At 32.6% G+C, this 72,089-nt stretch overlaps 1 long non-coding RNA gene across 1 annotated transcript; it reads left to right on the plus strand.

The window, feature by feature from the left end:
* Positions 1-11,542: 11,542 nt before the first annotated feature.
* Positions 11,543-47,752, plus strand: LOC141553738 (uncharacterized). Its single transcript, XR_012485620.1, has 4 exons — positions 11,543-11,697; positions 12,417-12,483; positions 14,426-14,485; positions 47,436-47,752. It is a non-coding gene; the product is annotated as an uncharacterized LOC141553738 (long non-coding RNA).
* The last annotated feature ends 24,337 nt before the right edge of the window (positions 47,753-72,089 follow it).

Here is a 72,089-nt window from a genome sequence, read left to right on the forward strand (position 1 = left end):
TATAAATCAAAGATATTATGGTGAGGGGGGGTGACATGCAAAATTATAAAGGTGAGAGATGCAATACTAACTTTGTTGAACAGCAATGTGGCCAGTTTTGATAGATTCAAGTGGGGGTAGGGGGTGAGAAAGGTGTAATCAACCAAGAAATATATAGTAAAACCAGATTGTGAATGGCTTTAAATGCTAATTAGAAGAGCTTGTATTTGATACCAGAGGCAGTAAGAAGCCACTGAAGCATCTTTAACAGAAGAATGATATTGTCAGTGTTGTGCTTTAAAAATATAAATTTGGAAGCTGTGTGAAAAATAAATTAGAGAGTAAAGAGACTTGAGGCGCAGAGACCAATTAGGAATATATTGCAATATTCTAGCAAAAGATGGAAGGTCCTACACAATACACAAATTAGTATGGCTGTGATATAAATAGAAAGAAGTAAATAAGGGAAGAGATGCTGAATTTTGAATTTATTCTGTGTAAACCTACATACACATACATGTTATATCGTGCTGAGTTTTGAGATTATTTTGTATATATGTGTATGTGTAAATACATACAAAATAAACTCAAAACAACATCTTTATATATCTATCTATACATGGAAATTTATAGTTTTACAGTTTGTCTTCCTCCTCTGAGAGAATATAAGTTCCTTGATAGTAGCCATTATTTCCTTTTTTTTTTTTTTTTTTTTTTTTTTTTTTTCCTTAATTTCCAGTGCCTAGCATAGTGCTCAAGATCAAGTAGGTAAAGGAGATAAGATTTGGAAAGTGATTGAACGGGGAAAATAGCAGGCAAAGAGAAAGAACCCAGAATTAAAAGACTTTGAAAACCTTAATATAACATGGGATGTTTTGTTACTGTTAATGTTATTACTACAGAAACTACAGATATGGAGCCAGAGCAGATTAAAGCTCTGGAATCCATCCCTAGTACATTCAGATACTGAGACTTTCCAGTTTGGTGATATGAAGGTTTACAGGGTTCTGAAATTTTTGAATTTGTTGCTATAAATCTTTAAAGAAAATGAAAATCAAATTATTTTGTGGGGCAAGGGGAGGGAAGATATGAAATAAAACAATCAAGAAATGGGCATTTTAACATTGGTATTCCAAGACTCTTTTAGTATCCAGTATCTAGTAGCTAAATAAATATTCTGTTTAAATGCTGATTGGAAACCTTTGCATGGTATAGCTAAGTCTAATATTTCTGGGAGAAGATGAAAGTACATATATTATAATATTGCAAGACAAAAAAAAATAGCTTTACCTTGTGAATTATTTTCCAGAATTTAAACCAGTATCCCTTTGGAGCTAAGTGAATCTGCCAGTTTTGGTGGATTGTAATTGACTTCATTTTCCTTACTTCTTAAATCAGCGAAATAACTTAAAATACTATTCATATTTTTCTAGTGATTAGAGGAACTTGCACTATATAAATACACTATGAGTGTGGAGGAAAAAGTAGATTTGCTATTCTTAATTCTTGGGTTATTATATCATCTTTATTTAGATGGGAAGTTATTCTAGTACCTGCCATCAGGGAGACTCTGGCATGGGAAAATGTTACTCTTTATTAGCCATTTTAATGAAAATCTAAAGCTCTGGGAATTGTCTGATCAAAAATGTTATTTCAGAAGAGCTCATACATCTGCAAACAGGAATTTCAAATAGAGAAGACCATGAATCAAAGGGCATCATTTGGCTTTTAAATATTCACTTTCTGGAAAAAGGCTTCTAACAAAATGGTTTATTTTATTTTATTATGCATAAAACTGACATGAAAAATAGCTATATAATTTTTTGAGGAGGCAACATTTAGATTTGACATTTTTTCAAAGAAATGCACTTCTTTAAATAAATATATATGCATATATTCACATAATATATATATATATACATATATATATGTATATATATATATATATATATATATATATATATATATATATATATATATATATATATATATATTTCTTTATGTACTTCATGTAGTCATAGTGGCTATGTGAAGTAAGAAAGCACATTACCTCCTTGAAATATCTAATCTTAAAATTAATGAGAAATATACATATTTATGATAATTTCTTCTGAACCCTCAATTCTATTGATTTGATTAATGGAATTACCAAAAAAAAAATCAAGAAACTCCCCAAATACTCACTCAAGATGATTGGTGAAATTATATCAACAATTTAAGAAATGATGATTTCCTAGATTATGTTATAACTAAGTGAAATAGCATCAATAAATAAAATGTCTTTGTGGTTAGTGCCTACAGAACTCTTTTGACACTTCCCAGATATACACACATACATAATACAATATTATCTACTCCCGTTCACCAAGAGATTACATATACTTCAAAGAAGTCAAGGATAGGAAAGTTTCACATACACAAAATTCATGTGACTTCACTTTTTGTTGTATCTCATGACTGATAATAAAATGGACTTTTTTGTTATACCCATTTTATTACCACCACTAATTACATACAAAATACATGTGCATGAATTCAAGGTAATTGTTGCAAAGAATAAGGAAAGACTTCCTACTTTAAGTATTGCTTGAACTGAGTTTTGGTATACTAGAGATTCTAAGAGACAAAGGTGGAGAAGCTATGCATTTTGAATAAGAAAATGTACAAAAATGTGTCTACATAGGGTGTGGAATGACATGTTTGAAGAACATCAAAAATACCAGGTTGTAAGGATAAGGGAATGTGAAGTGATATAAATTTTAATAATGTTGGAAATATTTTAGAGTCAGACTATGATGTATTTTAAATGTTAAAAAAAAATTTCATTATTATTTCTAGAAATAATAAAGAGCCACTAGTATTGATTGATAGGGTGAGTGATATGGTCATTTATTTGAATACATATTGAAGATAGTTCAGAGAAGGCAGAGCAATCAAGGTGAAAAAAAAAAAAAATAGAAGGCTATTGATCTAATTGCCAGCTGATAAGGGCATTAATTTGAGTCATGTCAAAGAAAGAGCAATGACATACACATGAGAAAGAGAAGTATATGAGGAAAGTATTATGGAAGTTGAATCAATAACCTTTGACATCTGGTTACATGCAAAGCCTAAAGGAAAGTAGGAAGTTAAGAATGGATATGAAATTTCAAATCTTCATAGAATGATGATAGCCTTCATAATAATAGGAAAATTTAGCATAATGTTTGGTTTAAGGGGAATGATATTGAATTATAAATTAGATTGTGGTAAAATTTTATCTTGTTTTGATACCCCAACCATTCCTCTAGAGAATACAGTATCATAAATAGCAGGTATAAATGCATAACAGCAGGAAATAAGATTGCAAAGAGGGACATGGAAGTCATTTATTAATATTCCCCTAAATCCAAGGAGCATAATCCACAAATTGTATCATATATTAACTAAAATGTTCATTCTAGTAATATGTGATGAATCTGAAGAATATTTGTAGGACATTGTTATCAGGGTTTTGTCCTCCAAAATTTAAATTCCAAACAAAATTCAGACTTTCACATTTCTAGTCCACAGAATATCAAAAAGGTTCTCACAACTTTTAGATGATGACTTTTAAGTTCTACAAATAACTTTGAGATGATTTACATTGCTAATGCATTAATGCCAAAGTGGGACAGATAAAAGTTAGTTTGTTCTCCCCAAAGTTCTGTAAAAATGAAACTCTTGCCTCTCTCCTACTTAATCCCTACTCTCTGTGTTCCATTGCCATTGGGTCTATTTGCTGCAAACTCTAAGGCGCAATTATTTAAGTGATATATTCTGTTTTCTCCTTCCCAATTCCCCCCCCCCCCCCCTGCTATGTGCCTACCTTCATTATTCCATTCCTTTGTCTCTATGCTGCCATCTGCCTTTCTATCCATGTCATGACTTGTCTTTGTTCTGTTTGCTCCTACACCTTCTGTGATTAATTATAGTATATTTGCTACCACATTTCCTTCCACCAGTCATGGTCTTTCTTAATGAGTATCTAAAAAAAATTGTGTTTGTCTGCCCACATTTCACAATTTTATGAATTTTTAAAATTAATTCACTGGTATAAAGCCATTTAGCTGAAGACAAGGAACATGGGAAAAGTTATGTGACCATTCTCTCCAGAAAATACATGATCACACAGCTCCTATTATACATAAGAAGAATGATCTCTCTGGTAACCAAGAAAATGATTGTAGTGTGATAATAATGGGGGAAAGAAAAGTGAGCCCTAGTTGCAAGATTAGTTAAAAACTAGAAATAAAGGTATGATTTTAGGCTGCACATGAAAATTATAATAAAAATTTCTTAGCTTGACTTGGAAGAAACTCATTCAATAAAGCAGTTTAACTGGTTTATATTATAATTTTACTGAATTGACCAATAAGATCAAGTCAAAACAGGCAAGTCACTGAAGAACTTTATAGCTGTTGAACTATGGGTATATTTTTGTTTTTGTTTTTCTGCTTTGACCTGTGATTTAAATAAGTTAAAGCAATGGAGTGGATGTAGAAAAGCTTCTAAATTGTATGAAGGCATTTGGGAGGAATTAAATTTTGAACTCCCACATTTAATAAGGAAAGAGAGTTATAAATGAAGAGAAAAGGGCAGTAAAATTGCATTCAATGAAAAAAAATCAGACTTAAATGAAGTAGAAGGGATAGCAATGCAAAATGAGTGAGTGATTTGTCAGGAACTGGAGAACTGAAATCAATAGTTGTTTCATTTTGATGTGCCTCAGTGTGTTATATTGTTATCATTATTATTTTATTTTATATCATACTTTATAGTTTACAAAATACTCTCCTAAAATGATGATAGGACATCAATTGAGCAAATATTTGTTGTTTTTCAGTTTATTCTGGCATGTTGTACTATTCATGTCCCCTTGGACCATAATGTCCACAGGATTTTCTTGGAAAAGATGCTGGAATGGTGTGCCGTTTACTTCTCCAAATATTCTTCAATTCAACAGGCAGTTCTTAAGCACATTATTGCTCTATGAACCAGCCATGAATGTGCACTATATATACAAAGACAGAAATTAAATATCTGTCTTCAGGGAATTTACATTTCATTAATATATTATGTATAGACCTAAGAAAGTAAAAACAATATGTAAAATAAACAAGAAACATATCATAAGGGAACATTAAAAACTTGTAGACTTAGGAAAGACTTTGTGTAGAAGACAATTTTGAACAATGCATTATAAGAAAAAAGTAGACAATAAGGAAAAACATGCCAGGTATATGGAATGGCCTATGCAAAGGCCTAGAGGGGAGAAATGGCATGGTGTATATAATACATAACTGGAGAGGACTGTAGAGAGTGGGGAACTCTGAGAAAGATATGCTTGAAGCAAGCATACTTACAGCTGGGTGTTTACTCAGTGTGATTAATGAGATAATGGTTCTCTAGTTCACATACACTTAGTGTGATGTAATGATGTAATCACTCTAGTTGGAATATACTTAGAGTGATATGGTGATGTAATGGTTTGTGGTGGCTCTCCTGCTTTCATCACTCCTTCATCTAAGACAAAGGCTCCTTCAGGGAACTTTAGAAAGTTAGTCTGTACATTACATTCAATTCCTGAAGAAACATTCTTTTTGTACAATATAATACAACTGGCTTTAAAGGAGCCCACAATTTCTAAAAAAAGAAAACAATTTTAATGTGGACAGCTAGACAAGGAAGTATGAGGAGAAAGAGCAGGAAGAGAATGGTTTTGACAAAGCAGCTAAAAGGCATGGAGAGTTGTACAAGAAAGGAGTTAACTACAATGCTGATGAGCTTAAAGAGCATAGTAGTTCTTACTTTCACAGCTCAGTTTCACTTCTGCCTACATCTGAGCAGGTGCCCTTAATACATTCCCCATCTCCTGACTCTCCTCCTCAATTTCGCCTTTGTTGGTGGAGGGAGGAGAGGAGTAGGAGGGGCAATGACACCATCAGCACCACCCATGCATCAGTTTTGTCCAGTTCCTATGGCATGTTTACAAAAGGCATTAATGAAAGCTAAAGAGGAAGAACAGGATACATCTGATTTGAGCATAGAAGCATATCCTATGATTAAAGAGTTTGACTCTTCAGGCCAAGAAAGGAGATGATACACTCATTTTAATCTGGAAATTATCAAAGATCCGAATTAAGCTTCACTCTTTATGGGTCTATATCATCTTATGATAAAATGGTATTAAAGAATTTGGCTCATGAAATTTTAACACCTAGTGATTGGAAATCTATTGCAAGGACATGGTTAGAACCTGGACAAAACTTGTTGTGGCTTTCTAAGTATAGTTAATTCTGTACAATTCAATCCCAATGAAATAGGAAACATGGAGCTAATATACTAGTCACCTTTGATCAGCTAATAGGTACAGGTCTTTATGCAGACACTTAAATGCAGATTAATTACCCTATAGCAGCATACGAGCAAATTGCTTCTGTTGTTATCAAAGAATGGGGCACCTTCCCAGGAAGACAAGATAGAGGGAAAAACCTCATGAAAGTAGTGCAAGGTTCAAATGAATGCTTTGCTGATTTTTTGGGACATCTGCAGACAGTTATATGAACTGTTAGCAAAAATGTAGCAATAGAAAATATAATAAGACAACTTGCTAGAGAAAATGCTAATGAGGATTGTAGAAGAATTATACTAGGACTATACAAGGATGATCCTTTAGAGGAGATTATAAGATACTGTATCATAGTGGACACAAATATCTTTTATGACCAAGCTATGATGCAGACTTTTCAACATCTGAACATGGGTAGACAGGGTCCCTTTTGCAAGGGACTTCCAAAGAGACTCATCAATGTTTTCAATGTGGTAAAGTAAGCCATTCGAAAGTTTGGTGTTGACATTTATAGATAGAGTGAAAAAACAGGGTGGAAGAACCACACCCCAAACCCCATGTCCAAAATGCAACAAGGCTTCCTTTGGGCATCAGAATGTAGATTGACTCAGGGAAATTGGAGGGTTCCTCTGTTCTAGGCCCCAGGCAAAAAACACTTGGGGCATGATGGCAGCCAATGTTACACGAAGAGAGTCTTTAGAAGTTCAGTACTCCAACATGATCAATCAGCAAGAAGCAACTTGATGGAGGAAAGGGATTAAAATTGGGGAGAATAGAATTGTATGCAGCTGGGACTACTGAGATATCCCCTGGAGAGTTGAAATCTGTCCCTGTCTGGCCTATAGATCCCTTGCCTTCACACACAGTTGGCTTGACCATTTCAACTCCTGAGAGTGCTTACAAAACATTGTCCATCCATGCAATGATTTGAGAAACTGAGGAATGTGTAGCTAATATTGCAGTCACTAATACAGCTAGACAATGTGTGACTTATCACCTAGGAGAAGTAGTAACATCAGGTTTACTGATACACACTGCTGATAGGCAATTTGGTGATATTTACCCATATTTTGATTCCCAGCAACATGATTCAGGAATATTCTGGACTGCAACTATTATAACTGACCATTCTGTGCTCACTATCTATGTAAATGGAATCCCATTGAAAGAGTTGGAAGAAACAGGTGTATTTTGTACAAGCATTAGAGTTGCCCTTTGCCCCTGTCATCGGCCAAAGATTAAGGCAGACAACCATATATCAGGCATAGGAGGATCAATAGCAGCTTAATTTAGTGTTACCACTTTGAGATGGGCATTTGAATATGAAACAGGAGTTTTTACTTCTTTTGTAGTGAATAAAATCCTCATAAGTCTATGGGGAATTGACATCTTAAAAGAGTTAGGATTACAAATGAGTACTTAGGCAGGGCTGTTGTTGAAGGCCTGCCTAAACTCTCATCTGTTTCCCTTCAATGGAAAACTGATATACCAGTGTAGGTGGAACAGTGGCCCTTAACAAGTAAAAAAAAGGCCTTATTAGATATAATATAGGCACAACTTGACTAAGGACACTTACAACCTTCTCTAAATCCTTGGAATTCCCCTGTATTTGTTGTAAAAAAAGAAATATGGAACATGGAGGATGTTGACTAATTTGAGAAAAGTAAATGAACAGATGGAAATCGTGGGAACTCTTCAGCCTGAACATCCATCTCCTACTCAGTTACCTAGAGAATGGCCTCTTCGGATTATATACATTAAGGCTTGTTTTTATTCAATCCCTCTGGATAAGGAGGATATGAAAAGATTTGCCTTTTCAGTGCCAAGCATTAATTTAGCTGAGCCTTATAAAAAATTTGAATGGACAGTTTTGCCACATTGAATGAAAAAATAGCCTTATTATGTGTCAAATATATGTTGCTGCTACAATTATTCCATAAAGAGAAGAATTTTCAAAAGTTATGTTATTACAATAGATGGATCATATTTTGGCCTGTGCACCTGAGGAACAAATGTTTGAAGCATGTCTCCAAAAGACAATAGAAACACTAAGGAAATGCAAATTTCATATAGTTCCAGAAAAAATTAAAGACATGCTCCTTTTCAATATTTAGGATATGAAGTATATCCTAAGGTGCTTACAGTACAAAAATTTTCTTTAAGAACAGAGAAGTTAAACACCTTAAGTGACTTTCAGAAATTGATAGGAGATATTCAATGGATGCATCCAGTGTTAGGCTTAACTACCTATGTATTACAACCATTATATGACATTTTAAGGAGAGAGAATGCTTTAAACTCAATATGCTGGCTTACAAAAGAAACTCAAGAGGCTCTGAGATAAGTTGAATTGGCTTTATCCAATGTGGTTGAAATAATCACTCAAAAAACCTTGGAAACAAGAGTTTTAGCTACATAAGAGGCACCCACAGCAGTCATTCATCAATGACACAGTGTGATTGTGTGGGTAAACCTCCCAGCCCAACCATAACAAAGCCTTATTCCTTACACAGTTCTTGTGATTAAAATTTTGTTAAAGGCTATTAAGTTAGTAGTATCTGGAATAAGACTTGATAAGATAATACACCTTTTATACCAATGCATAAATTAATGCATGCTGTGAAACCATCCCAGAGTGGCAAATTTTATTGACCGCAGCTCCAAATTTTATACATGGGTCTGCATTACAGATAATCCAGCTATTACATAATTGGCCATGGATTTTTGAAGAAAAGGTTTATAAGGTTCCTCTTAAAGGACCAACTATCTTTACAGATGCATGCAAACATAACTATACAGAGAGTGGTCAGAACTCCTTTTCAGTCTATTCAGCAGAATGAATTGTATTCAATTATGCTAGCTCTTACTTATTATCCAGGAGCTGTAAATATAATGTCTGATTCAGTAAGTAGGCAGGGTATAAAGAATTGCCACAGCCCAAATAAAATTTGTAGCTTCATATATATATATATATATATATATATATATATATATATATATATATATATATATATATATATATTTCAGGCAGCCCAAGAACCTCATTCTAAATATCATCAGGCTGCTCAAACTTTACATTTGCAATTTGGGATAATAAAAGAGGAAGCTAGGAGTATAGTAAAACCCTGTGCAGCTTGCCTTCCTTTCCACACTCTTAAATCTCTCCAGGGAAGAACCCTCCTCCCAATGTAATTTGGTAAATGGGTGTGACACATTATCAGTCTTTTGGTCATCTGTCTTTTATCCATGTTCTAGTAGATACCTTTCAGGATTTACTTTTGAAATACCAGCAGCAAAAGAGACTGCCTGAGTAGTCACTGAATTCCTTATACAAGATTTTGCAACTATGGTTGCACCACAAGTAATAAAATCAAATAATGGAACTGCATATATTTCTAAACATTTTGCACACTTTTGTGCACAGTATCAGATTTTACACATCACTGTCATACCTTTTAATCCTCAAGGACACGCAACAGTAGGGGAGGAGAAACAAAGACATCAAGATGCTCCTCTAAAAAAAGGGGGGGAAGCCACAAGTAACTCTAGAGGGGTTTTAAATTTTTGATTTTAATATTTAATATTTTGATTTTTGATAAAGATGCACTTGCTCTGGCAAACAGATTTTATAACGCACTGGAAGGGCAGTGTCTAGTGTGAGTAGTTCCACTATCTTTAAATAATATCCAGGTAGTGTGGAGAGATCCAGAAATGTTGTATGGAAGGGACCAGATAGGTTAACTGCTTAGGTGAGAGGGTTTACTTATATCTCTACAGATGAAGAAGGAATCAGATAGGTGCCAACAAGTTATATTTGCCTTGGCCGTTGGAGGGAAATAGAAAAAGAGAAGACCCTTGTAACAAAGGAAAAGACCCAAGAACTATCTGGTGGTTCCATCTCTGAATACATGTGCTACTAAAAAATCATGACTCTTAATCCTATGTATATTGCAATGGACTCATAAGCATTAAAAATAATTGTTAATGGGACTGTTTCAGGACTTCAAAATCTGCAGGACTCACTGGATTCCCTGACCTATAAAATAATGCACAATAAATTGGTTTTTGGATTATCTCTTGGCTGCTGAAGGAGGTGTATGTGTGAATGTTGTTTATATATCCTCCATCTAGGACTTATAAACATGAATAATTCCTCATGTTGATTCATGTTGTTTGTTACATCATTACTAGCCTGTGTTATATTACTATGTGCTTGTGTAATACCTCCCATGCTGATGGATTTATGTATACCTGTTTCAATTAAGACCTTTCTGCCCAGAGGAAACATGCTACCTATATCTGCTTTGGCTCCCCATTTCTTTTTGGTGCCCACCTCTCTCCCTGAGAAGTCAGAGATGTGTTTTCACCTCCTTCCTGAGAATTCAAGGGGGCATGGCCACCGGTGTTTTAAAACAAAAGAAAGCGGGAGATGTGGACTACCATAGATAGTGGGGAAGTCTGGGAAAGATATACTTTAAGCAAGGATACTTAATGCAGGGTGCTTACTCAGTGTGATTGATGAGATACTGGTTCTCTAGTTCATATATACTTAGTGTTATGTAATAATGTAATCACTCTAGTTGATAGAGTGTGATATACTTAGTGTGATATGATGATGTAATGGTTCTACAATTGGTACATGCTCAGTGTGCTACAGTGATATAATTGTACTAGGGTATTTATGGGTTGAGAGGACTTCAGACCCAGACTCCATCCTGGATAATCTTTGTGGTGGCTCTACTGCCTTCATCACTCCTCCACCTAAGACCAAAGCTCATCCAGTGATCCTTCTGAGAGCTAGTCCAGACATTACACATAACTATTTACAAATTGTCTTTTATGTTGGATTTTGAGCTCCTTGATAGCAGAAATTGTCTTTTGCCTTTCTTCATGTCACAGTGCTTACCACAGTTCAAGAAAAATATTAGGTACTTCATAAATACTTGTTGTCTAACTACTTTTCCCACTGCTATGCAGCATAATATATATTGCATTCTGTTACAGAATTTTTTGTCATCTCTAACAAATATCATTTTATTTTACTTTGTTCAAGATACACTATTCATTAAAATTTTTATTTTTAGTATAATGTATGAGATTAGCAGGGTGAAAATTATATACCTTTGCGATTTCTCATAAATTAGTTTCTACTTTATTTAAATTCAAAACTTTTACTATTACATCCTCAGGTAATCCCTTTAGAGGAACACCTTTTGCATTGTCCTTTGATACATTGGCATCTGTTCTGGGTCCTAATCATGGAATCTTAATTGGAGTTTCAAGGAACCTGGGAAATTAACTATCCCAGCTAAGCATACCTGTGATACCTGCAACTGAGAGGAGTGAAGGTAGAGGATCTTATGAATTCACAAATTCTTAGCTGCAGTGAGCTATACTGATTTAGTATCTGTACTAATTTTTGCATTAATATGGTGAAGCTATGGGAATATATGAGGATGGCACTGTTGGCAAAAGAGAGTTAGAACTGGCCAGATTTGGAAATTAAGAAAGTCAAAGCTCTTATGCTATTCAATAAAGGGAATGGGTTTATAAATTGTCCTTTTACTTTAAGCCTACCTGAGAGAGGTAGAGCCAGCTTAAAAAAAAGTCTATTATAATTTTAGCTTCCTTCTCAGTTAATATGGTGAAGCTATGGGAGTGAATGGGTATGGAAGTGTAAGAATTGGAATTGGCCAGATTTTGAAATGGAGAAGGTCAAAGTCTTATGCTAATCAGTAGGGGGATTGGGGTTATAAATTGTCCTTTTATTTCGATTATAGGTGAGAGAGGTAGATCCAATTTAAAAATAGAAAAAAAGTCTTCTAATTTTAGCCTCTTTTTCAATGAAGAAACTTTATCACATTCATGAGGGGAGAATATGCATCTGTTCTCCAGGATGAATATGAATTCATATATATCTTTTGCACATTTAAAATTTTGATATATGATCCTAGTGAGTAGATCTTTTTCAGAACTTAACATCAACTGTATTTTCTAGGTAGGTCCTTTCTCAATTAAGAACAGTTGTTTCTTCATTTATACCTGATAATTTGTCCTTCCCATGCAGGAGCCATTTCTCCCCTTGGCAAGAAGGATCTATAAAACACTGAGCTGGGATAGGCCTTGTCTCCAAGGTAATTATATTATAGTGTTCTGATAGATTATGCTTTGAACCTATTTCTAAATCTATTTGGATTTTTTTTTCATATTCTAAGATCAGTGCAAATAATTTATGCCCTTTCTCTGTTTTCAGGCAGAAATAAGATTCTTCAGAAATTCAGATCTATATCTTTAACTTCTTTAAAATTCATTTTACAACCACTCCCCTTTGATTCAGCATTTCCTTCAGTCTTTTATAGAGGTGGCATTTTGCATTTTTCTTACTATTTTCTCCTTGCAATCTATTAAACATGCTATTCTCAATGTAATTGAATTCAGAAACTAGAAGGAAGTGTCAGCTAAATGGTAAAAAGACTCATAGGTTCTCCTTGGAAAGAAAAATTAAGGAGTTAGTTTTATCAGTCCAAAGGCCTATTAACTTTTACTGCACCTCTAAAATATTTTGTTCTACTCATTTACATTTTAACATAGAAGACTCTACATCTCCCTTACTTTCTGTACTCTGCCTTCATTTTAACCTTCGTCTTACAACTCACAATATATTTGGGGGAATAAGATATTTATCACAGATAGAGAAGAGAAAAAAAATCTATAAAATATATGTAAAAAGGTTCATCCTTTCTAATCATTCTAATCCATGAATTTGTCCTGACCACATTTTATAGAAAAATATAGTTTTTAAAATTAAATTTAGAATTAACCTCTGGTACAATAAATAACAATTGATAGACTAGTGGGAATACAAATGTGACAGAATTCAGATGATGAATTGTACAAATCAAGAGCCAAAAAATGATATTAAAATGACCACAGAAGGAGCAAAGGAGGTAGGCTAGCTACACAATAAGAATGAGGAATTATTGAGGGACAGCAACATTGGTCATGATATAATGTCAATGTTGGGATTTGTAGCAGGCATTTCATTTGGATGGTGAGTTTCCTGGGCAGGGAATCTTGTACCAATGCAAGCTGATAATTTTTCTGAAGTTTATAATGTAAATCCACTATGCAGTCTTTCTTGCTGAATTGAAATAAAAAGATTACCTGTGGTTCTCATATTGCCTTAGATTATATCTTAATCTGTCTGGGGCTCCATTTAGGAGTTTCCTAAAGCCTGGAACACTGAGATTTTAAGATGCTTGTGTATGGTGACAAAGTAAATGTCAAGGGAAGGATTTGAAGCTAGCTCACCCACACCTCCAAACTAGCATCCTATTCATTATACCTTTCTTCCTCTTCTTAAATATGAATGGCACACTCACCCCGCCTCCAACCTCATTTAAATAATTTTTTTTTGCTTCCTTCAAAGATATATGATCCCAAATTATCTTTTATTAATCATTTAGTTTCTATTGTCTCAAAATTTCCTAATCTCTCTCTCCTCTCTGTCTCCCCTCTCTTTTCTCCTCTCTCTCTTCTCTCTCTCTCTCTCTTCTTTCCTCTCTCTCTCTCAATCTATATAATCAATACTCTATATCTATCTATAATTGTGATAGGCACCATCTTATAGGAAAGAAGCACTTGATTCATCAGAATAATTGTTTTCTAGCCATATCTCTGTCTTCTAGCCATACTTCATTAACTAGTTGTGTGATCTTGGATGTGTCATTTAACTTCACTAGATTTTAGTTCTCTTAGAACTATAAGGATGTGGGTGTAGATATTCTCCAAGGTTCTTTGCATATATGTAAATGTTGTGAGAACATTTAAATCCTATCAATTTAGATAGATTAACTCCTAGATTAATAGAGTTTGAAGGGTGAAGATCTGTATCCCATTTTTTTGTTGTTTGTTTTTGAATTTTTCATAGCACCTAGGGTTATGCTTTGCATATGATAATTAACAGATGTTTACTAAGTTAATAAATAAATTAATTTGTATTTTAAGTGAAGTCATATAGAAAAGAGACTAATGTAGTTTTCTTATTATATGTTTTTGTTGTTGTTGTTGTTCCAGAGAGTAGAACTAGATCAATGGACTGAAGCTAAAAAGAAAAAGATTACAAATATCAATAAGGTAAAGAATTCTAAAATTAAACTTTTTCTAAAATGTGTTTTTTCCTCCCTAGAGATCTTTAATTGGAGGGTAGATGATTTGTTTGTGGGACTGTAGTAGAGTAGATTTCTTTTCAAGTATGGAATGATTACTTGGTTTCTAAGTATCTACCCAACATTGAGATTCTAGAATTTGATTTGGTCATTTTGGGAATTAATTTCTTTATTCTCATTTAATTTTCTCACTCACCCCATAATACAATTATAAACTGTGACATTCAGTAGCACACCTGGACACATTTAAGAGTGTACTTACTCTCTTACTTTCTTTTTCTGTGTGTGTGTGTGTGTGTGTGTGTGTGTGTGTGTGTGTGTAGGACTGTTGCATGGAAGGGCTTTGGGTCTGGAATCTAATAGCAATGTAGGGTCTCTGTAAATACCTCTCTCCCATCTCTGACTTGGTATAGGAATATGGAGCTCAGAATAAGAAAACCCAGGCTCCACGCCCAGTTCTAAAATACACTTGCAGAAGTGGACAAAGTGCTTTCCATCTCTGCTTCTATTTCTTCATCAGTAAAATGGATATTAAAATAATTTATGGTAACTATTACCTAGGATCCCTGGGTATAATATGGTTTAAAAAGTGTCAAGTGATTTAATAATGTTAGCTCTAATCATCCTTAACTCTACTTTGAGTATCATGATTATTATGCAGTAAAAAAGAGAATAGAATAACTGATTAGGAGAGACTCTAAGGAGAACAGAATTCATAAAAGCACTCAATAAACAAAATATGTCCAAAGAGGTTATCCCATTTAGCCTTAATAGGGGACATGATTTTGACATAATTAGATGCCACTGTGGCTATTACCTGTTGTTATTTTTTAAAATAAAGTATATGGAAAAATTACATTCTTTTTCTGGTGGCCCCCTAATTAATCATTCTGCTACATGAGCTAAAGTTCCTCTATCCAAAACAATGTACCCCAAGTACAGTACCACAATTCCTACACTCCCAAAGAATGTCCCTTTTTCTTCACTTGAACCATGATAATTCATAAGACATATACAAACATATAAATAATATTTTCTCCAAACATTTTTATTTACATATACTAAATGCCCCTCTTTGCCTAGCCAAACACTCTTCCCTTTGGTGTAGATCTTCTAATGAGTTTATATATTTGAAACCAGATGTAGACATGAAAGAAGTTGCTAAGAAAAAAAAAAAAGTAAATTCATCATCCATCCTCAGCCATTAATAAAATTATATATATTTGAATCCCTAAAGATTGAAAAATGAGAATTCACTTTTGTGAAACTTATTTGTGCTTATAGATTGTTTATAGCCTCTCTGATTTCTACTTGATGTTAAAAAAATAATAACTTGAGTCTCTCAAACTCAAATACTCTTTTGAAAAAAATAAAATTTCCCTCAAATGGTCAAAAATAACAATTTCAGACATTACAACATTATATAATACCAGAAAGTCAGTCCTGCAGCAAGGAGATTACAGTTATCTAGTCTGGAAATGATCAGGAACTTAACTAGCAATTTGGCTTTGTGGATGGACAGTGATTGTTGCTATAAACAGTGGTATACTAAAAGGATAATAGTATTGCAATCACATCAGACTTTAGTTTATAGTAGCACAAATAAGACTGAATTTCATGTAGTGATTACCTCAATTCTGTCTCAATTCTTGCTAATTTTATACTTAAAAAATTCAGGAACTTGAACTTACTGAATTTCTTAAGTTTTGACATCTCCTAGTCACGTTTTCCACAACTGTTATTCTAGTTCATGGCCTTTAGTTTTTCTGAGCATTGAACTTCATTTGGGAACTCATACTGAACTCTCAATTCTGTCCTTTTCACTGCTCAAGTAATATCTTCTGGCCTCTGAATATTTCTGAACTAACTTTTCAGTTTTTTAAAACACCTTCCATTACTTATCCAAGTGCTGGATTCCCTTTATCTATTGTGTAAAAAACTTCAGTCTGTTTCTTCTAGAAGATAACAGCCTTCACTTGCAGATTGAGTAGAGAGACATAAACACAAGCAACTTTCAAACCACAGAAGCATAGGATTTAAGAAGAATGAGACCTAATAAACATTTACTGAAGATAAGGAGAAATTATCCAGTCCAACTTCTCATTTTTCAAATGAAGAAACTGAGGCCCAGTTGATTGAGTGATTTAAAAAACAAAACAAAAACCCCATAAACTATATGTTAGAAGATATGGAACAAAATCGAAGAGAACCTACAGGCAAACTTCCTGATTTTAGTTGAGAAGAATGAGGCCAAGGGAATTTATGACTTTCTAAAGCCACAAAGATAGTGACTATTAGAGTCAAAATTTGAATTAATATTTTCTAATTCTAGAGCCTGTACTTCTTATTATAAAACATGTTCAGATCTACCTTCTCCCTAAAAATGGTGTCTGACTTTGAAAATCTATTCTGTTATTGTTATGACTAATGAATATTAAGCATACATACATTAGAGAATGATGGAAGATTGCATAAAGAATTTCATAGTAGATATAAGTAGACCACCTCATATTTACCAAATTCTTTGTAGAAAATGGATAAAAGACATAATAATGCATGTAGGAAAGAAGAATATTGACTAGTCACCCATGAAGATAGTACATTAGTAAGACAGCTACAGGACTTTCCAAGTATCTATACGATGGTATAAAAAATAAGCAGAGCTTTCAGAACTTTAATTGAAGTGACAAGTCAAAAGTATCAAAAAGAGGAGGCATATTGTCCTCTTGAAATTGCCTATAATGTTATACTATTGTTCAAAAGGCAAAGAACATAGGTCTCTAATTTCTTAGTTTCATTCTTTATGTCCTTTTAACATATTCATGATATTCTTTAAAAATAATATATTTTATTCCCCAATTACATGTTAAAACAATTTAAACTGTTTTTGTAAAGTTTTTAATTCCAGATTCTTTCCTTTTCTCTCTTTATCCCCTTCCCTCTGATTAAAATGGGAAGTATTTCGATATAGTATATAAATGTGCACTCATGAAAACATTTCCATATTAGTCATTTTGCACAAGAAGATTTGAATGAAAAAAAATCTTTTTCTTCAAATGTCCTATGTTCCTTTTCTGGGTTATTTCTTGATTTATAAAATAAATCATAAAATAATCCTGATAAGTGTTCCCTTTTTATGATTGAATGTATACTTCTTCTAAATAGTTCAAGTTCCTTGGATAACCATGCCATTTTAAAGAAAGAGACCCTTATTGTGTTAGTCATCAAATCTAATTAATTTGAAATATAGGACACCAAAGAAGTCTAACTTTGGATTAAAAGAGTTTGAGTTATGAAATGATTTATTATCGCTGTAGGAAAGAATGTAATGTCAGCATCCCCTAACAAAAACACTGGGAATGGCCTAGATTTGTTGTAGATGGAGGAGGAAGTTATAAAGAGATTATTTTGTTTGCATTCTCTTCTTTTTCCCTCTATTCTTGTTGACAAGTAATCAAGGCTGTTCACAGATCTATGTTTCACTTAGAGCTGATTTGTAGCTGTTTTACAACACTTATTTCCCCTTATCAGACAGAAAAACCCCAGTGGGACCTAATTTCCACTTTGAATTATGTATTATCCATATGTCAGATTAAGTGAACACTTTTTAATGTGATCACTCTAATCTAGAAAGCCAGAGGACAGCAATAGCTTTAATTTTAGGTGATAGTTGGAATTAACCAAAATCAAATTAATAAAGCTTTGTCAAATACTGAGAGCTTTTTGCCTGGATCTTGTAAAAGGTCCAGTGCTACTGGCTCTATTGTCACAACTGAGAAGAGAATTCTTTATGACCATGTCACTCATGTTTTTCTTCTTCTAGTTTTGAACCTATTAATAAATTCATATCAGGAAAAATATAGTTATTGAATTTGGTATGTAACATGATTTACTTAGCTCTAAATACAAATTAACCGTAATAATCATAACTATAATAAGTTATATTGATTTAGTGCTATAAGATTTGTGAAGTTCTCTCCTCACTACAAGGAAGTATCCTGGTCTCATCTAAATTTTATAACTCACTTAAACAGTTAATCATACTCACCTTTTAGGAGCTGTTCAACTGTTAATTTAAATACTTTTTTTTCTTTATCTCTCTTCTTCTTTTGGAGGAGGGCTAGATGAAGAAAGTTAATAAATCAGGCAGTCTAATTCTTTCCTTTCTCCCATTTTACAGATGAAAAAGTTTCTTCCAAGGAGAACTGAATGATGTGCCAATTTGGGTCACATTGTTTTCTAAAGATGTTTAGTATAATTTCTTTTGTTTTAAATCATCAAGATTAGGTACACATATTAGTTACAGAAATCAAAATTTCTTTAAACTCATGGATATGATTATGCTTGAGTCTTTTTTTTTAAATACCTTTTAATTTTCAAAATATATGCAAAGAAAGTTTTCAACATTCACCCTTATAAAACCTTGTATTCCAAAACATTTCTCTTTGTCTTTCTCCCACCCCCTTCCTTAGACAGCAAGAAATCCAATGTATCTTAAACAATGGCAATTCTTTTACATATTTCCACAATTGTCATGCTGCACAAGAAAAATCAGATCAAAAAGGAAAGAAAAAATAATAAAGCAAGAAGCAAGTAAAAAAAAAAAAAAAAACAACAAAAAGATGAAAATACTATGTTGTGATCCACATTTAGTCCCCGTAGCCCATTTTCTGGATGCAGATGGTTCTCTCCTTCACAAATCTATTGTAATTGGCCTGAATCACCTCATTGTTGAAAAGAACCACAACCATCAGCATTGATCATCTCATATTCTTGTTGTTACAGGGAACAATCTTTCATTTGTTTTACTCATTTCAATTAGTATCAGTTCACTTAAGTCTCTCCGGGTCTTTCTGAAATCACCTGGCTGATCATTTCTCATAGAACAATAATATTCCATGACATTTATATATCATAATTTATTATGCCATTCTCCACCTGATGAACATGCCCTCAATTTCCAGTTCCTTGTCACTACAAAAAGGCCTGCTACAAACATTTTTTTAGATGTTGTTCCTTTGCCCTTTTTTATGATCTCTTTGGGATATAAGCTCAGTAGAGACACAATAGTGCACAGTTTGATAGTGCTTTGGGCATAATTCCATATTGTTCTCCGGAATAGTTGGATCAGTTCACAACTCCATAAATAATGTATCCATGTCCCAGTTTTCCCATATAGCTTCCAATGTTAATTATTATCTTTCCTTGTTATCTTAGGCAGTCTGAGAGGTATGACCTCAGAGTCAACTTAATTTGCATTTCTCTAATGAATAGTGATTTGCATATTACTAAAATGGTTTTAATTTTTTATCTGAAAATTGTTCATATACTTTGGCCATTTGTCAGTTGGAGAATGGCTTGTATTATTATAAATTTGAGTCAATTCTATATATATTTTAGAAATGAGGCCTTTGTCAGAACCTTGGATGTAAAATTTTCCCCCCAGTTTTCTGTGCATAAATCTTAATATTTTCCTTTTATCCAATACAGTCTTTGGGAGTATACTTTGCCTGTGACTGTGGAAAAGAAATACAAAATATTAAAAAAGTTACTTTCAATAACATATAAAACATCACCGATATTTTTTGTTCTTTGCATTTTTCTTATTTCAAAGGATCCTCTCTCCTTAATTATGATATTGCAGAATTTGGAAATTAAGTGAAGTTCTTTTATTTGAATCTTATTCAGTAATAAAGTTCACCCATTAACTTTTTTTTTAATAACAGAATTGGACCAATTCTGCAATCTTAACTAATTGGATTTTGTCATGCCTAGGGACCTCAGAATAAAATTCTATACTCTGCTTTTTGTGTGAGCAGGCAGGGAAAGATGAAAAGAATTGTAAAGTTATTCTTATCTTTTAGCAAACTGAGGAAGTGACAACACTCAAGTATAAAGGAAACTATAAGGATAAAATGAACAAAAGTATTTCTAAGGATTTTTTTTTTAAGGCAGATTACTTCCTTATCACATTAAAACTACTTTCAAAAATGAATGAAAACATTTTTATTATTTTCTAAGTAAGAAGGTCTGTTGGACATTCAGGTCCACTATATGTATCTATGTATGAAGTACTAGTGGTTAGGAGTAGCAAATAAGGACCCAGTTCATGTAAGCAAAGAAAAGAGATCAAGCAAAACACTTCAGAAAAAGAGGGACAGGATACAGCTGAATGCTGAATTTATCATAAAATTAGAAGAAGAGCATGGGTTAGGTGAAAAAGCAATCAATTTAAATAGATATTTAACACCTTAAGGAGTTGGCAGTCTGGGGGCAGAGCCCAAGAAGGCAGAGAAGATACATGCGAATCTGTAAGCTCCCTTCTTCCCTCATTATTAATTAGTTAAATCAGACTCAAAAATAACGCTGGACTGATAGAAACTACAAGGATTGGAAGCACAACGTACCAGCTGAAGAGAATCTGGAGTTTCAACAGAAAAGGTCAGTTCCAAGGGGAGTAAGAAAAAAGGCCAGCACAGACAGGGTTAGGTGCTAGCACACTGTGCCGATCAGGCTGGGGAGAACTCTGTGATCAGAGAAGCCACTGAGATAGAGGAATCTGGCACAGGCTGTTAGCCCTTCTCTGCTTATAAAACAGCAGTTCAGAAGAGAAATCAAGCCACTTTAAAATATAAAGACAGATCCTAGAACCACCCCAATCCAGAAGTGACCTAACAAATCTCTGCAAGGCTGTGCAGCCACATTCTGCTGTCCAGGCTTCACCTTGGGGTAGTTAAGAGCCTGAACAGCAGGGACACAGCCTGAGGCAACATCTAACCCACATAGTGCCGGGCTTGCCCGGAATGGCTGCTGAACTCAGACTTGGAAGTCCCAGAGAAGTAGAACCTTTGAAATAAGGACCACGGTTTCTGAGCAGACACTGCCAGTTTGAGCACAAGGGCTTTTCACATCAGCTGCTGATATCCATGCCCCATGGGACATATTGGCTGGGCTTTGTGTTGCCTTTACTGTTTAGTCTTAAACCTCAGAAAAGTCACTAGGACACACAACTGGGTCCTTCACTGGGCAATCCTCACAGCTAAGTCATACTAATCACCTCTGAGGCACTTCCAGGGAGGGGGAGGGGAACTCTCTCCCAGAACTATCTCTTGGCTCAAACACAGGAGTCTCTGCATCCATGCAGTCTGGGAGGAATCTGGTAAAGAAATAAATGAATAAACTTCTTACCCCAAGGGCAGACCCCAACAGATTTTTACCCATGAGAAAAAAGATGAATAGAACCACTGATTCTTCAACACAGTGAAAGAGCTGGTATCCAGCCCTGAGGAAATTAATAGCAGAAAGTCAGCAGATAACACCCTAAAGGGGAAAGATACCTGCCCCCCCATCACATAACTCTCTCCTAGAAGAGAGTATTAAAAAGTTAAGAGAGTTTGAAGAAAAATGGGGAAAAGAAAGAGAAGCTATGATAGAGAATAACAACATTCTGAAATTTGAGTTGGAAAAAATAAATAATTCACAGGAGATGCAGGGAAACAAAATTTGTGAACTAGAAAAGGTTAAAAAATCACAGGAAAGTAGGATTTCTGAATTGGAAAAGATAAAAAAGTCTCAAGAAAGTAGGATTTCTGAATTGGAAAAAGAAAATAATTCTCTAAAAAAATTAAGGAAATGGAAAAAAATCAATAGAGCAAAATAATTCATTTAAAAACTCAATTGGGCATATACAAAAAGAACTAAAAAATGTGAATGAAGAAAATAACTCATTAAAATCAGGACAGAGCAAATAGAAATGAATGATTCATTGAGATCCCAAGAATCAGTCAAACAAAACAAAACAAAACAAAACAAACAAAAAAATGAAAAGCTGGAGAATAACGTCAAATGCTTACTGGGAAAATCTATAAACCTAGATTCTATTTTACAGGAAATCATCAAAGAAAACTGTCCAGAGATAATAGAAACAGAAGGGAAAATAGGCTTTGAAAGAATTCAGCGAAATCCTTCTGAAAAAGATCCTAAAAAAAGAACACCATGGAATATTGTGGCTAAGCTGCAGAACTACCAAACAAAGGAAAAATTATTGCAAGCAACTAGAAAAAAGCAATTTAAATATTACGGGCCCACAATAAAGATCACTCAAGATCTGGCTGCCTCCACATTAAAAGATTGAAGGGCCTGGAACCTGATATTCCAAAAGGCAAAAGATAAAGGATTGCAACCAAGAATAAACTATCCAGCTAAGTTTAGCATTGTCTTCCATGGAAGAAGATACCCATTTAATGAAACATAGGAATTCCATTTGTTTCTAAGAAAAAAAAAACAGACTTAAACAAAAAATTTGATCTACATCCACAAGACTGAAGAGAAACAGAAAAAGGTAAAAAAAAAAAAAAAAAAAAAAAAAAAAAACCTCTTGAGAACTGTATCTCTGTTGTGGATATATAGAAAGTCTGCATAGATAATTTGATTTTACTGATATAAAAAAGGAGGAGTAGTAAAGGGAAGGGGGTAGTATCAGAAAAAGGGGAAGGAGTGATGAAAAGAGGGAAACTACATCCCAGGAAGAGGCATAGAAAAATATACCACATCTGAGGGAATTTAGAGAGGGGCTGAAACATTGTGTGAATCTTACTCTCATCAGAGTAGGTTCAAAGAGTAAATAATAGGCATATTTGTTTTTCGGAGAATTCTCTCTCACCTCATTAAAAGGGGGGAGAGGAAAAGGGAAAAGGAAAAGGAGAATAAAGGAAGGGACGTGGAGGGAGGGGGGAGGGATACTAAAAAAAAGGGAGGGCTGCGCATCACAAGTGGGGTCTATAAATTAAATATTGGGGAAGGGGTTCAGGGGGGTCAAGGGAAAAAGCATAATGTGGGGATGATATGATGGCAGGAAATACAGAATTAGTAATTTTAACTATAAATGTGAATGGGATGAACTCTTGCATGAAATGGAGACAGATAGCAGACAGGATCAAAAGTCAGAATCCTACAATAAGTTGTTTACCTGAAACACACTTAAAGCAGTGAGATACATACAGAATAAAGGTAAAACATTGGATCAGAATCTATTATGCTTCAGGTAAAGCCAAAAAAAGAGGGGTAGCCATCCTTATCTCAGATCAAGCAAAAGCAGATGTTGATCTAATTAAAAGAGATAAGGAAGGAAACTATATCCTGCTAAAAGATAGCATAAACAATAAAGCCATAACAATACTAAACATATATGCACCAAGTGGTATAGCATATAACTTTCTAAAAAAAAAAGTTAAGAGAGTTGCAAGAAGAAATAGACAGTAAAACTATAATAGTGGGAGATCTCAACTTTATACTATCAGATTTAGACAAATCAAACCACAAAACAAACAAGAAAGAAATTTAAAAAGTAAATAGAACATTAGAAAAACTAGGCATGATAGACCTTTGGAGAAATCTGAATGGTGATAGAAAGGAATAAACTTTCTTCTCAGCAGTTCATGGAACCTATCCAAAAAGTGACCATATGTTAAGAAATAAAGATCTCAAAATTAAATGAAGGAGGGCAGAAAAAATAAATGCCTTCTTCTCAGATCACAATGCAATAAAAACTACATTCAATAAGGAGTTAGGGGTACATACCCCAAAAAGTAATTGGAAACTGAATAATATCATCTTAAAGAATGACTGGGTGAAACAGCAAATTATAGAAACAATTAATAATTTCACCCAAGATAATGGCTCTGATGAGACATCATACCAAAATATGTGAGATGCAGCTGAAGTAGTAATAAGGGTATATTTTATATCTTTAGAGGCTTATTTGAACAAAATAGAGAAAGAGAAGATTAAGGAATTTGGCCTGCAACTTAAAAAGCTAGAAAAAGACCAAATTAAAAACCCCCAACCAAAAACCAAACTTGAAATACAAAAATTAAAAGGAGAAATCAATAATATTGAAAGTAAAAAAAAAAAAACTATTGAATTAATAAATAAAACCAACAGTTGGTTTTATGAAAAAGCCAATAAAAGAGACAAATTTTTAGTAAATCTGATCAGAAAAAGGAAAGAGGAAAATCAAATTATTAGTCTTACAAATGAAAAGGGGGATCTTTCCACCAATGAAGAAGAAATTCAAGCAATAATAAGGAATTACTTTGCCCAAATTTATACCAATAAATTTGATAACTTAAGTGAAATGGATGACTTCCTCCAAAAATATAGGCTTCCTAGATTAACAGAGGAGGAGATAAATTGCTTAAATACTCTCTTTTCAGAAAAAGAAATAGAACAAGCTATTAATTATCTCCCCAGGAAAAAATCCCCAGGATCAGATGGATTTACATGTGAATTCTACCAAACATTTAAAGAACAATTAGTCCTGATGTTATATAAACTATTTGAAAAAATAGAGGATGAAGGAGTCCTACCAAACTCCTTTTATGTCACAGACATGGAACTGATACCTAAACCAGGTAGATCGAAAACTGAGAAAGAAAACTTTAGACCAATTTCCTTAATGAATATTGATGCTAAAATCTTAAATAAGATATTAGCAAAAAGACTTCACAAAATCATCCCCAGGATAATACACTATGATCAGGTAGGATTTATGCCAGGAATGCAGGGCTGGTTTAATATTAGGAAAGCTATTAGTATAATTGACCATATTAATAATCAAATTAATAAAAACCATATGATCATCTCAATAGATGTAGAAAAAGCATTCGATAAAATCCAACATCCATTCCTACTAAAAACGCTTGAGAATATAGGAATAAATGAACTATTCCTTAAAATAGTCAGGAGCATATATTTAAGACCATCAGTAAGCATAATATATAATAGAAATAAACTGGAACCTTTCCCAGTAAGATCAGAAGTGAAACAATATTGCTAACTATCACTATTACTATTCAATATTGTATTAAAATGCTAGCCTCGGCAATAAGAGTCGAGAAAGAGATTAAAGAATAAGAGTATGTAATGAGGAAATCAAACTATCACTCTTTGCAGATGATACGATGGTATACTTAGAAAACCCAAGAGATTCTAATAAAAAGTTATTAGAAATAATTCACAACTTCAGAAAGGTTACTGGATACAAAATAAATCCACATAAATCCTCAGCATTCTTATACATTACCAACAGCAAGAGATACAAAGAGAAATTCCATTCCAAACAAATGTTGAGAGTATAAAATATTTGGGAATTCATCTACCAAAGAAAAGTCAGGAATTATATGAGCAAAATTACAAAACACTTGCCACAAAAATCAAGTCAGATTTCAATAATTGGAAAGATATTCAGTGCTCTTGGATAGGCTGAGCGAATACAACAAGATGACAATACTCCCCAAACTAATCTATTTATTTAGTGCTATACCAATCACACTCCCAAGAAACTATTTTAATGACTTAGAAAAAATAACAACAAAATTCATATGGAAGAATAATTGTCCAGAATTTCAAGGGAATTAATGAAAAAAAAAAGTCAGATGAAGGTGGTCCAGGTGTGCCTGATGTAAAGCTATATTATAAAGCAGCAGTCACCAAAACCATTTGGTATTGGCTAAGAAATAGACCAGTTCATCATTGAAACAGATTAGGGACAAAGGACAAAAAAGAGTACAACTATAGTAATCTAGTGTTTGACAAACCCAAAGATACCAACATTTGGGACAAAAATTCATGATTTGAAAAAAAAAACTGTTAGGAAAACGGGAAATTAGTATGGCAGAAGTTAGATATGGACCCACACCTAACACCATATACAAAGATAAGATCAACATGGGTCCATAATTTAGGCATAAAGAACGAGATAATAAATAGATTAGAGGAACAGAGTATAGTCTACCTCTCAGACCTGAGGAGGAGGAAAGAATTTATGACCAGAGGAGAACTAGAGATCATTATTGATCACAAAATAGAAGATTTTGATTACATCAAACTAAAAAGCTTCTGTATAAACAAAACTAATGCAAACAAGTTTAGAAGGGAAGTAACAAATTGGGAAAATATTTTTACAGATAAAGACTTGATTTCCAAATATATAGAGAACTGAACCTAATTTATAAGAAATCAAACCATTCTCCAATTGATAAATGGTCAAAGGATATGAACAGACAATTCTTAGGTGATGAAATTGAAACTATTTCCACTCATATGAAAGAGTGTTCCAAATCACTATTGATCAGAGAAATGCAAATTAAGAAAATTCTGAGATATTATTTCAAACCTGTCAGATTGGCTAAGATGACAGGAGCAAATAATGATGAATGTTGGAGGGCATGTAGAAAACTGGGACACTAATGCATTGTTGGTGGAGTTGTGAAAGAATCCAGCCATTCTGGAGAGCAATTTGGAACTATGACCCAAAAGTTATCAAACTGTGCATACTCTTTGATCCAGCAGCACTACCACTGGGCTTATATCCCGAAGCAATACTAAAGAGAGGAAAGGGACCTTTATGTGCCAAAATTTTTGTGGCAGATCTTTTCATAGTGGCTAGAAACTGGAAAATGAATGGATGTCCATCAATTGGTTAAAGGTTAGGTAAATTATGAAATATGAATGTTATGGAATATTATTGCTCTAGAAGAAAAAACCAGCAGGATGAATACAGAGAGGTTTGGAGAGATTTACATGAATTTTTGCTGAGTGAAATGAACAGAACCAGAAGATCACTATACACTTCAACAACAATAATGTATGAAGATATATTCTGATGGAAGTGGATATCTTCAACATAAAGAAGATCCAAGTCACTTCTAGTTGATTAATGATGGACAGAAACAACTACACCCAGAGAAGGAACACTGGGAATTGAAAGTAAAATGTTAACACTACTGTCTTTCTACCCAGGTTACTTATACTTTGAAATCCAATTCTTAACGTGCAAGAAGAAAATTGAATTTATACACATATATTGTATCTAGGTTATACTGTAACACATTTAATATGTACGGGATTGCCTCTCATCTAGGGGAGGGAGTAGAGGGATGGAGGAGATAATTTGGAAAAATGAATACAAGGGATAATGTTATAAAAAATACTAATGCATATGTACTGTCAAAAACTTTTATAAGTATAAATTAATAAATAAAATAAAATTATTGTAATTATAAAATTTAGAAACCCAATAAATAAACAAATAAATAAATAAATAAACAAACAAACAAACAAACAAACAAATAAATAAATAAATAAATAAAGACTACAATTTTATGCTACTGAGAATGAGAATTTCTCTTTAAACTACTTTGTTTCAGACACTTTTGGTAAGAAGTGACCTCCCCTGCAGAAAAATGACTGGGTCCAAGACAATTAGGTTAAGGTTAATTTTTCTGTGAATATCTAAAAGATGGCAGAAAGGAGAATAAGAGCAGGATTATCATCTTTCCCTTCCCTAAAGTATCCTGAACAGGAACCTATCGTTTCATTACTATTTCAAGGGTTATTTAATCAGTTCAATTGATTGTAATTTGTTCATTGCTTACATTATCAATATCATAGTTTAAAAAGGAGAATTTTGAGATATAAATTAGTCAACTCCAAAGTTTTACAACAAAGTTTTTTTATATATCTATAGCCTATGTAACATCTAGCATTTATAGTACTTTAAAGTTAACAAAGTACTTTACATGTTATCTCAGTCAATCCTTACACCAACCATGTAATATTGATTCTATGATTTTGAGAGAGATGAAATTATTTAGTGAAAGAGATTCCTTCTTTCACAGCAGGTAATCTATTACCTTCTTTGAAACATAGAATGTTACATAAAGTTCACTGAAATATTAAGTGACTGAAGTAATATGCTGGAAACAACAAATATCAGAGATGGCCCTTGAATCTATATCTGAGCTAAGCTCTCAATCTACTACGATATATACACATACACACACACACACACTCATATATATATATATATATTATATATATATAATACATGCATATTAGTGTGTGTATATATTTCTGTGAGTATATATACATATGTACATACATATATGTGTGTATAAATTAAATTATTAGATTTAATCTAAGAACAATAATTATTTTTTATTTCATTTTTTCATTCTCAAGTACTTAGTAAAGTATTTCCTAAACAAAAGGTACTTAATAAATAATTGCTTAATTTAAATCAGTTTGTCTCCAGGATTAATTACACTCATCTGTAAAAATGACATAAAATTAAAATAATAGATCATTAAGAAGATTAGATCTTTGGTAGGTACAAATTTAGGAAAAAAGTAATATTAGGGTTAATTATATATTACAGTTACTTAAAACAACAAAGCAGATATTCTTAATTCAAAGCACATTGCAGTTTTGTATAAGCTATGAGAAATATTATGTAAACAACATAGGTTAAAATTAGCTTCATTCAGTCAACATTTTTCCCTCCTATTTATATTCTGTATTGCTAGAAAAGGTTTCTAACTTTTTATCTTATTAATTATTTCCTAATAGTCATAAGAGTTGGGTGTTTGTCTTTGGCATCCTCCAGGCTTTAAGTATTCCATTTTCTCTCCATCAGTCCCCCACGTTTTGTCATAATGCCTTTGGCTGACCGAGTATCTCACTTAGGACTACCTAATAAACTTGCCTGTTCTGATAAAATTCTGCCAATAAACTTATCATGAGACTCTGGATAGGACTTTGGGCTCACTCCATTTGTTAAATATATAGATTGGATTAGATAAATTCTAATTTTCTAAATCATGGTACCTCTCCTTTGAATAAAATCCCTCCCTCCTACCCACTGGAACCTTCCTACAATAATCTTCAGTTCTGAGACAAATTCATTGGTCTCATATTGCCTTGAACCAGGAATTTAGTTTATTTCACAGACTAAATCTAAATCTTTTTTCCCTTTAGTATTCTTTCCCACTTCCTCCACATCAGTGCCTTATATTTTAACCTGAAAACTTCACTGGTTTCTGATAGGTGGGCTTTAACTTTATGTTGACTGGAACCAAGTGTCCACCTCACTTTCTGAGAATTTCCAATTAAATAAGAGAATGGTAGTAAAATCATTATAGTTTAAGAAATTAAAAATTCTGGAGGCTTTTCAGTCTTTGGAATGAATAGCATAACAGAGATTTTTAAATTAATTTCATGGTAATACAGATCAATGAAATATTTAAGAAGCAGAGCTATTACCCAAAACTATTCAATTAGACAACTGAATTGCATTAGTTTTATCTGAGAATTATGATGTATTTCATACATTGAAGAGAATTAATCAATACAAGGGTCAGGGGTGTGCATATCCATATCACTCTAGATTGAATTGTCTTGACAGATAACCCTGAGGAAAGAAGCCAAAAATGAATCCACAGACAAAGATAAATTTAGAGCTGCTCACTACTCATATTAATAAAATCATTATAATGATGATGATGATATTAATGACAATCATAATACTAATAATATTTTAAAATTTGCACTGTTATCTCATTTGTTCCTCATATTTCAAGGTTTGTAAAGTGATTTATAAAAGTTACCTCATTTGATCCCATAAAGAGGTAGATTCTTTTTATTACCTGCTTTTTTTTAGATGAGGAAACAGAGACAGAGAGAAATGACTTCTATAGGATCACAAAGCAAGCCTATAAAGCAACACATTAATTATTTTTTTTCTGACTAGCACTATAACTCTGCCCATCTTTTTGATGATGTGAAAATTGTGAATGAATTAGTCCTCCTAAGCTCCTTTCAAAAAACAAAGGCCTAGTTAAAAATTTCAATATTCTTTCAGTGTTTATCATAGAATTTCAAATTAACATGAAGTATATAAAAAGGACATTCATGGAAAACATTTTTGCATGTATTTTGAAAATTAAAAAAAAAACTATTACAAATATTAAAAAAAGAAATGAATGATAAGTATGAGCAGGTTGCAACATGAAACAAACAAGGAATTCTGAATGTATCAGGAGAAATAAATGAAGTGTCCTAAAATGTTGGGTGAATTCTTTGTTATTAACTTATACTAGGACATTAAGAAATTTTGCCCATGATGCACAGCAATGGTTGAATAATCATCTCCATTAGTGGAAAAAAGGACTCATAAGAGAGATTATAAATTTTTTTGAACATTTACTGTGCTATTTCACTAGAAAACAAAGAGAAAACATCCATATTAATGATTACATATTTAGATTAGAAGTATGGTTTACAAAGAATAAAGTTTAATTGCACAAGTTAAAATGAAATTTGAATAGAGATGCTTGTGATGCTGTTAAGTTCATATTAAGTTAAAAAAAACTGGGTATTTTTTTGTTTAGGTGAAATTTTGCCAGCTTTTATACTGTACTCTGAATTTATTAAAATTATAGACTTAATAATGCAGAATGTGTCCCAATGACATCTTGTCTTTAAGGACCTCTGTGGTGGAAGAAATCACATGATATTGAATATTTGTGATGTCCCTCAGAATATTATTCATGCTAAGAAAATATCATTAGATATTAATGAAAATAGCAAATATAAAAAATGAAATGGAAACAGTTTGAAGATGAAGCAAAAGCAGAAGTAAAACAAGGAAAACTATTAGATATAGCAGAAAGTTTAAGTTATTTAAATCAATTGACAAATAATTGGTGGATGTTAAGTATTGCTTACAGTTAGGGATTTATAGTTAACAGGGATATATTGATCAATGATAATTTTTAAATGAACTTTAAATGAATTTTAAACATATTTATCAACTAAAATAGAAAATCAGAAAAGTTTTTTTTTTTTTAAAGGGAGGAATCTGGTGAAAGAGCCATTATAGAAGAACTTAGGGAGAGACAACAAGAATTTTTATAAGAGAGAAGCAAAATCAGAGTGAAATTCATTTCCAATTGTAATCCTGAGTTACTTTTAACATCATTCTTCTCATTTCTTTATATCTTGATGCAGAATATGAATAGATAAAATCATGCAGCCATGATGACTGAATTCTCCACAAATTTATTCTGATTTCAATTGGATCCTCAGCGTTCCATGAAAATCCTTTTTCCTGATTGGTTTTCTATCATACTCCCAACATAAGTCTGTTTCAAGACATTTCTTAAGTCACTTAAAAAAAAGAGGGAGGGAAGTTTGCTACCTTCTTCTAAAGCTAAGCATTTAGATTTATCCTTAATTAAGAAAACAGAAACCAATCATGATGACGAACTTCTTTTTTTCTAATTTTAGACTTCACATTTATTAACACTCATTTTATTTTAACTCATTTTCTCCTTTACTTTCAATAGAAGAAATTCTCTTTTTTTTTCCTAGTGATGGACTATTTATACTCTTATTCTTCTCCCTTTTCAAATACTCCCAAATACTTGCCTGAGCTATACCTCCTTTGAATCTTCTCTCTCTCTCTCTCTTTATCTGCTTGTTCAATCATTTCCTGTAGACTTAAAACATGCCAAGAGTTCTGCTATCCTAAAAAGTATTTGACTAACCTTTCATTCCTTGAAGTTATCTCATGCCTTTCAATGCCTACCTACTTTAAAGAGCAAAGCATTCACTGAAATCTACTCTTTCACTTATTACTCCTCATTTCCTTGCCATCTAGCTTTTATACCACTACTAGAGTAAAACTTTTCCATATTTACCAAAAATCATTAAATTTCTAAATCAATGCCAGTTTTTCATTCTACATCTCTTCTTGTGGCATATTTGAAGCATTTCAAAATAGACTGGATATTATCTCCTCTAGATTTTTGTAATACTACTTTCTGTCTCCCTCTCTCTCCTTAATGCTGAGTGTCTGAGACTGGATTTGGTCCTCCTGACTTCAGGCCTGGTGCTCTATACACTGCACCACCTAACTGCTCTGATACTTTCTCAACATACTAATATTATACTAATACTATATTCAATATTATAATTATAATGTCCCTTAATATGAAAATACACCATAAAGAACTGTTTTGGATTCTCTTCTTTTCTATCTCTGTACTTTACCTCATAATTTCAAACCTACATATCCTGTTACAATCTTACTTTTGATTCATAATCATCATAAAGTGCCTTTTGGACATCTCTTTCTGGAAGATTCATAGATATATGAAAGTCAATATAATCAAAATGGAATTCATAATCTTCCTCTTTCCTAACTCTCCAACTTATATAACTTCTCCAGATCTATTGAGAACACCATCATTACTCAAGGCATCCAACCTCGAAACTTTGAGGCATCTTTGCCTATTCATTTTTCTTCAAATCTAATATCCAATCAGTAAACAAACTCACTTCCTTCATATGTAAAAGGAGGACAATCTGACTCCCCTTCTCACAAACCTTTCCTTATTAAATTTGATGTAATATAAGGTGTTCTGCTTAATGTTTAAAGACATTTTTTGGTACAACCTATTTTTTTATGCTGGTTTTACTTTACTCCCCTGTATTCTATCTAAGCCATTTGCTCTTCTTATTCATTATTCAAATTTCTGCTTGTGCATAGTCATTATTAAATATCCTTCCTCTTCTCCTCCACCCTTTATAATCCATGTATGTTCATTTTAGATGTTTTGTCCAAAATTTGATCTTACCTGATCCCCCACAATTAATTGAGTTCTCATTTCACCCTCAGCAATTTATTTGCTTGCTTTGTAGAATTCTTGAATTGATTTTTGTATACATTTTTAATCAATAAAATTTTAAACAGTATTTTATTTTTCGCCAACTAGACAACAAGAAATGTTTTAGCTTTGATTTTTTTTATAAGATTTTGGGTTTCAATTTTTTTTCTCCCTATCTCCCTATTTTCCCCTTTTTATGAAATGGTATCCAGTTTGATATAATTTATGTAAGTACTATCAAAATTAATATTTGTCACAGTTGTGAAAGAGATTCAAAGAAAAAATGAGAAAAATAAGGTGAAAATATACTTCAATCTGCATTCAGAATTCATTAATTTTTTTTTAATATGGATAGCATTTTTCTTGGTAAGACCTTTATGCTTCTCTTGGATCAATTGCTGTGTAGTCATTTATAGCTGATCACCACAATATGTTGCTCACAATATATACAATGTTTTCTTAGTTCTGCATGTTTCACTTTGCATAAGTTTGTACAAGCCTTTCCAGCTTTTTTTTTACCCCTGAAATCTATCTGTTCCTCATTTCTTATTGAACAATAATATTCCATTAAATTTATATATAACAGTTTCTTCAGCTATTCCACAATTGATAGAAATCTCTTCAATTCTAACATTTTCCCACTATGAAAATATTACTACAAAAATAAATGTAGGTCTTTTTCTAATTTGGGGGATACAGACCCAGTAGTGGTATTGAGGCATCAAAGGATATTCACAGTTTGGTTCCTCTTGTCATTCTTACTTGGATCAGTTTACAATTCCACCAATAATACAATGGTATCTAAATTTATTCTATACACTCTCCAACATGTATCACTTTTTTTTTGTTCATATTATCCAATATTATAGATGTGAGGTGGTATCTCAGAGTTGCTTTAGTTTTTATTTCTCTAATCAAAAGTGATTTAAAGCACTTCTTCATATACCTATAAACAGCTTTGCTTTCTTCATCTGAAAATTGCCTTTTTGTGTCCTTTAACTATCAATTGAGGATTGGCTTGCATTCTTACAAATTTGACTGTGGTTTCTATACAAGGCCTTTTGTCAGAGATACTTGCTAAAAAATTATTTCCCAGGTTTCTGTTTTTCTTTCTAATCTTGGTAGTATTGGTTTTGCTTTTACAAATGCTTTTTGATTTAATATAATCAAAATTATCTATTTTATATCTTGTATGCTCTCTGCCTCTTATTTGGTTGTGAATTCTTTCTCTCCCCATATAAATGACAGATAGATTATTTCTTACTTTTTAAATTTGTTTATAGTGTCATCCTTTATGTCTAAATCATGCATTCATTTTTATCTTATCTTGGTAAACAGTTTGAGAAGTGGCTTATACTCAAATTATGTCCTAATATTTTTCAGTTTTTCCCAGCAGGTTTTGTCAAAGAGTGTTCTTTTATCCTCAAAACTGGGGTCTCTTCATTGATCCAAAAGAAGGTTACTATGGTCATTGACTACAGTGTTTTGTGTATCAAGTCTATATAATTTATCTACCACTCTATTTCTTAGCCAGTACCAGATAGTTTCTATGATGACTGCTTTATAATATGATTGGTATTGTCATCTTCTTTCATTTTTTTAAATTATTTTGATATTCCTGACCATTTGTTTTTCCAGATGAATTTTGTTGTTATTTTTCCAAATCTATCAGGTCATTTTTGGTAGTTGGTTTCTATGGCACTGAATAAGTAATTAGTTTAGATGTAATTGTCATTTTTATTATGCTGGCTCAGTCTACCCAAGAGCAATCAATATTTTCCCAGTGGTTAAAGTTGTCTTTATTTGTGTGAAAAATGTTTTATAATTGTGTTAATTATAGTTTCTGACTTTATCTGGCAAAGTAAACTCCAAGGTATTTTATATTGTTTATAGTTATTTTGAATAGGGTTTCTCTTTTTATCTGTTGCTGCTAGAATTTGTCCTTGATATATGGAAATGCTAATGATTTATATGGGTGGATCTTATGTCTTGCAACTTTAGTAAAGTTGTTAATTATTTCAAAAAAAATTATTAGATCTTCTACAGTTCTTTAAGTATGCTGTCATATCATTTTTTATGTTTGTGATAGTTTTATTTTCTCATTGTATATTCTAATACTTTCTTATCTTATTGTTATAGCTAACATTTATATTACTATATTAAATAATATTAGCAATAATGGCCATCCTTGCTTTACCCCCATTCTAATTGAAAAGGCTTCTAGATCGTTCTCATTATAGATAATGTTTGGAGATGGTTTTAAATAGATAACATTTATCATTTTAAAGAATGCTCCATTTATTAATATGTTCTCTAGTGTTGTAAGAATTGGTGCTGTATTTTTTCAAAAGACTTTTCAGCATCTGTTGAGATAAGCTTATGATTTCTGTTGTTGTTGTTGTTGTTGTTGTTGTTGTTGTTGTTGTTGATATGGTCAATTATTCTGATAGGTTTCCTAGTATTGAACCAATCCTGCAATCTTGGAATAAGTCCCACCTGGCCGTAGTCTATAATATTTATGATATAATGATCTAATCCCCTTGCTAGTATTTTGTTCAACGTTTTTGCATCAATGTTCATTAGGGAAATTGCTCTATTATTTTTTCCTCCTCTGCTTTAGCTCTTCCTGGCTTAAATATAAGAACCATATTTTTTTTAAATAAAAGGAGTTTTGCAGGACTTATTCACCTACATTTTCCTAAATAGTTTACATAGTATTGAAATAAATTGTTCTTTGCTGAGTGAAACGAGCAGAACTAGGGGATCATTATACACTTCAAGCAATGATACTGTATGAGGATGTATTCTGATGGAAGTGGATATCTTCAACATAGAGAAGAGCTAATCCAATTCCAATTGATCAATGATGGACAGAATCAGCTACATTCAGAAAAGGAACACTGAGAAATGAGTGTAAACTGTGAGCATTGTTTTTTTTTTTTTTTTTTTTTTTTTTTGTTTTTGTTTTGTTTCTCTTCCCAGATTATTTTTACCTTGTGAATACAATCCCTCCTTTGAAACAACAAAAACAACAAAATTCGGTTCTGCACATATATATTGTACTTAAGATATACTATAAGATATTTAATATGTATGGCAATGCCCGCCATCCAGGGGAGGGGGTGGAAGGAAGGAGGGGAAAAACTCGGAACAGAAGGGAGTACAAGGGATAATGTTGTAAAAAAAAAAATCCCTATGCATATGTACTGACAAAGAAAATGCTATAATTATAAAAATTAATAAAAAAAAGAAATTAATTGTTCTTTAAATATTTGGTAGAGTTCTCTCATGAACCCTTTTGGCCCTAGATATTTTTTCCTAGAGTTTATATTTTTCTAAAATGAAGTTATTTATTTAGCCTTTCTATTCATTATTTGTTAAGTTAGGTAATTTATATTTTCATAAGTATTCATTTGTTTTGCTAAGATTGTCAAATTTATTATATAATTGGGTAAAATATTCCCTAAATATTGCTTTATTTTTTCCATTGATGATAATTTAACCCATGTCATTTTTGATACTAGATGATTGATTTCCTTCTTTCTTTTATAAAACTAAATTAATTAATGATATCCATCTAATCTGCTTTAAAAATTAGCTCCTATATTAATTTATTAGCTCAATAGATATTATATTTCAATTTTATTAATTTTAACTTTAATTTTCAGTGTTTCAAATTTGATGTTCATTTAGAGATTACAAATTTGTTCTTTTTTAATTTATTTTATTTGCATGTGCAATTCATTAATCTTTTTTCCCCATCTTTTTGATGTAAAAATTTACAGAAATATATTTTCTCCTAAGGACTGTTTTAGCTGTGTCCCATAAATTTTAATATGTTGTCTCATTTTTTGTCATTCTCTTTAATGAAATTATTATTTTTTTCCTCATCACTGATCATTTCCTATATTTGTACAAAATACTGAATAATGGCTAGGAAAAATGGCGGCTTAGGTTTTAGCCAGTCCTTCTGTTCTGAAGCATCTATTTTGAAGGCTTGGAATCAGCAACTTTAGCCCAGAATCTTTTCCTTTGGACTAAGGAAAAGCCTTGGAATCACTGGCTTTGTGGACTTACAATCAACTTTGACAGTCTTGGCATCAAACTTTGGGGGCATGGGTTTACACTTGGCTGCCTTGGGATCAGGCTTGGCAAGCTTGGTGTCAGATTTGGAGGCTTTGGTATCAGAATTGGTGATCTTTGTGCCATACTTGGTGACCTTAGAATTAGGGGCATTTGTGTCCTTGGGATCAGTGGGTTTCATGGTCTTGAGATCAGTGGGCTTGATGGTCTTCGGATCCATGGGCTTGGTGGTCTTGGAGTCAGTGGGATTGGTGGTCTTGGGGTCAGTGGTTCTGGCCAACTGAAACTCAGGCTTTGTGATCCTGGGGCCTGGGTTTTTGATACCAGTATTAAGGTTTGAATGCTTGGCTACAATCTTGTGGCTAGCATGGGGGCGGGGAATGATCTTGGGAATCTGAGCCTGAAGATCTTGGCCTTGGAAGCCTTGATGCTTAGGGTCTTGATGGCTTTGGCATGGTTGATATACATCTTCTTCAGCCCCTTCTTGTGTTTCTTGGCAAAGTGCATATTTCTCAGAAACTTGGGGTCAACCCCTTTCAGAGACTCATATCTCTGTTATCTAGATTCTTGATGCCATTTCTATATCATTTTTATGATTGATTATAGGTGGTAGGGGTCTTAGAGTTTGCCATCTTTGTACCACAGCCTGAATTTACCTAATACCTATCAGAAGAGGCCCAACGTGAGAGAGAGCTTAAGGAAATTGTTGATTGTTTCTTTGATTGTTTTTTTTTTTTTTTTTTTTTTAATCCACTTAGACAAGTTTCTAGTTAATTTTAATTGACTGTTTCAATGTCCTTTATTGAACAAACTGTTTTTATTGGAATTGATCAGAAAAGAATACTTTTAAGATTTCTGTCTTTTTACATTTGAATTTTGAAGGTTTTTTATATCTTATTACATTATCTACTTTTGTATAGGTGCCATTTGCTGCTGAGTGAAAGGTATATTCCTTTCTATTCCCATTCATTTCTCTTCAAAGGTTTGTTATATCTACCTTTTATAATATTCTATCTTCCTCTTTAGTTTCTTGTTTATTTTATTATATTTATTGAGTCCTGAGAGGGGACATTTGCAATATCCAAATATAACAGTTTTGTTGTCTATTTCTTTCAGTAACTCACTTAACTTCTTTAATAACTTGGATATCACACAATATGGTTCGTATATAATGTTCAGTATTGATATTACTTCATTATCTATGGTACCTCTTAGCAAGATGCAGCCTCCTTTCTTATGTCTTTTAATTAGGTTTATCTTACACCATTCTACTTTTCTTTCTGTACATCTTTCTCATTCCTTGTGTTTTTTTTATCATTTTAATGCCATTTCTCAAATTTGCCTTATAGCTTTTTACTGTGTATATTCTTTTATTTATGCTATTAGTTATACAATTTTTAAGAATTACAAATATTTGGGTCTGTATCCCAAGGAAATCATAAAAGAGGGAAAAGTACTACAAATGTTTGTACTTTTTGTGGTGACAAAGAATTGAAAAGTGTATATATGCATATGTGTGTGTGTGTGTGTGTGTGTGTGTGTGTGTGTGTGTGTGTGTGTATGTTTGGCTGAGGTAATTGGGGTTAAGTGACTTTCCCAGGGTCACATAGCTAGGAAGTATTAAGTGTCTGAGGCTAGATTTGAACTCAGGTCTTCCTGACTTCAGGGCCAGTATCCACTGCGCCATTTAGCTGCCCCCGAATAAGATGATTTTAGAAAGATCTGGAAATATTTACATAAACTAACGCCAAGACAAACAAGTAGAACTAGGAATACAATATACAGTAAAAACAAGATTGTGCCATGATCAGCTATGAAAGACTTGGTTCTTCCCAGTACTCTGTCATCTGCATCCAGAGGGAAAACTATGGAGAATGAATGTAAATCAGCGCGAATTTAGGGTTTTTTTGTTGCTTTTTTGTCTTATGGTGTTTCTCTTTTGTACTGATTTTTCCCAACATGATTCAAAAAAGATTTGTGTATTAAAACTAATGTACATGTATAACAAAAAAAGAAAACAAAAATATGTGAAAAAAAGAAAAAAAAAAGAATTGTAAGCACCATTTTCCTGTGGAGGAATATAAGCAACTAGCTCTATTAAATTACTTATGTTTTCTTCCCCCATTTTATGTTTATATTTCTTTTTTTCTTAATATTGGAGGTCAAATTTTTCATTCAATTCTTGTCTTCTCCTTATGAAAACTGGAAATTCTCCTATTTATTTGAATAACCACTTTTTCCCTAGATGTATTGTGCTTAATTTTGCTGGATAAGTGATTCCTAATTGTAATCCTAGTTTGTTTGCCTTCTGGAATATCATGTTCCATGGCTGTTCATTCTTTAATATTGTAACTGCCAAATCCTTTGTAATACTGATTGTAGCATCCAGATATTTTAATTATTTCTTCCTCTTGTATTTGGTTTTTCTAGTTCCAAAATTTAGTGGTAATGCTTCTTGAAGTTTTCATTTGGGGATCTCTTGTCTGAAACAATCAATATATATATTTTTTTAATATTTAATTTTTTTAAAGAAAATGCCTATTTTGACGAATGGTTCCATAATATAAGGGTATTTTTCCTCGATAATTTCTTGTAAGATGTGATCCAGGTATTCCTTGTGATTAGATTTTTCAAGTAGTCTGGTGATTCTGATATTATCTCTCCTGGATCTATTTTACAAGTCAGTTGTTTTCCAAAGATGTATCTTATATTTTCTTCCATTTTTTTTTCATTTTTTCAAATTTATTTGCTCATTTTTTGTATAATAGAATCATTAGGTTATGTTCTCCAATTCTAAACTGTAAGGTATTGTTTACCTCAACAGCTTTTATACTTTCTTTTCCATTTGGCTAATTCTATGATTTTTAAGCAATTTTCCAAGCAATTTACTGGGTTTTTTTCCATAATTTTCTTGCATTATTCTCATTTCTTTCCCCAATTTTTTTTCCACTTCCCTAATGTGATTTTTAAAATCCTTTTAAGTTCTTCCTGCTTTGCTTCAGAGTTTTACTTATAGGCATTTATATTGTCCTCTTTTGAGTTTGTGTCTTGCCTTTTGCTGTCACCACAATAACTTTCTAGGGTCAAATTGCTAATCCTTCCCCCCTTCCCTCCCTTATTTTAAATTGAGCTCATCTACCAGGGAGGAAGGAGTACTGTCTTAGACTTCTTTTGCGATTGGCTGCAGGCCCTATTTGTTTACCTGGTGCTGAACTGATGTTGTTGTGATGTTGCATGGGTGATCCTCATGTCTGATGGTATGCTGGGAGAGTGAGGTGTGGGTTGGCAGATGCTTTTGGAGGTCTCTAGGAGTTTGTCTGTTAACCTTGAGCTGAACTAACATTCTAGTGATGGTTTTTAGCATGTGCTGAGGCACAATGGAGTATTTCTCAATTTCCCTGGGGCTACAAGGAAGCACACCTCTGGAAGTTATATTTGCTTAGGAATGTGCTAAAGCACATGAAGTTTGGTATGCTACAGGATGCTTGTTGGTTTGGGCACTGAGGATGCCTGTTTGCCTGGAGAAACATGTGGTGGTTCCCAGAATCTGAAAGCTTCCCTGGCTATTCTAAGGCATATCAGTGGTCTTGGTGTTGGTTTTCCTACTTTTCAAGATATTCTGCTGTGAAGTTGGGCTTACTACTTGCTCATTAGGAAGTATTTTGCTCTTGAATGTTCCTCCCACCATTTGCCTAAGTGAAAGGCATCTCTCCTTTCAATATTACACGTGTCTTGAGATTAAAAAGTGCTTCACCATGTCCCCTTGCTAGTTCTGTTATCACGGGATCTGTCTTGGGATGCTATTTTATGTTTGCCCAGAAGTGATTAAGAAAGAGTTACAGAGATTCACTATCTACTCAGCCATGTTGGCTCCCAGTAGTGCTACATTTCACCTAAATAGATTGAAAATTCCTTGAGGACAGAACTTGTTTTATTTTTGTTTTTGTATTTTCAGTGCTCAGACTAATGTCTTATACTTAGTAGGGATGAAATAAGACTTAGTTATATTGGAATGAATTTAACATGCAAATGAGGAGCTCTTTTTGTGTTGGACAGTGAGGAAATCATTTAGTTGAACAGTAGAGATTTTCTAATGTTTCTTTCACAGGAAATTAACAAGTCTGTGTATCAAATGTAAATTTCCATTTATGCAATGATGGGAAAGAATGAAATAATTATAGGAAAAATATTCTCTAGATTTTCATAGAGAATGAAATGTTTCTTGATTAGAAGATATAGGAGGAAAACCAATTATAAAAAAACAAACAAACAAACAAACAAACAAACCTGGAACCCAAGGTTGGGTCAAAAAAGATCTATGACATAAAGGGAGAGGCTGAGCTGAAGCTTTATGTGTATTAAATAGAAGAGTTTATGTCTGAGAATGATGACAGAAGCCACAGCAGTTTTGGGATCTCTGAAGTCAAGAAACAATAATGGAATTTGGTAATTTATCTGAAATAGATCACAGGAGACCTCTGTCTATTACTGGATGCTATTTAGAAATTCCATTTTCTCTACACAGTTCTGGATTAGAAGTAGAGACAAATACTTTCTATCTCCAAGGAGCAGGATCCTTGAGAAACAGAAACTATGATTCCAAGGAAGCAAGAGTCCTGAAGAAATGTATCATGTTTGATTGCAAGGATGCAGAAGCCCTAAGGGGCAATTAGTTGCAATCTTGAGGAATCCTCTCCTGGATTAGGACCAAAGCACAGACCAAAAGTGCAATAACTACATTTCCAGATCACAATAGCTTGGAAGCACAGCAAAATTCAAAACCTCCATAACTAGTTTTGACAGGTTAATCCAGAAAAAACTTGAAGATAGAAACAGTGCCACCCTTTCCACAATGGGAAGAAAGCCCAACTTTAATATAAAGTTAAAATTAGGAAAAGGACTGTAAAACATGAGCAAACATTAAAAATAACCTGATTTGAGAAACAAAAATGAAAACAAATATATATATATATATATATATATATATATATATATATATATATATATATATATATAAAACTGAATTGAATGGAAAGATCAAGACACAGGACAATATGCAAAATCTCAAATAATAATTTTTTAAAAAAGTAAATTGAACAGAAAACCTGTAAGCATTCCTGGAAGAGCTAAAAATGATTTTCAGAATCAGAGAGATAGAGGGAAAAATAGCTAAAGAAATGAGAGGCAAGAAAATAGTAAAAAGAAAGTAACTTGCTAAAAGTGGCCAAAAACAAAAAACAAAACAAAACAAAAACAAACAAAAAAAAAACTAAAGAAAATAACACTTAAAAAAGAATTAATGGAATGGTAAAAAATACAAAACTTTACTGATAAAGATAATATCTAACAATAAATATTTTTTTAAATACAAACTGTCAAATTGAAAACTGTACAAAAAGTTGCTGAAGAAAGCATATACACATAAACACACGTGTGTGTGTGTGAAAGGGTAATATTCTGAGAGCCTTTCATTTTTAAAATAAAATACATTAAATTAAAATTAATATTTTGGGAATGTGGAATCATGAAGGCAGCAAGAAACAATAATGTTAAACAATGAAAATAGAATACGTAAAATATCTTATTAAATAAAAATACTGACCAGTAAAATATATTGAGAAAAGATAATTTAAAAGTGTTAGTCTGTTTGAAAGCCATAATCAAACATAGAGCTTAGACATTTGAAATATATACATATATATGTATATATTTAAAATAAATTTGCATATATTACAAATGTCTAAGTTCCTTATTTGATATAGGAAAATCAAGGAAAAAGTATCTATCAAGGAAAATTTCCCTTATATCATTGAATCAAAATGGAAAATAGAATTGGAAAAATTCACCAAACACTACTTGAAAGAAATCCCAAAATAAAAATCCTAAAAATATTACAACCAAATTCCAGAGCTCTCAGGTCAAAAGAAAATGCTTTAAGCAGCCACAAGGAAAACATTCAGATATCATGGAATCACAGCAAAAATGGTACAAGATTTAGCAGCTTTACAAGATAAAAGGGTATTATGATGTCAGTAATGTGGACACCAGATGATGATAGGCACCAAAAGTGATGGGTCTATTATGTGAAAAATTCACAATTGTCATTCTCTTTGGCAGATTTATTTAGGGAAAAGGTCACAGTTAAAATGAATGCATACAACGAACACCTGGAATGGTAAATATGAAAAAAAATAATAGGAGAGAATATGAAATTCAAGTTCCTCTTTGGAATGCACAATTACCCAGTGGAAAGGGAACACTTCTGAGGTTGAGCTGAAAGGCTAAATCCTGAGAGGAACTTAGCACCCTAAAAGAATTAGTTAGCTGTAAAAAGGAGAAGTAGCATTAAGAAGCATAGTGCAGTTAGGTGAGATACCACATGACATGAGAGAGATATAAAGAAAAAGATACCCTGAGGCAGAGTACTGGGGTAAACTGACCCAAACAAAGACAGCAGTCATGGTATGCCCCATAAGTAGATTTTATATGGAAAATTTAAACACAGGGACATGACTGGGATAAGACATGTCAAGATGAGATTGCTTTATACAGAGGGTAGGCTCAGGGATTTGACATAACTTGAATTTCTTATTGGAAGACCTCCACAGAAGGTGGGAACCATGGAGCTGAATTAGTCTTTGTCAGTGGTTTCTCAGTGTCTGGATAAGGGATATTTTTGATCAGTTACTTTGCTAACCACACCCAACATTGAAGACCTCAGAAATTATATTAACTAAATTAAGGAAACAAGGAAAAAGTGTGATCAACATATATAAATAAGGAAAGATTTTGTGATCAAACAAAATTTAAAAAAGAATCACGGGAAATAAAATTGTTAATTTTGGTTACTTGAAATTGAAGAACTGTTGAACAAAGAAAACAATGCAGCTAAAATTATAAGAGAAGCTGAAAATCACCTGGAGAAGGGGATTTTATAGCATATTTTTCAGATAAAGGCTTCAACTTCTCCAATCTATAGGGAAAAGAGGTATAATTATAAAAATAGAAAACATTTCTGTTGAGATATATATATATATATATATATATATATATATATATATATATATATATATATGCACATGTAGTTTTAGAAGAAATCAAAGCTATCAATAATCCCTTAAAATTCTAAGTCACTATCAATTAGAAAAATTCAAATTAAAACAATCCTGAAATACCACCTCACACACATTAGACAGACTAAAATGACAGAAAATTAAAATGGCAAATACTGGAGGGAAAATGGGAAAGTAAGGATACTAATATGCTGTTGGTGTAGCTTGGAAGTCGTCCAAAAATTCTGGAAGACAATTTAGTTCTGCTCTCTAAGGGGTATAAACTGTAAATAATTTTTGATCTAGCAATACCATTACTAGATCTATCTTCCAAAAAAAAATCTAAAGGGGAAATGTATATTAGTATACAAATATTTATTGCACCTCTTTTTGTGGTGGTAAAGAACTAGAAATTGAATGTATGCCTATCAGTGAGGGAATGGCTGCTCAAGTTGAGGTAAATGATCGTTGTGCAATATTATTTACTATAAGAATTGAAAATCAGGATGGTTCCAGAAACAAAAACAAAAATAAAACAAAACAACAAAAATCTTGAGAAGTTTATATTAACTGATGCAAAGTGAAGTGGGCAGAAGCAGGACAGCATTATTGTCAGTAATGGTGAATGATCATCTCTGAAAGATTTAGCTGTTTCTGTTTAGATCAATGATCAAATATAATTAAAAAAAAATAAAATAATGGTGGAAAAATGTTATCCATTCCCAGAGACAAAATTTATAACCTCTGAGTGCAGATTGAAATATCCTTTTAAAAACTTCAATGTTTTCTTAAATCTTTGTCTTTATTTTCTTTGCATCATGGCTAATGTGGAAATATTTTACATGATTTATGTTTATAATTGATATATGACTTGCCTTAACAAGAAGTAAGGGTGAGGTAGGAGGAAGGGATGAATTTGAAACTCAAATATTTTTAAAACTGTTATTTTAAAAATATATAACTTCTAAATATTTAATGAAATATTTAATTATTAAAATATTTAATAAAATACAACTAGAAAAGGAAGTAGAGAGTATAGTGCAAAGGGATGAAATAGGTGCACTGGAATCAGACAACTGAGCACTTAAGGCTAATTATCTATTGGACAATAACTCTATTAGCATGTTTGCTATTTCTCACCCTTAATGCTATCTCAATGCTTGGGGTTAGGAAAACTGTAGGGAAGGATTAAGGGGTGGAGTGAAAGAAGAGTGAGAACTTCCCTTAACCTCAGGAGGAGGAGGAGAAAAGAGTGGAGATTCCTGGAAATTCTGAACTATAGAATCAAGGAAGGATCCTTGGAAAAACTCCTGGCAGTTTTATCTGTCTCCTTCACTTCTCCCCCTAAAGACCAAGGACTTTTGCTTATACTGACTCTGGCTAATTCTGAGGCCTCCAGAGAGCTAGGCCAGACTTCATAGTATAGAAATTTGATACATAAAAGAATCAGGAAAGAGATGCTGAACAAATGATAGTATATAATTGTTATCAGTTTCTTCACATGGAGCAGGAGTTCTAAGTCTTGCTTAAAAGTTTGCTTTGGAAGTTTGAATGAAACCAAGGACCCCTTATCAAAATAATGATAATGATGATGATATCATTACCAGTTTCATTTAGAATGCAAAGTTTCATAACCTTGCCTATTGTAAAAGTCTTATAACAATTTTGTATAGAGGAAATAGAGATATTGCTATCTCTCTAGATACATACATATGCATATATACACATATGTATACACATATACTTAAAGAAAGTTTGCAGACCCCTAGATAAGAATTACTAACATAGAAAGTAGATCTGGAAATTCTGAAAAAAAAAAAAAAAGTTTTCACTCTCATACAGAAAGATAAGGAAGAGTCATAGATCTTACCAAAAAAAGGGTGACTTAAAAATAACTTACATAAAGATATTTTTAATGTTTTGAGACATCCTTCTAAGTACAAAGGGGGTTATATTTTGTTTTTCTATTCAAAACATATGCTATGTTTTTTAGTTTTTTTTTTTTTTTTTAATCTGGCATATAGTGGAGAGTTACCTGATACTTGCCAAACACATTGTTATCTACAATTCTCTGAAGTATTAATTCATGGGACAAAGTTCAAGTATATTGGAAGGAACTGAGAATGAATTTCTTGGTGGTTATGAAGCCCTGAGTAGGAAAATGAAAGCATGGTGGCAGAAAAGTTGACTTTCTTTCTATTTGTCTATCTGTTTATTTCTTTACTATTCCAGTTGCAGGTAGGAACTTTGAAGATATTGTAATTGAAAAGCTAGCAAATAATATTAATTTTAATTATGAGCTTTGTGTCTTAAGCCATAATTCAACATAAAGAAATGCCATAATATTGGCCAGGGAAATGCTGTCTCTAGCAAGGGCCAAAATAATGTATTTTAGTAGATACTGAATGATTAGGTCAAGGAGGCTTTTAAATTATGAATGGAAGAGGAAAGAGGAAATTGCCCAGATAAAATTACTAAACCAGTTATCATAGTGAGGAATAAGTATTACATAAGAATCATAGCAGTGGCAATCACAGAGGAAAAAAAATAAAGAGATTGCCTCTAGGATTAAGCAAAAAAACTCTTTAGTGTGGCTTTTCAAAGTCCTACATAATCTTGTTTGAGCTTTCCTTTCAAGATACTTCATTTTATACTCACACATTTCACATTCCAACAAAACTCAGTTTTCATTTTTCATTAATTAAAAGTTAGTACTCAGAGTAAGAAATATTTCTACTGCTCTGTGCCCCAGATAAAGCACATTTGGAACACTTAATAAGTTATTCAGTCCTGGGTAATATATTTTATTAAAGACTAAAAATCTGGTGTTGATCAAGAGCAGTAAAACTGGGGAAGGAACTATTATGTGGTGAGTGATATTGTATTCTAAAACTACTTTCTTTCCCAGAACACTTTGGTGAAACCTGCAGAAGTCTAGTAACACTCATTGGCCCCTTTTTAGATTGTTTTCAAATGTAGAAAATAAAATGTACTATAAAAAAGGACCTAGCTATATCAGAACATACACGTAAACATAAATACACATGTATACCAGTAATGAATCCCATGTTAAGAATATGAAATTTGTTCACATGTTTAACCTATATTGGACTGTTTGCTGTCTAGGAGAGAAGAGGGGGAAAGCAGGGAGAAAAGTTTGGAACACAAGGTTTTGCAAGGGTGAATGCAGAATACTATCTTTGCAGGTATTTAAAATAAAAAAAAAAACAATTATTATTTTAAAAAAATAGATAAAATTTTTCTTTACTTGAAGGTAGAACTTCAAAAAGTTCAAAACTTCACAAATGAAAGTTGAGTAAGACATAGTGAGGAGGAAAAAAGAAAGAGAAGAAAAAGAAGGAGGATGATGAGAAGAAGGAAGATGACGACAAGAACAAGGAAGAGAAGGAGAAGAACAAGAACAAGAAGTTTTAATAATCAGAGCTACATTAGACTGGATAAACCTTATTATCTACTTTTTTGGGAAACTGAGATGGATCCATGCTTCAAGGGAATCTTCAAGGGAATGACATCAGAAGTTGTTTTTAATTTTCAAATACTTTGATTTTATTATCATACATGTAATTAGGAATCCTGGGTCAGAATCTTTAACTGAAGCTCATTCACATGCAACAGATATCAGATCTACTTGATTTGTCTAATATCATATATTTTTCTGATTTTGAAAGGGTAAGTAAGTAAAGAAAGCAGAAAAAAAGCTTGATTTTTAGTAAGCAACTGTTAAATATGTGTTATTCATTCTAGGCAGGGGGGTGGGTGGGACAAGGAAGAATGTTAAAACCTAAGAGTTAAAACCTAAAAGAACGTATGTTCTACTATATTTAAAAAGACATGACTAAGAGTGAAAAAACCTAGAAAAAGGTAGCTTTTTTGGTAGATTACCCAAAATAAATAATCAGAAGAAATTTAAATGTTGAATAGAGTTTTCATTCTCCTGCACATTTTGCTCCCTAATAAGAAAAGCAAGAACTTACTGAAAGTTATGTTTATAAGGTCTGAGACAGCAACTTTGGAGCAAAATAAAAGACACACTCAATTTCTTCTGACACAGCTGTATTTTGGACTCTCTTAAGTAAATTCGGAAACATGAAACTGGTAAGTTTCCGCTGAAAAGTTTGGAGGAGAACTTTGTGTAGTACATTTCAAGTAGACCATAGAACCTGTCTATACATTATCATTACTATGGCTGATGACAGGAATTGTACAGAAAATCCTAGTGTGAATGAAGTCAGAGGGAAAATGTGATTGAATTAATGCAGTATGACCAAAAGTTCCAGGAGACAACTATCTGGTGACTTTGTATATGAACTTAGCGAAATGGAAAAAGCATTTTCAGGGGAACTTGGAAAGTTGACAATTTCTATAAATGTAAATATGAGCAATGTACCATGGAAGGGATTGAGGGGAGAGTGAGTACTAGGGTTGTGAGTGAACTCTGACAATCTTTCTCAGGTTTTATGTGCCCTCCATTTGAAATAGCATTGTATAAAATATTTAGTAATCATTAATGAGATTTTGTGTCATTTCTTAATGTAATCACTTTCTAATTACATAATAGTAAGAATAACTAGCATTTATAAACCACTTTAAATTTTCAAAGTTCTTTATATATGTTACTTAATTTGATCCTTATAGTAAGCCTAGGAAATAAGTTTTATAACTATTCCCATTTTACATTTAAGGGAACAGAGAATGAGAGAATTTTGATGACAAGGCAAAACTTAGCTATACAATTTTTCGGGAATGGATTTAAACTAGACACTGTGAGGGAGAACTTAGAGTTGGTAGTATCTCCCATGTGTAGAAACATCCATGACTTTTTTGCCAATTCAAGAAAAGTATCTGGAAACTGAGTGGATACCCATCAATTGGAGAATGGCTGAATAAATTGTGGTATATGAATATTATGGAATACTACTGTTCTGTAAGAAATGACCAACAGGATGATTTCAGAAAGGCCTGGAGAGACTTACATGAACTGATGCTAAGTGAAATGAGCAGGTCCAGGAGATCATTATATACTTCAACAACAATATTATATGATGATCAATTCTGATGGACGTGGCCCTCTTCAACAATGAGATGAACCAAATCAGTTCCAATAGAGCAGTAATGAAATGAACCAATTACGCCCAGCGAAAGAACTACACTACATACAATTCCCAATACCCCTATTTTTGTCCACCTGAATTTTTGATTTCCTTCACAGGCTAATTGTAACACTATTTCAAAGTTTTATTCTTTTTGTACAGCAAAATAACTGTTTGGACATGTATACATATATTGTAGTTAATTTATACTTTAACATATGTAACATGTATTGGTCAACCTGCTATCTGGGAAAGGGGGGCAGAGAGAAGGAGGGGGGGGGAAATTGGAACAAAAGGCTTGGCAATTGTCAGTGCTGTAAAATTACCCATGCATATATCCTATAAATAAAAAGCTATAATTTAAAAAAAAGGATCAAGTATCAAATATCAAGTTGGTTAAATGCATCAAAACTTGTGTCTAATAAAAACATTCTCACTTAAAATAATATTCAAAGTAATAGTGAAACCCAGGTATCCTTTGACTGCAAATGCAATTCTTTTTTCTTTTATCATTATGCCACTTCTCACATACACAGTAGCTGAAAATGTCATATATTAAATTAAGGAAAAAAAAAATTAGTCACAGCTAATCACTAGCAGGTTCTTTAAAAGTAACCATTGTAGTTGAATGAAACTACCTGTTTGGGATATACTGCCCTACTTCATGACCAAATATTCTTGTGGATAGAAAGACTTGATCTTGAAGAGACAGATTTTTCAGTCCAGAAAATTATAGTATTTTAGAGGGGAAGATAAGACAATCCTGGTACAAATTATTGTACATTTGAGAATTAAGATAGAGACCAAGTAAAAACTGATAGAAATACATCTTAAGACATATAAGTCTCCCTTGAGAAGGAAGTTATTAAAAAAAAAAAAAAAACAGAAGCAAATATATTGAAAAGTAGTGAGGGAAATGAATGTAACAATTCTCAACTTGTATAATACACAGCTAAATAATTTCATATATAAACAGATTCTTTGCTTCATTGCCAAGAAATTAAATTAACAATAACATTCAAAGTGGAATCCAAGACATATACACAAACACATGCACAGAATTATAAATTTAAATGTACATCTATCTATCTATCTATCTATCTATCTATCTATCTATCTATTTAAAGCTCAACTATATTTAAAGCAATGCTGCATTTTTACTTTTATGAATCTTTTTTTTTCTCTAAGTTTGTAGTTCTCAAAATATGTAAATCTATTTTAATGTCATTTTCTTGCCCCCATTTACAAAGGGAATGTTGGAAGTCTTAATTATTTTAATCCTTAACAGATATATATTGTCAGTTAATTAAAAAAAAAAAACAAACAAACAAAACAAAACAAAACAAAACTTCTCTGACCTTCTAGCTAGCTCCTCTAATGTTTACCTGGGAGTTTATGTGTAAAACTTATACTGTATTTAGTATAAAATTTCTGTCTCTAAATTGGGAAAACAATCTGTATAGATCATTAACTGCCAACAGAAGAATTTATACATGATCTTGGAGGTAATAGGGAGCCACTGAAATTTGTTAAATTAAAAGGGCAGCATGGTCAGGCCTACTTTAAGAAAATCTTGGCGACTGTGTGGAAGATGAATTAGAATTAGGAGAAAACTGAGGGGGGAACTCAGTTAAGAAGCTATTGCTGTAGAAAAGTAAAGGGTTGATAAGACCTGAAATAATGGTGACTACAATAGTGGTGAAAAGGAGACACTTGGAATTGTTTTTCATTTTCTTTCATTAATTAATGGTCTAAAATCACTTATAGTTTCAAAGATATTTGCTTTGCTCTTCTGTAGTATCATTAAATTATAGAATGCTTTTTTAATTTTCTTCTTATCAACTGCTTTCTATTCATAAATATATATTACTGAAAGAGAATGGCCCACAGAGATATGAAGCGAATGAGGATAATCTTATATGCAGTGCATGTTAAGAGGAATATAACTAAAAATTGGTGCAAATTCTTAGATTGTAGTTATTCTTTCTGATTTCCTCTTACCTGTTTGCTTTCCCTTGTTTTGTCCTTAGATTTGTAAAACTAATTTATCTTGTATTTTTACATTTCTTAAAACATTCTTTTTTATGAATTTTGTAATTATAAAAATTTTGACAGTACATATGCATGAGTATTTTTTTTTATTTAGTAGCATTATCCCATGTATTCATTTTTCCAAACTTTCCCCTTTACTTCTTCCCCTAGATGACAGGCAATCCCATATATTTTACTTGTGTTACAGTATAACCTAGATACAATATATGTGTGTAAATCCAATTTTCTTGTTGCACATTAAGAATTGGATTCCGAAGGTATAAGTAACCTGGGTAGATAGACAGTAGTGCTAACAGTTTAAGATCAATTCCCAGTGTTCCTTCTCTGGGTGTAGTTTTTCTGTCCATCATTGATCCACTGGAATTGAGATGGATTTTTTTTATGTTGAAGATATCCACTTCCGGGGGGCAGAGCCAAGGTGGCAGAGAAGATACATGCAAATTCGTAGGTTCCCTTCTTTCCTCATTACCAATTAGTTAAATCAGCCTCAAAAATAAAGCTGGACTGATAGAAACCACAAAGATTAGAAGCACAACTTACCAGCTGAAGAGAATCTAGAGTTTCAACAGAAAAGGTCAGTTTCAAGGGGAGGAAGAAAAAAAAAAAAAGCCAGCACAGACAAAGCTAGGTGCTAGCACTCTGTGCCAATCTGGCTGGGGAGAACACTGGGATCAGAGAAGCCACTGAGATAAAGAAATCTGTCACAGGCTGTTAGCTCTTCTCTGCTTATAAAACAGCAGTTCAGAAGAGAAATTAAGCCACTTTAAAATATAAAGACAGATCCTAGAACCACCCCAATCCAGAAGTGATCTAACAGATCTCAGCATGGTTGTGAAGCCACCTTCTTCTTTCCGGGTCTTCACCTTGGGGTAGTTAAGAGCCTGAACCTTGGGAACATAGCCTGAGGCAACATCTAATCCACATCATGTTGGGCTTAGCCTGAGGCAGTGGAATTCTAACAGCAGTGGAATTCCCAGAAAAGTGGAACCTTTGAAATAGGGACCCTGGTTAAAGTCAGACACTTCCAGTTTGAGTGCAGGGGCTTTTCACGTCAGCTGCTGATATCCACACCCCACGGGACACATTAGCTGGGTTTTTTGTGGCTTTTACGGGTTCAGTCTTAAACCACAGAGAAGTTACTAGGCTACACAACAGAGTCCTTCACTGGACAACCCTCAAAGTACAGCCGTACTAATCACCTATGAGGCATTTCCAGGGAGGAGGAGGGGAACTCTCTCCCAGAGCTCTCTCTTAACTCAGGCACAGGACCTGCTGCATCCATTGAGTCTGGGAGGAATCTGGTAAAGAAATAAATAATTAAACTTCTTACTCCAAGGGCAGACCCCAAAAAAATTTTACCCATGAGAAAAAAGATGAATAGAACGACTGATTCCTTCAACACAGTGAAAGAGCGAGTATCCAACCCCAAGGAAATTAATAGCAGAAAGTCAGAAGATAACAGCCTAAAGGGGAATGATACCTGCCCCCCATCACATAACTCTCTCCTAGAAGAGAGTATCAAAAAGTTAAAAGAGTCTGATGAAAAATGGGGAAAGGAAAGAGAAGCTATGATAGAGAATAACAACATCCTGAAATTTGAGTTGGAAAAAATAATGAATTTACAGGAGATGCAGAGAAACAAAATTTGTGAATTAGAAAAGGTTAAAAAAAATCACAGGAAAGTAGGACTTCTGAATTGGAAAAGATAAAAAATTCTCAAGAAAGTAGGATTTCTGAATTAGAAAAAGAAAATCTCTCGAAAAAAATTAGGGAAATGGAAAAAAATTCAATAGAGCAAAATAATTCATTTAAAAACTCAATTGCACATATACAAAAAAGAACTAAAAATGTGAATGAAGAAAATAACTCATTAAAAATCAGGACGGAACAAATAGAAATTAATGATTCATTGAAAACCCAAGAATCAGTCAAACAAACAAAAAAAAAAATGAAAAGCTGGAGAATAATGTCAAATACTTAATGGGAAAATCTATAGGCCTGGAAAAGAGATCTAGGAGAGATAATCTAGGATCATTGGACTTCCCGAAAACTATGACCAAAAAAAGAGCCTAGATTCTATTTTACAAGAAATCATCAAAGAGAACTGTCCAGAGATAATAGAAACAGAAGGGAAAATAGTCATCGAAAGAATTCATCAAACACCTTCTGAAAAAGACCCTAAAAAAAGAACTCCACAGAATATTGTGGCTTAGCTGCAGAACTACCAAACAAAGGAAAAAAATATTGCAAGCAGCTAGAAAAAAACAATTCAAATAACAAGGTGCCACAATGAGGGTCACTCAAGATCTGGCTGGCTCCACATTAAAAGATCAAAGTGCCTGGAATCTGATATTCCGAAAGGCAAAAGAACAAGGATGGCAACTAAGAATAAACTACCCAGCTATGTTTAGCATTTTCTTCCATGGAAGAAGATGGACATTTAATGAAACAGAGGAATTCAATTTGTTTCTAAGGAAAAAAAAAAAAAAAAACAACAAGATGTAAACAAGAAATTTTATCTACTTGCACAAGACTGAAGAAAAGCAGAAAAAAAAAAGTAAAATCTTGAGAACTGTATCTCTGTTGTGGATATATAGAAAGTCCACATGCATAATTTGATTTTACTGACATAAAAAAGGGGGAGAAGTAAAGGGAAGGGGATAGTATCAGAAAAAGGAGAAGGAGTGATAAAAAGAGGGAAACTATATCTGAGGAAGAGGCATAGAAAATCTACCACATCTGAGGGAATTTAGAGAGGGGGAGAAACATTGTGTGAATCTTACTCTCATCAGAGTAGGCTAAAAGAGTAAATAATTTACATAAGTGTTTTTCAGAGAATTCTCTTTCACCTCATTAAAAGGGAGGAGAGGAAAAGGGAAAAGGAAAAAGGGAATAAGGGAAGAGTACAAGAAAAATGATGGCACTTGGAAGGAGGGGGGAAGGATACTAAAAAGGGAGGGCTGCACATCACAAGTGAGGTTTATAAATTAAATACTGGGAAAGGGGTTCAGTGGGGACAAGGGTGAAAAAGCATAATCTGGGGATAATATGATGGCAGGAAATACAGAATTAGTAATTTTAACTGTAAATGTGAATGGGATGAACGCTCCCATCAAATGGAGACAGATAGCAGACTGGATCAAAAATCAGAACCCTACAATATGCTGTTTACAGGAAACATACTTAAAGCAGGGAGATACATACAGAGTCAAAGTAAAAGGTTGGAGCAGAATCTATTATACCTCAGGTAAAGCCAAAAAAGCTAAAAGGTAGCATAAATAAATGAAATAATGAATACTAAATATATATATATATATATATATATATATATATATATATATATACATATATATATATATATATATATATATATATATATATATATATATATATATATATACACCACGTGGTATAGCATCTAACTTTCTAAAGGAAAAGTTAAGAGAGTTGAAAGAAGAAATAGACAGTATAACTATAATAGTGGGAGATCTCAACCTTGCACTCTCAGATTTATACAAATCAAACCTCAAAACAAATAAGAAAAAAATTTTAAAAAGTAAATAGAAAATTAGAAAAACTAGGAATGATAGACCTTTGGAGAAAACTGAATGGTTATAGAAAGGAATATACTTTCTTCTCAGCAGTTCATGGAACCTATACAAAAATTGACCATATATTAGGACATAAAGATCTCAAAATTAAATGCAGGAAGGCAGAAATAATAAATGCCTTCTTCTCAGAGCAAAATGCAATAAAAATTACATTCAATAAGAAGTTAGGGGTAAATAGACAAAAAGTAATTGGAAACTGAATAATCTCATCTTAAAGAATGACTGGGTGAAACAGTAAATTATAAAAACAATTAATCATTTCACCCAAGATAATGACAATGATGAGACATCATACCAAAATCTGTGGGATGCAGCTAAAGCAGTATAAGGGAAAATTTTATATCTTTAAAGGCTTATTTGAAAAAAATAGAGAAAGAGAAGATTAACAAATTGGGACTGCAACTTAAAAAGCTAGAAAAAGATCAAATTAAAAACCCCCAAAGATATACTAAACTTGAAATTGTCAAATTAAAAGGAGAAATAAATAACATTTAAAGTTAAAAAAAACAACAACTATTGAATTAATAAATAAAACCAAGAGTTGGTTTTATGAAAAAGCAAATGAAATAGATAAACCTTTGGTAATTCTGATCAGAAATAGCAAAGAGGAAAATCAAATTATTAGTCTTACAAATGAAAAGGGGGATCTTTCCACCAATGAAGAGGAAATTAGAGAAATAATGAGTTACTTTGCCCAACTTTATGCCAATAAATTTGATAACTTAAGTGAAATGGATGACTTCCTCCAAAAGTATAGGCTTCCTAGATTAATAGAGGAGGAGATAAATTGCTTAAATAGTCCCATTTCAGAAAAAAGAAATAGAACAAGCTATTAATCAACTCCCCAGGAAAATTTCCCCAGGACCAGATGAATTTACATGTGAATTCTAGCAAACATTTAAAGAACAATTAGCCCCAATGTTATATAAACTATGTGAAAAAATAGGGGATGAAGGAGTCCTACCAAACTCCTTTTATGACACAGACATGGTACTGATACCTAAACCAGGTAGATCGAAAACTGAGAAAGAAAACTATAGACCAATTTCCTTAATGAATATTGATGCTAAAATCTTAAATAAGATATTAGCAAAAAGACTTCACAAAATCATCCCCAGGATAATACACTATGATCAGGTAGGATTTATGCCAGGAATGCAGGGCTGGTTTAATATTAGAAAAACTATTAGTATAATTGACCATATTAATAATCAACTTTATAAAAACAAATGATCCTTTCAATAGATACAGAAAAAGCATTTGATAAAATCCAACATCCATTTCTACTAAAAACACTTAAGAGTATAGGAATAAACTGACTAGTCCTTAGACTAATCAGGAGCATATATTTATGACAGTAAGCATAATATGCAATAGAGTTAAACTGGAACCTTTCACAGTAAGATCAAGAGTGAAAAAACGTTGCCCATTATCACCATTACTATTCAATGTTGTATTAGAAATGTTAGCCTCGGCAATAAGAGTCAAGATTAAAGGAATAAAAGTATGTAATGAGGAAATCAAACTGTCACTCTTTGCAGATGATATGATGGCATACTTAGAAAACCCCAGAGATTCTAATAAAAAGTTATTAGAAATAATTCACAACTTTAGCAAAGTTGCTGGATAGAAAATAAATCCACATAAATCTTCAGCATTTTTATACATTACCAACACAATCCAACAGCAAGAGATACAAAGAGAAATTCCATTCCAAACAAATGTTAAGAGTATAAAATATTTGGGAATTCATCTACCAAAGAAAAGTCAGGAATTATATGAGCAAAATTACAAAACACTTGCCACAAAAATAAAGTCAGATTTCAATAATTGGAAAGATATTCAGTGCTCTTGGATAGGCCGAGCGTATAATAAAGATGAAAATACTCCCCAAACTAATCTATTTATTTAGTGCTATACCAATCAGACTCCCAAGAAACTATTTTAATGACCTAGAAAAAATTATACCTAAATTCATATGGAAAAATAAAAGGTCAAGAATTCCAAGGGAACTAATGAAAAAACAGTCAGATGATGGTGGTCTAAGTGTAAGTGATCAAAAGCTATATTATAAAGCAGCAGTCACCAAAACTATTTGGTATTGGCTAAGAAATAGACCAGTCGATCTGGGAACAGATTAGGAACAAAGGACAAAAAAGGATACATCTATAGCAATCTAATGTTTGACAAACCCAAAGATAGCAACATTTGGGATAAAAATTCATTTTTGGAAAAAAAAACTGTTGGGAAAACTGGAAATTAGTATGCCAGAAATTAGATATGGATCCACACTTAACACCATGTACCAAGATAAAATCAAAATGGGTCCATGATTTAGGCATAAAGAATGAGATCATAAATAGATTAGAGGAAGAGGGAATAGTCTACCTCTCAGACCTGTGGAGGAGGAAGGAATTTATGACCTGAGGAGAACTAGGGATCATTATTAATCACAAAATAGAAGATTTTGATTACGTCAAACTAAAAAGTTTCTGTACAAACAATACTAATGGAAACAAGATTAGAAGGGAAGCAACAAATTGGGAAATTAAAGGTTCTGATAATAGCCTGATTTCCAAAATAAATAGAGAACTGACCCTAATTTATAAGAAATCAAACCATTCTCTAATTGATAAGTGGTCAAAGGTTATAAACAGACAATTCTTAGATGATGAAATTGAAACTGTATCCACTCATATGCAAGAGTGTTCCAAATCACTACTGATTAGAGAAATGCAAATTAAGATAACTCTGAGATACCACTACACACCTGTCAGGTTGGCTAAGATGACAGGAACAAATAATGATGAATGTTGGAGGGGATGTGGAAAAACTGGGATATCAATACATTGTTGGTAGAGTTGTGAAAGAATCTGGCCATTCTGGAGAGCAATTTCGAACTATGCCCCAAAAGTTATAAAACGGTGCATACCCTTTGATCCAGCAGTGTTATTACTGGACTTATATCACAAAGAAATACTAAAGAGGGGAAAGGGACCTGTATGTGCCAAAATGTTTGTGGCAGCTCTTTTCATAGTGTCTAGAAACTGGAAGATGAATGGACGTCCATCAATTGGAGAATGGTTGGGTAAATTATGGTATATGAAGATTATGGAATATTACTGCTCTATAAGAAATGACAAGCAGGATGAATTCAGAAAGGTTTGGAGAGACTTACATGAACTGATGGTGAGTGAAATGTACAGAACCAGAAGATCTCTGTACACTTCAACAACAATGCTGTATGAAGATGTATTCTGATGGAAGTGGATATCTTCAACATAAAGAAGATCCAACTCACTTCCAGTTGATCAATGATGGACAGAAACAACTATACCCAGAGAAGGAACACTAGGAAGTGAATGTAAATTGTTAGCACTACTGTCTATCTACCCACGTTACTTATACCTTTGGAATCTAATACTTACCATACAACAAGAAAATTGGATTTACACACATATATTATATCTAGGGTATACTGTAACACATGTAAAGTGTATGGGATTGCCTGTCATCTAGGGGAGGGAGTAGAGGGAGAGAGGAGAAAATTTGGAAAAATGAAAAAAAATTACTCTTGTAAAAAAAAAAGATATCCACTTCCATCAGAAAATATCTTCATACAGTATTGTTGTTGAAGTGTATAGTGATCTTCTGGTTGTGCTCATTTCACTCAGCATCAGTTCATGTAAATCTCTCCAAACCTTTCTGAATTCATCCTGCTTGTCATTTCTTATAGAGCAATAATATTCCATAACCTTCATATACCATAATTTACCCAATCATTCTCCAATTGATGGACATCCCTTCATCTTCCAGTTTCTAGACACTACGAAAAGAGCTGCCGCAAACATTTTGGCACATACAGGTCCCTTTCCCCTCTTTAGTATTTCTTTGTGATATAAGTCCAGTAATAACACTGCTGGATCAAGGGGTATGCACTGTTTTATAACTTTTGGGGCATAGTTCCAAATTGCTCTCCAGAATGGCCAGATTCTTTCACAACTCTACCAACAATGTATTCAGGTCCCAGTTTTTCCACATCCCCTCCAACATTCATCATTATTTGTTCCTGTCATCTTAGCCAACCTGACAGGTGTGTAGTGGTATCTCAGAGTTGTCTTAATTTGCATTTCTCTGATCAGTAGTGATTTGGAACACTCTTGCATATGAGTGGATATAGTTTCAATTTCATCATCTGAGAATTGTCTGTTTATAACCTTTGACCACTTATCAATTGGAGAATGGTTTGATTTCTTATAAATTAGGGTCAGTTCTCCCTATATTTTGGAAATCAGGCCTTTATAAAAACCTTACCTGTAAAAATATTTTCCCAATTTGTTGCTTCCTTTCTAATCTTGTTTGCATTAGTTTTGTTTGTACAGAAACTTTTTAGTAAAACATTCTTTTTTGAATTTCAAGTTCTCTCTCTTCCTCCAATCCCTACTCCATTCATTGAGAAAGCAAGGAATATATAAATTATGCATGTAGAATCATAACAAAACCAAACTATTTCCATATTAGTCATGTTGCAAAAAAATAGTAAGAAAAGTAAAGTTTTAAAAAGTGTGTTTAAATTTCACTCAAGATTCCATCCATTCCCTCTCACGAGGTAGATGACACTTTTCACCATGAGTTCCTTAAACTTTTTTGATTATTGCATTGCCTAGAATAGGCAACCCATTCATAGCTGATCATCATTATTGCTATTACTATATACACTATTCTTGTTCTGCTTACTTTGCTACATTGATTCATATAAGTCATCACAGGTTTCTGAAGCCATCCTGCTCTTAATTTTATAGTACAATACTATTTCATCACAATTATACACCACAGCTAGTTCAGCCATTCCCAAATTAATGAGGACTTCAATGTTCAATTCTTTGTCATCACAAAATATTGTTCAAATAATTTTATACATATAGAATCTTTTCCTTTTCTTTGATCTCTTTGGGATACCCAGGAGTAGTGCTGCTAAGTAAAAGATTATACACAATTATATAACCCACTTGGATTATAGTTTCTGCTTTTAACCTCAGATCCTTAATCTTTCTGGATACTGATCACTAGGTTACATATATAGACATGTCCTTTTGCCTCTGGCTATTCTTGGATCCTGAGATTGAAAAACTATAATGATCCCCTTTCCACTATAAATGTCATTTTGCCTCTGGCCATTTATGGGTTCTGTTCCTCTATTCCTGGTGTTGATTATCTATGATGTATTATTTTGCCCCATGACCCTGAGTTTAAGCCATAGCCACTTTTCCCTGTATGTTTTGTCCCAATCCTGTCCCCATTTAGAAGGAGCAAGACATTCTCTAAAGTATGTTAAAAACCTTTAGAGTTTATTAAAATGATATTTACCTGATATTTACCTTAAGAACTTTTCAGAAATTTCTCTCTCTCTCTAGTTTTCCTATCTGCCTATCAAATAGCCTGCCAAGTGGTAATGAAATACCCTGCATGCATTAATCATTAACTTGCTCATATGTAGTGACAAAGCACTATATGAATCCCTTGTTTTAGGAATCTATTAAGTATGTTTTTTATAGAGGGAAATCACAATACTTACTACTATCTAAAGGCTTGGAAAGGAATTTGAGAGTATAGTATGTATTTAAAACAAGTCATGGCTGGAAGAAAATATAATATGCAGCAACATCTGGGCTTCCCCTTTATCATTCTTGGAATGTTCCAGTGTGAAGGACACAATGGTAACAAATCACAAGTTTTAAGAGTTTAGAAACAGCATGGGACTTTTGTCCACTTGTAGATTTTTTCCTGCATTTTCTTAATTCATACTTCCACACGATTAGACAGAATTCTCTTTCTTATTCATTATACTCATTATACCAAAGAATGAAAACTACTTTAGTTTATACATGATGTGCTTGACTAAAAAAAATTTTAAAAGCAAAACTGTTTTACTGTTTTACTTCCTGGGGCAATTGCTCATTCAGAATCATCATTTTCTTAGAATACATGCTAGGCAGTTATACAGAATTTCTGCCAAGTAGTAACTTTATGTTTTGGAAGTCTGTTAAGAATTATTTTATGGATCCTATGTATTTATTCCAGAAGAATGTAGATTAGGAAGGAAATATTAGAAATGTGAATGATTCAATACTTAAGACATTGGTACAGTAAACATAAATGCAAACACAGAAAGAAAATCACAACCGTACCTAAATGTCCCAAGTTTCTCCAAATCTCTCTGTATTCATCCTGCTGGTCATTTCTTATCAACAATAATATTCCATAACATTCATATGCTGCAATTTACCCAACCATTCTCCAATTGATGGGCATCCATTCAATTTCCAGTTTCTATCCACTACAAAAAGGGCTACCACGAACATTTTGGCACATACAGGTCCTTTTCCCTTCTTTAATAATTGTATGGGATAAAAGCCCAGTATTAACATTGCTGGATCAAATAATATGCAGTTTGATTACTTTTTGAGTATACTTCCAAATTGCTCTCCAGAATGGGTAGATCCATTCACAACTGCACCAACGATGCATAAGTATCCCAGTTTTCCCATATCCCCTCCAACAATCGTTATTATATTTTTCTGTCATCCTAGCCAATCTGACAAGTGTGTAGTGGTATCTCAGAGTTCTTTTAATTTGCATTTCTCTGATCAATAATTATTTGGAACACCTTATCATATGAATAGAAATAGTTTCAATTTCATCACCTGAAAATTATCTGTTTATATCCTTTGACCTTTTATCAATTGGAGAATGACTTGATTTCTTATAGAGTCAATTCTCTATGTATTTTGGAAATGAATCTTTTATCAGAACCTTTGACATTAAAAATGTTTTCCCAGGTTATTATTTCCCTTCTTATCTTGTGTGCATTAGTTTTGTTTGTATAAAAACTCTAATCTGATATGATCAAAATTTTCTATTTTGTGATCAATAAGGATTTCTAATTCTTCTTTGGTCACAGATTCCTTCCTCCTTCAAAAGTCTGAGATGTAATCTATCATATGTTCCTCTATTTTATTTATAATCTTGTTCTTTATGCCTAAATCATGAACCCATTTTGATCTTATCTTGTTGTACAGTGTTAAGTGTAGGTCCATGCCTAGTTTCTGCCACACTAATTTTCCAGTTTTCCCAGCATTGTTTATCAAATAGTGAACTGTTATCCCCAAAATTGGAATCTTTGGGTTTATCAAACACTAGATTGCTATAGTTGTTTACTTTTTTGTCCTGTGAATATAACCTATTCCACTAATCAACTAGTCTATTTCTTAGCCAATACCAAATGGTTTTGGTGGCCACTGCTTTATAATATAGTTTTAGATCAGGTACAGCTAAGCCACCTTCATATTTTCATTTGATGTTCATTTCCATTGACATTCTTGACCTTTTGTTCTTCCATATGAATTTTGTTTTTTTCCTAGGTCATTAAAATATTTTCTTGGGAGTCTGATTATATATAGAACTAAATAAACAGATAGGTAGTACTGTCATCTTTATTATATTCGCTTGGCTTATCCAAGAACACTTACTGTTTTTCCAGTTGTTTAAGTCTGACTATTTGTGTGGAAACTGTTTTGTAGTTTTGTTTATATAATTCATGACTTTCCTTTAGCAAATAGATTCCCAAATATTTTATACTATCAACAGTTATTTTGAATGGAATTTCTCTTTGTATCTCTTGCTGTTGGATTTTGTTGGTTATGTATAAATATGCTGAGGATTTATGTGGGTTTATTTTGTATCCTGCAACTTTGCTATAGTTGTGGATTATTCCTAATAGCTTTTTAGTAGAATCTTTTGGGTTCTCTAAGTATACCATCACATCATCTGCAAAGATTGATAATTTGGTTTCCTCATTACTTACTCTAATTCCTTTAATCTCTTTCTCATCCCTTATTGTCAAAGCTAGAGTTTCTTATACAGTATTGAATCCTAATGATCATAATGGACAGCCTTAATTCACTCCTGATCTTATTGAGAATGGTTCCTGTTTATCCCAATCACATATGATGCTTACTTGTGGTTTTAAATAGATGCGCCTGACTATTTTAAGGAAAAGTCCATTTATTTTTTTTAATAGGAATGGATGTTGGATTTTATCAAATGCTTTTTCTGCCTCTATTGAGATGATTCCATGATTTTTGTTAATTTGGTTATTGATATAGTCAATTATGCTGATAGTTTTCCCAATATTGAAGCAGACTTTCATTCCTGGTATAAATCCTACTTGGTCATGGAGTATTATCCTGGATATGATTTTTCTATAATCTTTTTGTTAATATTTTATTCAAGATTTTTTGCATCAATATTCATTAGGGAGATTAGTCTATAAGTTTCCTTCTTTGTTTTCAACCTACATGGTTTAGGTATCAATACCATGTCTGTTACATAAAAGGAATTTGGTAGGACTCCTTCAATCCCTATTATTTCAAATAGTTTATATTACATTGGAGTTAATTGTTCTTTAAATGTTTGGTAGAATTCACATATAAACCCATCTGGTCCTGGGGATTTTTTCTTAGGGAGCTGATAAATAACTTGTTCTATTTCTTTTTCTAACCAATTTACTTCCTCCTCTGTTAATCTGGGCAAGCTATATTTTTGAAGGTATTTTTCCATTTCATTTAAGTTATCAAATTTATTTGCATAAATTTGGGCAAAATAACTCCTAATTATTATTCTAATTTCCTCTTCATTAGTTGTGAGCTCTTCCTTTTCACTTTTAAGACTAACAATTTGATTTTTCACTTTCTTTTTTTTAAGTCAAATTTACTAAGGGTTTATCTATTTTGTTGTTTTTGTTTTCATAAAACAGTTCTCAATTTTATTTATTAATTCAATACTTTCTTTATGTTCAATTTTAATGATCTCTCATTTTGTTTTGACAATTTCATGTGTAGTGTTTGACTGGGGGTTTTTAATTTTTTAGTTGTAAGTCCAATTCATTGATCTTCTCTTTCTCCATTTTATGCAAAGAGGCTTCTAGTGATATAAAACTTCCCCTTATTATTACTTTGGTTGAATCCTATACATTTTGCTATGATGTCTCATTATTGTCATTTTCTTGGGTGAAATTATTAATTTCCCCTATGATTTGCTGCTTCACCCAATCATTCTTTAGAATGATATTATTTAGTTTCCAATTATTTCCCCTGGCTTTTTATTGAATGTGATTTTCATTGCATCTTGATATGAAAAGGATGCATTTGCCATTTCTGCCTTTCTGCATTTGAATTTGAGGTTTTTATGTCCTAATATATGGTATGGTAAATTTTTGTATGGGTACATGAACTGCTGAGAAGAAAGTGTACTTCTTCCTGTCTCTATTTGTTTTTTTTACAAAGATCTATTGTACCTAAATTTTATAGTGTTCTATTTATCTCTTCACTAATTCTTTTTTTTTTTTTTGTTTTTTCAGGGATTTGAATTCTTTATCCACTCTATTTTAAGTGAGTGGGATGACTTATCCAGACCCTCTTGCCAAGCTCCCATTTCATTTCCCCATTTTTCTTCTAGTTCTCTTGTAAGAGCCTTTTAAATTTCTTCTATTTGAGTCTTGTATGTTGGGTACCAGATCAGATTCATTTGGAGACACTCTGTTTTTAGTCTCCTCAGGGTTTAAAGTCTGCTCTCTATTCATATAGAAGCTATCTATAGTTAGAGTTCACTTTAATTTTTTTACTCATTTTGACAAAAAAGAATTAAATTAAGCAAACAAACAACAAAAAAGCAAATGCAGTCTGCTTTTTGGGCAGTGTGGTGTTACCAAGCTTCCCCTACAGACTACTGGAGGTAGCAATCAATGAAGCAGCAGTGGAATAGCAATGGCTGCACTACTTGCACAGCAGACACTCTCTAAGACTCTCTGAATATGCTGAATCATTCTGGATGTTTGGTGGGTGTGTTCAGGTTCCAAGAGACCCTAATGTTTTGGGATTGAAGTCTTTATGCCCTCTGTTTATAGCTTATTTGCTGATCTACAGGGCAAATAAGTTCACACTGAGTACAATTCTCCCCAAAAGTTTTCTGAGGGCTGTGACTATACTCTGCCCCCCTGATCTGCCCATTGTTAGCTGCCTTCCATTCTTTCACTGCCTGCCTGCAGTCTATGTCTGATATAACTGTCCCTATCCATGAGCAAAAATAGACCTTTTCTGGCAAATTTTGAGCATATCTTCTGTTGGTAATGTATTAGTGGGTTTTTTCAGTCAAACACTAATTCCAAGGCTGTATCATTAAAAAAAAAAAAAAAAAGTATTCTGAGGGCAAGAAAGAGCTTAGATGAATAGGTTTGTCCTTTCTGTTATCTTGGCCAGGAATCTCTCCAACTCATCTTACAGATGAAGAAATGGAGGCAAACAGAGTTAAATGGTTTGTCCAAAGTCACACAGCTACTGTTTAAGGCTGGATTTGAACTCAGGAAGATGAGTCTTCCAGATCATAAGCCCAGCAATCTATTCACTGAGTTACATAGTGGCCTTAGCAACCTTTAATAATATTAAATATTATTAAATAATATATAAATATTATTAAATGATATATAAATATTAATATCTCAAAAGTTTTATGGATTAAGAAGTTTAAATTAGATGACCTTTAAAATGTCTTCTAGCTCTGAGATTCTATGGCTATCTATTAGTACAATTGATATGCATGACCCTTTCTTACTCAATAAACACTAGTGGCTCAGTTACTTCAAAGTAAAATATGTGTGGATATATATATCTTCTAACTGTCTGTCTGTATGTCTGTCTATCTGTCTTTCTGTCTATATAGATATAGATATTTGTAGATAGAGATAGACATTAGATATCTACCTATTTCTTAATATCTAATTACTTTTATCTATCGCCTATCTGTCTGTCTATTTTTTCTGTCCATGCATATCTTCTCCTCGGGCATTTAAACCACATTTATAAGGCTTCATATTTAAAACATTCCCACTCCTCAGTCTTCTTACAACTTATACTTCCTCAAACATACTTTTCAATCCATCTACATTATTATTCTTCAAAAAAGACAATCCAACTCCCAACTTATTCTTAATTTGTATTTATGATTATATCCCTCAACAATAGACTCTGTGTTCTTGTGCAATGAAATGTAAGACCCTTCCCTCAACCCATACTTTCATGCCTGCAATGCTCTCCTTCCTCATTTCTACTTCTTGGGTTCTCTAGCTTCCTTCAAATTTAAAATGTAATCCTTACCTCCCTTACTTTCTACAAGAAGTTTTTCTTAATTCATCTTAATTCTAATGTCTTCTTTGTGTTGAATATTTCAATATTTCCTGTATAATTTTTTTTTATTTATGATTATATCCCTCAACAATAGACTCTGTGTTCTTGTGCAATGAAATGTAAGACCCATCCCTCAACCCATACTTTGATTTTTCAGGGGGAAAAAGTATACAGAAAGAATAGAAATGGATAGGTTCTAATATACATTTAGATATATTAAAATATCTTGTCTTCCAAATACATACTAATTTAGAGTTTCTTTATTTTCCTCAGAGGTACCACTAGTCATTCCATCTTTTAGGCTATTAAGATCCTTATTATCCCTGACTCCTTCAATTTAAACTACTTTTTCTAAACTTAACACATTTGATGTCTTATTTTGCCTGTCAAATTCTGCAGTATTTAAGTTTGTTGACCTATCTCTCCTCCTGGATAACTACTTTTTTCCATTCTGTGTTTCAGAAAGTAATGCATGTCACCTTTATATTCTCTCATAGCATCTGTACACTTTCCAAATTTGAAAACATATTTGTTAAACTGTTCTAAAATCTTCCAAATAATTGGCTACAATGGATTTTAATGTAAAAAATGAATATTTGCCAGCTTAATGTCATTTTTTTGTATAATTGGTAGGTGAAATTGAAAAATTATTTCATAGTTTATGATTACCTTCTATTTGTGACTGCATTTCTTTATGAACTTTTTTCTTATTTGACAGGCATTAAAATATCAAAATAAAATGAACTTAGAACCATATTTTAAAATTTATATATCATGTCATTATAAATACAGACTTTTAGAAATTAAACATATTTATCTAATTTTCTAACTAAATATACCATTTTATGTTATTTCATGATAATGTGACCTTCTAGCATTAAAATCACATTGAAAATATTTTAAAACTAATCTTTTTTAAAAATTCTTATTTCTGTGTAAGTTTTGTAATGTATATTTATTTGTGCAATAGAATGTAAATAATATTTTATAAATAATATTAGCATTTTTGGAGAAAATTTCTTCAACTTGTATATATATTCTTAGTTGTAAAGTCCTATCCTCCTTCTCCCAAGTTTCTGGAGGGCAACTTTGAGGAGCCATCACTTTAGTTATGCCTCTCATGAGTTCCAAACAGTTTTTATCCCTTGGTTATGAATCAGGTGTATTTTAATTAGCACTTGCAAAAGGTATTTGCCAAAATGATAAAGATTTGTTAGAAATATTTCCTCTAAAATCCTGGGGTGAATTCTTGTAAAAATAGACAAATCCAAGAAAAGAATGAAGTAAAGTATAAGTGTAGTATACATATGTGTTTAAGAGTATACTCTCAAATCCATTATTGTAAGTTGATTCTTGAATCAGTAACTACTATTCTAATTTGATTTAGGAGTCACATTCTTTTGAGACTATTTTCTCTTTTAGTGATTATTCCTTTTCATATCTCCATGTCTCTATCTTTCCTGGATATATTTAATTTTTGCTCTTGGTTATAACATCTTCTAAGATGAACATCATTTTGTTTTTAGTGTATTACTCTGCTGTTGACTTGGTGACAAATTCTACTCTTCTTTTCTGTCCTATGACATGAACAAGGTAAAGTTAAAATTCTGATTCTACTTCCCCTTTAAAAATGATAACTTTTGAAACTGGGTGCACTTACCATTGGGTTGATTCACTTATTTGCTGGGATGACCAGTGAACTGATATCAATTTTTAAACTGTATGAAATATTCTTAAATTATCACATAAGATTTCCAGTGGTTTCAAAAGTCCTCTGATCCTTTTAACTTGATTAAGGGGTTTTCCACATTTTGTGTTAAGTTTATAGATCAAAAGCTAAATCCTCCTTTTTCTTTATAGATGCATTGATTGATTCATTTATGATGACTGTGTCTTCTCTGCATTAATTGGTTTACACAGGTTTTATAAATCTATATCTATATCTATCTATCTATCTGTCTATATATATCTATATCTATATCTATATATGTATGTATTTGTGCAAATCCACAATATCTGTGCATATGTGTGTACATGCATATATGTGCTACTTTTTCACTGACGGGGCACAAAGTCAAAAATGTCTGATAATCATTGCACTAGAGAATTTATATTTTGATGGAGAGAACAAACATATCCCTTAACAATAATAAGATAATGTTTTCAACGTAACTTATGAATCAGGGAAAAACTTATAGAGGGAATTCCTCCTTTCATATTTTCACATTCAATTTTGTAAATGATGAAAAGTATAATACTGAAACTGAACATTAATAAGCAAGAATGATGAAGCACATTATGCATGAAATGGTGACCAGGATTGTTCTTATAAAAGTTTATCAAATGGCTTCTTGAAAATACAATGCATTCACAATCCACTTTTAAATTTAATCTCTATTACTGATTCTACCTTCATAAGTTTCTTTTGTCTAGATAATCAACAGAGCAATACATCAAACCCTGATTTGTTGTTGTATATATATCCACAATGAAAATTTAAAAATCTGATTTCACAAGAAGGAGGTTTAAGGAGGTTCCAGTATATATTTTTTTCAATTGAGTTATTTATTTGTAGCATATCTCTTTTTGTTATTTCTATGCATTAATCTGAAAACATGGTGAATTTTAAATTCATGCATCAGTTTTATCAGAATGAGGATATGTAACTTCATTCTCACTCTGTCATTTAATTTGAAAAGGTAAAGTTAATCCAGCACTGTGAGTAAAAAGTATGCGGAATGTTTAATGAGGATCCTACTTTTTTCTCCTTTCTTAATTTCAAATATTTAAGGTATTTACAGCAGTTATTCCTAACGCATTTAAAATTATAAAATCTGATGTCAATTTGTATAAATTTTTCATATCAAAAAAGTTGACAGCTTTTTGGCATTAAATTATAAACTTTCCACACAGATAAAAAAAGTGAAGACAATTTGAGATGAACCCCCAAATTAGTTATTTAATCACTGATGATTATAATTCATTATTTTAAAGTCTATTTATTTTATTCTCTCCCTTACTTCCCATTTTTGGCTCATTCTCCTGCCCTAGGAAGTAAATGTTCTGTAGAGAATACAAAAGCCTTAGTATGAGACAGCTAAGAACATTATTGTAACAACTCTTATTTTTTTTTTCCCTAAATGTAAGTAAAAACTTAGTAGAATCATCTCACACTTAACCATAGCTTGTAGTTACTACAGTTTATTCAGTAAGGATTTACTGACTGGATTCATAAAATAAGAATTTATGGAATTCTGAGGGAAGACCAATGAAGATAAATTGAGATGTGTCTAAATGAAATTAAAAATTATTGCTCACATGAAATTCTGAGTATGGTTAGCTGTAGTCACAAATTTACAGTTAATAATCTTCAGAATTAAACATATGTAACTGATAAAGATGGATGTCTTACTTTCTTGGATCCAACCTGGCAGTTTAAAGTAAATATTATAATAATTGATCTTTTTGAATGATGTGCATGTGCTAAATGATGTTTGATGTATGGCACTGACTTCCTTCATTTGGCACTGATGGATGAAGACTGTGGTGCTGGAATAAAAAAGATGGTCAAGGTTTCAATTACATATAACACACTGCCTCAGACAAAGCTCAGCACAAATAGATTGAATGCTCTATGACCACCATTCTAATATTAGACCAGAATCAAGAAGTGTCAGTCATGCTTGCTGACAATAGGAAGATATCATTGTAGATTAATGCAGGACTGAATTACTGTCACATAAAAAGAGCAGTGTGAGCCAAACTTTTCTTTCATGGCAGCTGTCTTGTTACCTGTTTTAGCAAAGAACAGCTTTTGAAAGATTATTAATAGTTATATTGACATTACAGCAGGGAAGTAGTTTTTTAAAGCAGGCTTGGGTGCAATTCAATGGAGATTTTATTGGCTTTTGACTGGTGACTTCAATAAAAGAGTTTGACTAGTTATGTAATGCTCTACTTATAATCAGTGCAGGTTTGTGAATAGAATCTTAATGCAAGGATCTGAATTTCTTCTTGAACAGAGTGTTTCCTATTGCCAATAGATTCATAGATAAATATAGATTGAAATTCTAGCAAAATTAAACTGGATCACGTTGATTGTAACAGTTATGGCTAGATTATAGACAGTCAATTCTAGTGGGGAAAACTGTTAAGAATCTAAATGCAAACTCTTAAATTTCTATCTACTCTTTAATATGATTTTAAACTCAAATTTGCTGTGTGCTAAGCCTTTTGGATTTTAAATAGTTTTTCATAATTAGTTAACAAAAAAAAATACCCCACCACCACATGTGTGTTAAAAAACAACAACAACAACAACAACAACAACAACAACAACAAGTTAAATTAATGATATTTTCTACATTGACCTAGAGTTTTTTAGGTGAAAACTAGATGGATATTGGTTATCTTTTGATGTGGACAACTATTTGGAAAGGTATTAGATTAGATGGACCCTGAGGTCCTTTTAGCCAATGAGATATGATGCTTATTTGCTTTTAGAGAGACAAGCATTGCCATGTTATGGATAAAGCTAATATCAAAGCAGAATTAGCTATTTCACAAAAAAAATGCTGGGAAAACTAGAATATAATGTCAGAACTCAATATAGACCTGCATCTCACACCACATAGTAAAATAAGGTCAACATAGTTCTATTATTTAGGGAGAAAGGATGAAGCTATAAGCAAATGAAGAGAGTAAGTTATTTATCAGATATTTGGAGAAGGAAAGAATTTATGACCAAAGAAGAACTAGAGAACATTATGAAATGTAAAATGGACAACTTTGAATATATTAACTTAAAATGATTTTGCACAAACCAAAACCAACACAGTCAAGATAAGAGAAGTGCAAATCTGGAGGAAAAAAATATAGCCAGTGTTTCTTATTAAGGACTCATTTCTAAAATATGTAAAGAACTGTATCAAATTTTTAAAAAAATATAACGCATTCCCCTATTGGTAAGTGGTCAGAGGATAAGAATAGGCAATGTTAGATGATGAATTAAAGCCATCTATTAAAATTAAATTTAAATTAATTAAAATTAAAGTCATATGAATAATGATTTAAATCACTATTGATTAGATAAACTCAAATTAATACAACTCTGTAGTACCATCTCACACCTCTCAGATTGGTAAGACAGGGAAAGATAATGATAAATATTGGAAGGGATGTGGAGAAATTGGGACACAGATGAATTGTTGGAGTTGTGAAATTATCTAATAATTCTGAAGAGGAATTTGGAACTATGCCCAAAGGGCTATAAAACTATTCATATTCTTTGAACTATCAGTGACATTACTGGTTCTGTATACCAAAGAAATCATAAAGGAGGGAGAAAAAAGGCATATATGCAAAAATGTTTGTAGCAGGTTTTTTTTTTGTGGTAGCAAAGAATTGGAAAATGAGTAGGTATCTATCAATTGGGGAATGGCTGAATGTGTTATGGTATATGAAAGTAATGGCATATTATTTTCCTATAAAATGATGAGCTGATTTCAGAAAGTTTTGGAAAGATTTACATGAGTTGGTGCTGAACAAAACAAGAACAACCAGGAATACATTGTACACAGTTATAGCAACATTGTGGGATGATCATCTCTGACAGATCTGATTCTTCTAGTAGTTTAGTGATCCAAGACAATCCCAATAAACTTGGGATGTGTTAGGATTAATAAGTGAGAACTGAGGTTTTCTGGACAATTACAAGGTGAGAACTCAGGTTGACTTGATAGAGGGGGCAAGCTCATTGGCTGGGGTGGTTCTTCCCAGAAGCCCTTGCATTATCCCACGCCCATTCTCTGGGAGAATAAAAGAGAGGACTCCCAGAGACAAGAAGAAGACTCTGAATTGCATCAGGCTTGACGGGGCTCTCTGCAGGAAGGGAAGTCACTTCTTTGGACAAGAG

The sequence above is a fragment of the Sminthopsis crassicaudata genome, chromosome 1 (genome assembly GCF_048593235.1).
Source record: "Sminthopsis crassicaudata isolate SCR6 chromosome 1, ASM4859323v1, whole genome shotgun sequence".
Lineage (NCBI taxonomy): Eukaryota > Metazoa > Chordata > Mammalia > Dasyuromorphia > Dasyuridae > Sminthopsis > Sminthopsis crassicaudata.